This window comes from Lactuca serriola, chromosome 9 (assembly GCF_051521515.1).
Source record: "Lactuca serriola cultivar US96UC23 chromosome 9, Lser_US96UC23_V15, whole genome shotgun sequence".
In the NCBI taxonomy this organism is placed as follows: domain Eukaryota; kingdom Viridiplantae; phylum Streptophyta; class Magnoliopsida; order Asterales; family Asteraceae; genus Lactuca; species Lactuca serriola.
This window is the reverse complement of record NC_136416.1, coordinates 50,853,063-50,925,151: the sequence shown is the minus strand read 5'-3', so window position 1 is coordinate 50,925,151 and position 72,089 is coordinate 50,853,063. Positions and strand designations below refer to the sequence as shown.

The following is a 72,089-nucleotide window of genomic DNA, read 5'->3' as shown; positions in this document are numbered from 1 at the left end:
TAAGTGTAACAACGCAAATTTTCAAACAAATTTTTCATTTCAAAAATAAAGTATTTTCATTCAAACAAGGCATAATTATTCCAAGTGTTATGTCAAAATACAATTCATAGAATTCCCAAGATCTTAAAACGTCAATCAGTGTGTACAGATCACGCCGGCGCCTTCCCACGGTCCTCGCTAGTACCTGAAACACATACATAACAACTGTAAGCATAAATGCTTAGTGAGTTCCCCAATATACCACTTACACACATACGTCTTTCCAGGCCCTGACCTTCCGGTCCATGTGTCTCAGGGGACTTCCGTCCCTGCTGGATAAACCTTCCGGTCCTACCCACGCCGACCTTCCGGTCTATAACACAACGCCTTCCGGCCCATAACATAATGCCTTCCGGCCCATATCAAATATATCATACATAGCACATAAAACATACCTAACACATATCATATCCGACCTTCCGGTCACACAGTCAAACCCTTCCGGGTACAATATAGTGAGAAGACTCACCTCGTGGATATCGAAAGCTAGCAATCCCGAAATCACCCGTGCTTGATCCGCCGAGCTACAATCTCCCTATAACATCATATATCTCTTATTAACACTTTTATCTTCTAAGTTTGACTATCCCTAAGAAGTCAGACATAGGTCAACTCTGGTCAACGGTCAACGGTCAACCTGACCTGACTCGGCGAGTGCTAAGGCGACTCGGCGAGTCTAGACGTCTTCACCAGTTCTCTTAAGATTCCCTTTCTACTCGTCGAGTATCCTCCTTGACTCGACGAGTTTCTCCTGGAAGAATCGCGGGGCTACCCCGACTCAACTCGCCGAGTCTGAAGAACAACTCGACGAGTCCCAGTTAATCTTCAAGCTACTCGCCGAGTCTGTTCATCCGACTCGGCGAGTCTGTGCCATGCAACCGCTCAAACTTCTTTCTAAGGTCAGAACTGCTCCGACCCTTCCTAGGTTTGGCCTTCCTAGACTCATTCATCATGTAAGGTCCCCATTTCGGTGCTCATAATACACCCCATGATTCATAATTTACATTTTGACCTAAGGCATAAGGATTCCAATCCAAAACCTCCATTGATTCCCGAAATGCTCAGGAATGGGACATTCTGGACCTCCAAAGGTCCCAATATAGAGTTCCAATCGTTTGGGGGACTAATGCAATACTCAATCTAGTCACAAAAGGGTCTAATAGACCCTAAATCCATATACACATCAACATAAAGGAATGGAACTCGAAATATTACCTGAATAATGTGCTCCCTGTGTCCCCAATCTACAGAACGTGGCTTCCCTTGTTGTTCTCTTAACCCAAAGCTTCTTCTCACTTGCACACAACACTTCCAAAATCAACAATGGTCTTCAACCTTGCTCCAGGCACTCACAATCGATTTAGGGTTTCTCTCAGAGGACTAGGGTGGACAATGACGGCCAATAAGTCCCTCATATACGTCCCAACCTGAACAGTTAGGGTTTTCGCTAAACAGCGCCGACTCGCCGAGTCCATATCCGGACTCGTCGAGTCCAGTCGCGAACCCGCGACTAGATCCGCGATCCTACTCGGCGAGTCTAGGCTCCAACTCGCCGAGTCCCCTCTTAAAACACCCAAAATCATAAATATAACAATACCTGAAATTTCGGGCTGTTACAACTCTCCCCCACTAGGACTAGACTTCGCCCTCGAAGTCTCACTCTGGAAATAGTTCCGGATGTTGCTCCCGCATCTCACGCTCCGGCTCCCAAGTCATTTCCGATCCCTTCCGATGTTGCCACTGAACCAACACCAGAGGTACCTCCTTGTTCCTCAGAACCTTGATTTTCCGATCCCTGATGGCCACTGGTCTCTCGGCATAATCCAGGCTCGCATCCACCTGAATATCCTCTAATGGAACCACTACCGACTCGTCGGCTATACACTTCCTCAATTGCGACACATGAAAAGTGTCGTGGATCTGCCCCAACTCTACTGGCAACTCCAAACGATAGGCTACCCGGCCTATCCGCGCAATCACACGAAATGGCCCAATATACCGGGGTCCCAACTTGCCCCTCTTCCTGAATTGAATCACTCCTTTCCAAGGAGAGACTTTCAGGAGAACGAAGTCGCCGACTTGAAACTCAAGTTCGGATCGGCATCTGTCTGCATAACTCTTCTGTCGGCTCTGGGCGGTCAATAACCTCTGCCTAACCTGCTGAATCTGCTCTGTCGTCTGAAGCACGATCTCTGTACTGCCCATCACTCTCTGCCCCACCTCTCCCCAGCAAATGGGTGTTCGACATCTCCTGCCATACAACAGCTCAAAGGGTGGCATACCAATGCTCGAATGATGGCTGTTATTGTAGGAAAACTCTGCCAAGGGTAAATACGCATCCCAGCTACCCCCGAAATCTAATACACACGCTCGAAGCATGTCCTCCAGCGTCTGAATCGTTCGCTCACTCTGGCCGTCTGTCTGGGGGTGGTATGCGGTACTAAAATGCAATTTAGTACCTAGCTCCTCATGGAATTTCTTCCAAAATCTGGAAGTGAAGCGCACATCACGGTCTGAAACAATCGAGATCGGCACCCCATGCCGAGATACCACTTCTCTCACATATATCTCCGCCAACTTCTCCGCTGAAGAACTCTCACTGATGGCAAGGAAGTGTGCACTCTTCGTCAACCTATCCACAATCACCCAAATTGCATCGACTCCTCTGGCAGTCCTCGGCAATTTGGTGATGAAATCCATAGTGATCTATTCCCACTTCCACTCAGGAACCTCCAATGGCTGCAACTTGCCATGCGGTCTCTGGTGCTCGGCCTTAACCCTACGGCAGGTCAAGCACCTCTCCACGAACCATGCGACGTCCCTCTTCATACAGGGCCACCAATACTCTTTCCTCAAATCCAAATACATCTTCGTAGCCCCGGGATGGATCGAGAATTTCGATCGATGAGCCTCTTCCATCAAAGTAATACGCGTACCACCCACGAACGGTACCCAAGTCCGACCCTGAAACGTCATAAGCCCTCGTCCATCCGTAACGAACTCTGAAACCAAACCAACGACCCGCTCTTTCTTCTGCATTTCTGGTCGCACAGCCTCGGCCTGTGCCCCACGAATAGTATCCAATACTGGAGCTATCACAGTCAATCTCAAACATACATCTCGCAGTGGAGTGCTCTCCGCCCTGCGGCTCAATGCATTGGCTACCACATTAGCCTTGCCTGGGTGGTACAGGATCTCACAATCATAATCCTTGACCACATCCAACCACCTCCTCTGACGCATATTTAGGTTGGGCTGATCCATCAAATACTTCAAGCTCTTATGGTCCGTGTATATCGTACATCGGACCCCATACAGGTAGTGACGCCAAATCTTGAGAGCGAACACTACTGCCCCCAACTCTAAATCATGCGTGGGATATCTCGCCTCATGAGGCCTCAGCTGCCTCGACGCATAAGCTATCACATGACCCCTCTGCATCAATACTGCACCCAGTCCCGAAATCGATGCATCGCAATATACTACAAAATCCTCCATTCCCTCCGGGAGAGCTAATACCGGGGCTTCGCACAACCTTTGGCGAAGTGTCTCAAAGGAAGTCTGCTGCTCGGGTCCCCATGAGAATGCAACACCCTTCCGGGTCAATCTGGTGAGCGGCACTGCGATCTTGGAGAAGTCTTTAATAAATCTCCGATAATACCCTGCCAACCCAAGGAAACTCCTGATCTCAGAAGGTGACTTCGGCACCTCCCAACTCATCACCGCCTCAACTTTGGCCGGATCGACCAATATCCCTTCCTGATTAACAACATGTCCTAGGAATTGGACCTCCCGCAACCAGAAGTCACACTTGGAGAACTTTGCATAAAGCTTCTCCGATCTCAGAACCTCAAGGACCTCCCTCAAGTGCTCCTCGTGCTGCTCTCTAGATCTTGAATACACTAGAATATCATCGATAAATACAATCACTGACCGGTCCAACATCGGCCTGCATACTCTGTTCATGAGATCCATGAACACAGCCGGGGCATTGGTGAGCCCGAAAGGCATCACCACAAACTCATAATGCCCATATCGTGTCCTAAACGCCGTCTTCTGGACGTCCTCATCCCGCACTCTCACCTGATGGTACCCTGACCTCAGATCGATCTTGGAAAACCAAGATGCTCCCTGCAACTGATCGAATAAATCATCGATCCTCGGTAACGGATAACGGTTCTTGACCGTCAATTTGTTCAACTCCCGGTAATCAATGCACATCCGGTGTGAACCATCCTTCTTTTTGACGAACAGGATAGGTGCTCCCCACGGTGAACTGCTCGGCCGAATGAATCCCTTCCCCAGCAACTCCTGAAGCTGCGAGGACAACTCTTGCATTTCTGGAGGTGCAAGACGATAAGGCACCTTAGCAATAGGCGCGGCCCCCGGAACCAGATCGATACCAAACTCTACCTGCCTCACTGGAGGTACTCCTGGCAGCTCCTCGGGAAAAACATCTGGAAACTCAAGCACCACTGGGACCTCCTCAACTGATCTCGGTCTCTCAGAAATCCCTCGCGTATCCATCACATACGCCACAAAACCCTTACAGCCCTGCTGTAGACACTGCCTCGCCCTAGCAGCCGAAAAAAAAGTTGATCCCGAACGGGTACCCACGCCGTACACCGAAAGAACTCCCCCACTAGGGTCTCGTATAGTCACCAGCTGACGCTCACAGTCGATGACGGCGCCGAATCGGCTCAACCAGTCCATGCCCACAATGACACAGACATCCCCCATCGCAATAGGAATCAGGTCAATCGGAAACTCGACCCCGAAAATCTCTAGCACACATTCCCGGAGAACCTCCGTGGCACAAATCACTCTCTCGTCGGCTATAGAAACTCTCAGAGGCCGACTCAACGGCTCACGACTCACGCTGATATGCTGACTAAAAGCTAAAGATACAAAGGACCTACTCGTACCCGAGTCAAATAACACTAAAGCAGGCACAGAGTTCACAAGAAAAGTACCTACGCATAACATAACATAAGCATAACATCTCGACATCAAAATAATTACATGAAATAAAGCATACCTGCCACAACATCGGGCGCAGCGCGGACCTCCTCCGCAGTCAGCTGAAAGGCTCTCCCACGAGCCCTCGGGGCCTCGGCCTTCACTGGTCGAGTCGCAGCAGCCCCGGCAGTAGGTGCAGATCCCTGAGGAAGCTGAGGGCACTCGGCCTTCCGATGGCCTATCTGGTTGCAATGAAAGCAAACCGTGAACCCCTTGGGGCACTCCCGAGCAATGTGTCCCTCCTTGCCACACTTGTAGCAAGCACCAGATCGACATGCCCCATCATGACCCTTGCCGCACTTTCCGCAAGTGCGGCCCTTCGGACCTCCTGTCCTCGAATCGGCGGACTTAGTCCGCTTGGCTGCCGGCTGAGACTGAGCCGGCCGCTGGTCCACCCGCTGAGATTCGGCCTCCTCCCTGGCCTGGGTCTCCAACTCAATCTCGCGCTTCCTGGCATTCGCCTGAAGCTCAGCAAAGGTATGGTAAGTGGAGTTTGGCACAAACTTCCGGATATCCCTCCTCAAAACACCTAAGTACCGGCTCATCCGATCCTGCTCTGTGGACACTAGCTCGGGGCAGAACATCGCCCTCTCATGAAACTTCCGTGTGATCATCGCAACCGAATCAGTACCCTGCTTGAGGGTCAAGAACTCCTGAACCAATCGTTCCCTCTCCACCGGGGGAACATACTCGTATCTGAACATAGAGGTAAACCCCTCCCATGTCACTGCTGAAATCTCTGCCAAAGTGAAGTTCGCCGTCACGAACTTCCACCAATCCTTCGCTCCCAGACGGAGCTGGTTTAAAGCGAACCGTACCCTCAGATGCCCCGGACATGAACAGGTGTAGAAGCACCCTTCAATATCAACGATCCACCTCATCGCCGTAATTGGATCCTGCGTCCCATCAAACTCAGGTGGCTTCGTGTTGCTGAATTCCCGAAACAGCAACGAGTCGCCCCCTTGTGGCCTGGCAGCATCCACGGCTGCGGTAGCTGCAGCGGCTGCAGCCTCGGTCAATGCGGCGTACCGCTCATCGAAAGTCTCCATCAAGGTGGTCTTAATAGACCCAAACATCACCGGAATCTCAGCCCGGATCGCTGCAGCCACCTCCTCGTGAATCATCTGACGGATCTCCTCGTCACTCACACCGCTCGAACTCGCTCCGTGGCGTGGTCTAACCATGATGTCTCTGAAATACAACATAAACTATCAGAGACTCCATCGAGTATAATCGCACTCGATAACGCAACCCTACTCAGTCTCCGATATCCAGGGATTCTTACTTGGGTCTCCCGCTGACCCGGTGTCTTCGGTAGTACGGGCCCAATACTACCGACCACACCGCATCAGCATTCATCCCAAATCTTCCTCCCCAAACCCCGGATAGTGAGTACTCTACTTTCGATATGCACTATCTACCTGCACGCTATCAAGCATCTCATATCGGCAAACTCCCTAGACTAAGGCATCACAAATCAGGCCACTCTAGTTCTATCATGATTACCTAGTCTTCTAGCATGCATAACAATTCATATCATACTCATCTCATAACATAACATTGTAAGGTATTTTGGGGATCTTTACCGTTCGGGCGCTGACTGATCGTACACACTGCTCCTTTCTTGTTTACCACAAAATCATTTATAAAAGTTTATGCCTTTATTTTTAAAAGTTTTCCTCAAATCCTCGGTTTGAGTTCGGTTACGCCCGAAGGTGTACCCGAATCCCTCAAACCAAGGCTCTGATACCAATTGTAACAACGCAAATTTTCAAACAAAATTTTCATTTCAAAAATAAAGTATTTTCATTCAAACAAGGCATAATTATTCCAAGTGTTATGTCAAAATACAATTCATAGAATTCCCAAGATCTTAAAACGTCAATCAGTGTGTACAGATCACGCCGGCGCCTTCCCACGGTCCTCGCTAGTACCTGAAACACATACATAACAACTGTAAGCATAAATGCTTAGTGAGTTCCCCAATATACCAATTACGCACATACGCCTTTCCAGGCCCTGACCTTCCGGTCCATGTGTCTCAAGGGACTTCCGTCCCTGCTGGATAAACCTTCCGGTCCTACCTACGCCGACCTTCCGGTCCATAACACAACGCCTTCCGGCCCATATCAAATATATCATACATAGCACATAAAACATACCTAACACATATCATATCCGACCTTCCGGTCACACAGTCAAACCCTTCCGGGTACAGTATAGTGAGAAGACTCACCTCGTGGATATCGAAAGCTAGCAATCCCGAAATCACTCGTGCTTGATCCGCCGAGCTACAATCTCCCTATAACATCATATATCTCTTATTAACACTTTTATCTTCTAAGTTTGACTATCCCTAAGAAGTCAGACATAGGTCAACTCTGGTCAACGGTCAACGGTCAACCTGACCTGACTCGGCGAGTGCTAAGGCGACTCGGCGAGTCTAGACGTCTTCACCAGTTCTCTTAAGATTCCCTTTCTACTCGTCGAGTATCCTCCTTGACTCGACGAGTTTCTCCTGGAAGAATCGCGGGGCCACCCCGACTCAACTCGCCGAGTCTGAAGAACAACTCGACGAGTCCCAGTTAATCTTCAAGCTACTCGCCGAGTCTGTTCATCCGACTCGGCGAGTCTGTGCCATGCAACCGCTCAAACTGCTTTCTAAGGTCAGAACTGCTCCGACCCTTCCTAGGTCTGGCCTTCCTAGACTCATTCATCATGTAAGGTCCCCATTTCGGTGCTCATAATACACCCCATGATTCATAATTTACATTTTGACCTAAGGCATAAGGATTCCAATCCAAAACCTCCATTGATTCCCGAAATGCTCAGGCATGGGACATTCTGGACCTCCAAAGGTCCTAATACAGAGTTCCAATCGTTTGGGGGACTAATGCAATACTCAATCTAGTCACAAAAGGGTCCAATAGACCCTAAATCCATATACACATCAACATAAAGGAATGGAACTCGAAATATTACCTGAATAATGTGCTCCCTGTGTCCCCAATCTACAGAACGTGGCTTCCCTTGTTGTTCTCTTAACCCAAAGCTTCTTCTCACTTGCACACAACACTTCCAAAATCAACAATGGTCTTCAACCTTGCTCCAGGCACTCACAATCGATTTAGGGTTTCTCTCAGAGGACTAGGGTGGACAATGACGGCCAATAAGTCCCTCATATACGTCCCAACCTGAACGGTTAGGGTTTTCGCTAAACAGCGCCGACTCGCCGAGTCCATATCCGGACTTGTCGAGTCCAGTCGCGAACCCACGACCAGATCCGCGATCCTACTCGGCGAGTCTAGGCTCCAACTCGCCGAGTCCCCTCTTAAAACACCCAAAATCATAAATATAACAATACCTGAAATTCCGGGCTGTTACATTAAGGACTTATGAGTATGTTGTACTATGATAATAGGTGGTGGAGCCTGTGTCAAGTGATTCGAGAGTTGGAGTTTACCTTTCGAGTCGACATCTGCGAGGTGAGTTATCCTCACTATATCGATAGGGTCTAAGGAACCAAGGTCGGCCCTTTAGTTGTTATCATTATGGTATGCTACATGTGGATATGATCCGTTAGATCAGAATCAGGATAGACTATATGTTATGTTTTTATGATCTGTAGGGATTGTTATGTTAATGACTTGCTAGGTCAATACTCTAGTTATGAGAGATTGCTATGTGTGGTAATCAGTGAGATAGATATGTTCGATGTTTTGTATATGCCAGTAAATGTTTGTTTGTGCACACGGTTATTTGCTTGTTGATTAGGGTTGAGGCGGTCCTGCTTTGTGCTGAAGGACAACATACCCTATGAGCGGTTCGGGGAGACTGTAGGCCCACGTGATGGTCTAGGCATTCGCACGCAGAGGACAAACCATAATATTTAGGGTTTTCACCCTATTTAAAGGCCATTATGGCCTCAAAACGTTTCTTATTTCCAGCCTCCGTCCCTTATAGCCCTCATTTCGAAACCCTAAGTGTGTATGAGTGTTTTAAAGCCTTGGAGTAAAATTTTGGTATTATTTAAGTGATCTTGGTGGAGAAGAAAGATCTTTGGAGTGTTGATGTTTCCCTCTAGCCTTTACATCTGGACTCTTGGCATCTTGGAGCACCTTTTGGAGGTATAAAGTTCAGATCTTGATGACTTCCTCATTAGATATTTCTTAAGTGTAGTTTTATGTTCTTTTTGGTCCCAAGAACTTGACTTTTGTGAGTTTGGAATGCTCCAGAGGTTTGGATTGTCCTTTCAAACATTTTGGAGGGGTTAGAACCTTAAAAATGCAAGCTTGGACCTTGATACTCTTCCATGAAAGAGTTTTGGAACTTTAAAGTGTGATTTCAGTTAGATTTTGGTGTTGGGCTCTTTGTAGTCATGAAAAGTCATAAAGGTTGCAACTTTATAGCTTTAGACGTTCTTTTAGCATTGGATCTGAAGTTTGAACGTTAGGTCTTAAGCCATTAAGACCTTGGTTAAGGATTTGGGATTTTGTGGTTACGCCAGGCGTTTGGATTAGAACGTTATGCGTTCGGACGCTAGGCGTTCTCTTAGAAGCCCATTGGATCGATTTTGGGCCTTGGGCCATTTAGGGTTTTGGGCTAGGATTAGTTGGGTCTTGTAGGGAACGGGGCAAAATGGTCTTTTGCCCTTAATCTGATGAAGGAAGAGTGGACCATTGGTATGGGATAAAACCTTAGTAATTGATTGGAGTCACTTTTGGATTTTGTTTAATGTGAGGAGCAGTGTTCGCAGTAGATCGAGTGTTGATTCAGATATCTTCTGAGAGGTGAGTTTTCCTCATTGTATCTGTAGGTCGAAGTCACCAATGTCGCCCCACTAGATTATGTATCCAGGTTATAGGATAGCGTTATGCTGGTATATGACTGCTTAGTAAATCCGTATGACTATCTGTATTTGTTGATTATGTATTTATGTTTTTTTGTTACATATGTACATATTTTGTGTGTGTTGAGGCAGTTCTACTTTGTGCTGAAGGCCAACTGGTGGTTGTCGAGGCCAACAAAATTTATAACCCTAAATATTACACACTAAAATAGTGTATAGTGGTAAAGGGGTCGAATCCACGGAGATTTGTTCAATTTATAACTCTATGAAAAAAATTTTTGTAAAAATACTTGTAAAATAACAATAAAAATAAAATGGGGGGGGGAGTGTTTAGTTCTTTCGAGTGTTTGACAAAAATTAAAAACTAGCTAGGTTGAAAATATGACAAGTAAACAAGTAAAAGATTGGATTAAATTCAAAGAAGTGGAATTGGTTGATTTTGGGGTACACCTCATGGATGATATAATTGACTTATCATTAGACTTAATGGAATAACACTTGTGAATTGGTTTAACTTAGCTATAGCAATTCATAAGCACAAATTGCCTCAACTCTTCTTAGAAATGAAAATGGTTAGAGGAGCTCTTAACACATTTCCTTAATTGAAGTCACAAATTCAATGAAGCATAAAATCTTGTGAAAATCAATTAGCTTTAAGTTGTACGAGTTACCAAATCCAAAAGATAATCAAATGCTTACATTATCATTATGGAGGAAATATTTCCATGGTTTAAATGGAATGAAAACATACATATAAACCATTTGTTGCTTACTGATTTGAAGGTCCATTACTTAACCAAGAAATTAGTCAACAAAAACAAGCATTCATTCATCCAAGCTCATGATCAAAGATAAATAAACACAACAAGATGTTTAACTAGAAAACATTCCCATAAACTTCAAACACAATGTAATAATAAGTCTTCAAAGCAAATAATCATCCATGGGTCAAGCCCTAATCAACCAAATGAAAGTTTAGCCAAGCATGACCAAGGTAAAAGAAAAACAATAGAGTTTAGTGATACCAAAAATTGTCTTAGATGCAAGATGAAAGGAAATTACACTAATCTTCCAAATATTCTTCAAATCTTCCAAAGCTTCTTAGAGAGAAAATGTGGAGTATGTTCTTCAAGTCTCCCTCTTCAAATGAGCCTCCAATCTCCAGCTGAAGAGAGCCAATTTTAGGGTTCAAAAAGAGACCAAAAGCTACCCACCAAACTTCCACAAATAGAGTCAACAAGTCGAAACCCGGAAGCAACTCAGCACAATTCATGCGGGCCGCGTGTGGACCCACGCGGACCGCGTGGGTCACGCTGAATGTGAAACTTGGGCCATTTAACATGCATTTAAGCCCAATCTTCATTTCTCCAACTTTATCCCATAATCATAACTCTTTAAGACCCATTTGCCATTCCAAAGCCTTCTAATGATTTACCCAATACTCCTCAAATTTTCTTGTAGCTCGATTTCGCGCCGCCTCATCATCATCTTTGCCCATAAATTAGATCCAAATTGATTTCTTCTTTTACGCAAGCACCTAGCCCAATCGCACCACTTCAAGTCTGCAAGCAAATCACATGCCTCCATGAGTCCCGCATCCTTCTAAGCCTCCAATAACAAATAGTCTTCGGTAAATCCTGCAATTAAGCTCAAAAGACTAGAAAACACCCGGTAAAGGAGAAAAAATGACAAAAAGAGAAAATATGCATGAAGATTGACTAAAATGAGATGGTTTGAACTAAAAATAAACTATGAAAAGAAGTAATAAAAACAAAACTATCAAATCACCCCAAGCTTGAACCCTACTTGTCCTCAAGTAAGACAAGACTAAAATGAGCTCGGGATGAACTATCCTAAGAAAATAAAAATAATGGATAGAACCATGGAACCTGATCAACGTTAGTCAACATGGTCGGAATTGATCTCGTTGCTATCTCACAAATTTTTCATCCGATGACAATGGGACCATAAACCACAGCCAGGACAACTCCTCTAGGTGAGCAAGGAGGAATGGTCAGTCGCAGCCTCAATGGAATATGCATACAATGAAGAACATCTGTAGTAGGTAGAAATCAATTGGATGGGCTCGGGTGGAGCTCTTCTCTAAGTGCACACTCTGATCTCACATCTGCCAGTTTCTCTCATATGTAACTAGGTTTAATCGCTCGGGCACCGTTGTAGGAATTGGCTCACTTAGTGTTGGCCCAAACCTCCTGTAGTATCCGACTCGACAGTCTCCTAACATCATCAATTTGTGAAAAACAACTCGATCTATATACAATAAAACAGGCCTATACAAATGAATATTAAACGTCGGGTGACCAAAATGTTGGAAAATTTGCTCAGTAATTGAACCGGCCACCTGTCTAAGATAGTTGCAAATGATTTTTTTTTACTAGATACACCATACTTGAAGGTAATGTATTAACAATCGAAATCAAGAAAACCCTTTTACTCAAAATTTGGTTCCCAAAAGTGTGAAAGTGGAACCGAAAGGGTAGTAATATAATCCGAATGGTCTAAGTGTGAAAATGACCATGTGTAGAGCATAAAGATGTAATGTAAGCTCCTTTGCAAACTTGTAATTAAGTTTTTTTTTAAAGGATGAAAATGTTCAAATGTGGACTAAAAGACTCTCTAAAATCCTAAGGAAATCGCAAAAAGATATGGTGATGTAAAGAGGTCGGATATGGATTCTACTCGGGGACAAGCACCAGTGCTTCATCCTAACGGTTCTAACATGATCAAGTGTGATCCTCTCGACGGTAGTGACCGCAAGGGTAATACATCCAGTGCTATAGTATATCCTACAGTCGTGTAATGTCCAAAATTTCAAAACAATTAAAACTTTTCAAAATCACCCATTTTATTAACATTGTTACAAAAAGGTTTTCAATACATTATTAAACAGAGTAATTTCCCAGGTTCATATCACAAAACACCAACGCGAGGAATGGTACGATCACGCCTTTGCCTTGCCACAGACTCTTGAGAACCTGAAACATAAAACCACAACTGTAAGCCCAAAAGCTTAGTGAGATACCCCCAGAATACCAACCACATATACGCCCTTCCAGGCCACGGCCTTCCGGTCCATACATATCGCCTTCCGGCCCATAGCATATTGCCTTCCGGCCCATAACATATTGCCTTCCGGCCCATAGCATAAAACGCATACATAACATAACAAATCATAGAACGACCCTGCATACCGGGTCACACCCCAGATCTAGCAATCATACGCATAACACATGATCATATAACAGTTCACAGTTAGCAATTGATCAACAGATCACATAACGTAACATTACTCTAATCAAGATACCGGACTAACCCGTCACTAACATAACATAATCATAGGAATCAGTCAATATACTAATTACACACATACGCCTTTCCAGGCCATGACCTTCCGGTCCACATAGTAATGCCTTCCGGCCCATAACATGTATTGCCTTCCGGCCCATAACATATAACAACTGACAACTACCCGGATTTCCATCCGATAAAAGGGTTGGCATTGGTGCCATAAACCCTAGCGATATAGTGAGGATAACTCACCTTGAAACTGCCGACTGAACAGATAGCTCAAGCTGCTCCGATCACTGATACGATCTCCCCCTCTGGATAGCCACCAATGCACTGAATAATGTGCTCTCTGTGTCCCCAATCCTCAGAACGTGACTCCCTTGCTGTTCCTTTAGCCAAGCCCTTCTCTTCCTTGCACAACCACTCCTTCAAAATCACCAATGGCCTTTAACCTTGCTCCAGATGCACACAATCGATTTAGGGTTCCTCTCAGAAGGCTAAAATGAACAATGACGGCCAATAAGTCCCTTTTATACGTCCCAAACCTGAACGGTTAGGGTTTTCGCTAAACAGCGCCAACTCGCCGAGTCCATATCCAGACTCGTCGAGTCCAGTCGCGAACCCGCGACCAGGTCTGCGATCCTACTCGGCGAGTCTGAGCTCCAACTCGCCGAGTCCCCTCTTAAAACACCCAAAATCATAATTATATCAATATTTGAAATTTCGGGCTGTTACAACTCTCCCCCACTAGAACTAGACTTCGCCCTCGAAGTCTCACTCTGAAAATAGCCCCGGATGCTGCTCCCACATCTCATGTTCCAGTTCACAGGTCATTTCCGATCCCCTCCGGTGCTGCCACCGAACTAACACCAGAGGTATCTCCTTATACCTCAGAACCTCGATCTTCCGATTTCTGATGACCACTGATCTCTCGGCATAATTCAGGCTCGCATCCACCTGAATGTCTTCTAATGGGACCACTGCCGACTCATCGGCTATATACTTTCTCAATTGCGACACATGAAAAATATCGTGGATCTGTCTCAATTCCGCTGTCAACTCCAAACGGTAGGCCACCCGGCCTACTTTCGCAACCACACGAAAAGGCCCAATATACCGGGACCCCAACTTGCCCCTCTTCCCGAATTGAATCACTCCTTTCCAAGGAGAGGCCTTCAGGAGTACGAAGTCGCCGACCTGAAACTCAAGCTCGGACCGGCGTCTGACTGCATAACTTTCCTGTCGGCTCCGGGCGGTCAATAACCTCTGTCTAATCTGCTGAATCTGCTCTATCGACTGAAACACGATCTCAGTACTGCCCATCACTCTCTGTACCCGAGAATTACCGAAGATGCAACTCTGCTCTAAACCTCGACGATCACTCGACCCAATAAGGGTTAGGAAACCATGAATCACCGGATCCCCGATCCAGAGCCCACTTTGTCCATTCCGGACCGACTGAGAGACCCATTCTCACTCTCAGAGCAACTCCCACAAGTTCTCCTCTTGCCATCACATACACATGCTGAACTAGCCCCAACACCCGCAGGTTGGAAGACCCGATACACTGATGATATCCTCGAACATCTCCCAAGATGAACCACTACATCCACCCTATACTCTGATCAGAATCACACTGAGAATTTAAGATTCTCTCTCCCCCTGCATCCTTTCTGAGCCTCAACAGACATCCCAAACCGTATGGGTTCCTGCTTCGCTGCCGCGAACACGATGCTCAAGGCCATACTCGAAATACTCTAACCATAACTCTGCTCTGCAGCTTTCACTTTCGTGAACTTGCACTCCCTTCAGAGTTACACACCTTTCTCTTTTCCTTTTCCAAGGAACCCTCTTGGCCATAATGCCACTCCAACCGGTGCCACGGTGCTCGCCCCGAGCGACACCACCCTTTTTGCGTAACTGCTATTCACATACTCTGGCTCTCATTGCAGCGCTCTCAAGCCCATGCACTCTCTCCACTCCACCAAATCACTACCTCAACTAAACAAAATCACTAACCCGGGGCCTGACCTTCCAATGTAATCACACTGCAACATATCAAATCCAAAATCTCAAACTGATCCAACAATACCATCAGAGTCCCCAGCATGACTGGACCGACTCTCATAACACACACTAGCCACTCGAGGCTATATCTCTATGGGTCCGTACACCCAAACTCTGTGAACCCTCAGGTTCTAACTCTGGGAACCTTCCGGTTCCAACTCTAGAAACATGCACAACATAAATCCCGTGGGATTAATGCAGTACAACCCATCACATACATCAAGCATACAAATACTCTGATCACATAATCCCGATTACCTACTCAACTTGATCCTGGTCTGCTCCCAGGCCTCTACAATCAAATGCCCTAGGTCTGTATCCCGCCCCGCATACCCGACACTCGCTCTTGTCAGCCTATACTCTGAGCTGACAGAACACTGCTGAATCCCAACAGCTAAGCACCCTCACATACTCATCGATCTCCCGGAGAATTCTCCAATTCTCCCCCACTTAAAGCACTGACTAACAGCCACCGATCGCCATTAACGACCTTCTAGAACAACCCCGCACAAAGAGAACGCTTACACCCTGACTGCTTCCCACAAGCATAAGCAACCCTCATCAAAACACATCTTCCCCCTGATCAATCCGCTCAAAAGAGTCCGGTCTTTCAATTATCCACTCCACGACTGCAGATGCTACCCGACATTCAACTCAGTGCCGCGTCTCCACTATCAATCCTCACGAATGATAACCAATGGAATTCCCAAACAATAACCCATAACCAAACCCACAACCTGCAAAAGGATGAATATCGCATCGAAATCCACACGAGATACCAGCACAAACAATACGCCACAATCAACGCGAGATAATCAAGACATCAAGAAGGCATCATACCCGCAGCTGCCTCCGGCACTGTTCTGTCTCTCTCTGCCGCAAGCTGATAAGCACGACTCTGAGCCCTTGGGGCTCCGCTCCATCCTGTCCTCCTCCTGAACTCCTCAAGGTGGCCGGTGCTAGAGCCTACCCCGGTCCTGCAAAAAGCCGTGGACAGTTGACCCTCAAATGTCCAACCTGCCGACAATAATAACAAATCCTCAAATCCCGAATCGGCACTGACTGCCGACAATCTCGTGCATAGTGCCCCTCCTTTCCGCACTTGCGGCATGCACCACCAGACCAGCAAACTCCGGTGTAACCCCTCCCACACTTTCCACAAATGTGGCCGCTCCGATCCCCCACTCTAACATCAACGGTCCTGGACCGTTTCGGCGCCGGCTGCGACTGCATCGGGGCCTGCCTCGGCTCACACAACTGCAACTCAACCTCTAACTCATGCCACATGGTGGCCTCCTGCAACTCCAACAAGGTCTCGCACCTTTGCGCAGACACGAACTGTCCGATATTCCCCTTGAGCATACTCAGATATCGGGACATCTGAGCCTGCTCCGAAGCGAACTCAGGGCAAAACATTGCCCTCTCAATAAACATCCTGGTGATCTCAGTCACCGACTCTGAATCCTGCTTCAGCCCAAGGAACTCCCGAGCCAATCTCTCCCTCTCATCTCGCGGAACATAGCGAGTACTGAACGTCTCTCTGAACCGATCCCCTGAAACCGCAGCCCTCTGCGCATCGAAATATGACCCCATGGTCAATCTCCACCAATCCTTCGCCCCGAGCCTCAATAGGTTCAGAGCACACCTCACCCTCTGATCAGCAGGGCATAAACTCGTGGAGAAACACCCCCCATGTCTGATAACCATCTCATAGCAACAATCGGGTCCTGAACTCCATCGAATGTGGGAGGCTTCGTATAATAGAAGTTCCGATACTGAAAACCCCGACTAGGTCTTCCCTTTGCCGCTGCTACAGCCGCTGTAGCCGCCGCGGCAGCCGTCTCTGCGAGAGCCGCATATCGCTCATCAAACTACTCAACCAAGGCGGTCCTGATCGACCCAAACAATTCCGGCAACTCAGCCCGTAACAATGCAGCAACCTCATCACGCAGGATCTCGCGAACCTTCGCGTCCAACCCGTTTGTGCTCGTCTGATCGATAACCTCAGACGGTACCGATCCACCCGGAACTCGCTCTCCAGCTCCCGATCCTGATCCGGATCCACTATCATCATGCCTCGAAATCTCCATGCCGAAAACACCATACCAAATCCCAGACACTTCCTACAATCCTGGGATCCAACTCTCGCAACCCTACCCTAGAGATCATGGTTTCCCTGATACGCGTATGGGTCCTGTGCTTTCAGTAGTACGGGCCCATACTACCTTCCACACCTACCCATATTTGTATGAAGTACTACCACAATACCCTAGAGAACATGCATAACAACTATCAACCCTCACCACTAAAGAAACACTGAGAATCTCCCATAAGGGACCCTAGGCTACAGGCATCACAAATCAGGCAACATTATCATGAATTCCTGAAGATCCCTAGCCTAACTCTAGCATGCTGTTCTATCAAGCTCAAATAAAACAAATATCATGTATGGTATCTTGGGGTTACTTACTGGCTCTGGCTGATCGTACCTCCGCGTCCTCCTTTTACTTAATTTGAAAACCATTTTAATTTCTCTTTTTAAAATCCTCCTCGATTTGAGACTGGGGTCACACGAATGTTTTCCCAATTCACTCAAACCAAGGCTCTGATACCAACTTGTAACGTCCGAAATTTCAAAACAATTAAAACTTTTCAAAATCACCCATTTTATTAACATTGTTACAAAAAGGTTTTCAATACATTATTAAACAGAGTAATTTCCCAAGTTCATATCACAAAACACCAACGCGAGGAACGGTACGATCACGCCTTTGCCTTGCCACAGACTCTTGAGAACCTGAAACATAAAACCACAACTGTAAGCCCGAAAGCTTAGTGAGATACCCCCAGAATACCAACCACATATACGCCCTTCCAGGCCACGGCCTTCCGGTCCATACATATCGCCTTCCGGCCCATAGCATATTGCCTTCCGGCCCATAACATATTGCCTTCCGGCCCATAGCATAAAACGCATACATAACATAACAAATCATAGAACGACCCTGCATACCGGGTCACACCCCAGATCTAGCAATCATACGCATAACACATGATCATATAACAGTTCACAGTTAGCAATTGATCAACAGATCACATAACGTAACATTACTCTAATCAAGATACTGGACTAACCCGTCACTAACATAACATAATCATAGGAATCAGTCAATATACTAATTACACACATACGCCTTTCCAGACCATGACCTTCCGGTCCACATAGTAATGCCTTCCGGCCCATAACATGTATTGCCTTCCGACCCATAACATATAACAACTGACAACTACCCGGATTTCCATCCGATAAAAGGGTTGGCATTGGTGCCATAAACCCTAGCGATATAGTGAGGATAACTCACCTTGAAACTGCCGACTGAACAGATAGCTCAAGCTGCTCCGATCACTGATACGATCTCCCTCTCTGGATAGCCACCAATGCACTGAATAATGTGCTCTCTGTGTCCCCAATCCTCAGAACGTGACTCCCTTGCTGTTCCTTTAGCCAAGCCCTTCTCTTCCTTGCACAACCACTCCTTCAAAATCACCAATGGCCTTTAACCTTGCTCCAGATGCACACAATCGATTTAGGGTTCCTCTCAGAAGGCTAAAATGAACAATGACGGCCAATAAGTCCCTTTTATACGTCCCAAACCTGAACGGTTAGGGTTTTCGCTAAACAGCGCCGACTCGCCGAGTCCATATCCGGACTCGTCGAGTCCAGTCGCGAACCCACGACCAGGTCTGCGATCCTACTCGGCGAGTCTGAGCTCCAACTCGCCGAGTCCCCTCTTAAAACACCCAAAATCATAATTATATCAATATTTGAAATTCCGGGCTATTACAAGTCGTTAGTATTGTATGCATAATTCTTCATGAAAACTACATGGCCATGATCACTTACCCCTTTAAGCTACCAACATCTGATCCCAAGTATGAATTCCTAAGTTGCAGCTAGTGGACAGTGGTCTCGGTTCGATGGGTGAGATAGCAACAAGATCCTGGACCAATAATGATACAATAACTATGAACCTGTTCCATGGCATCCAAGAGAGGTGAGAATAAACAGAAAACAAAAATGCATGAATGCTAATGCCCTAAGCTAAATGTCATGCAAAAATAAAAGATGAAAAAGAAGAAAATAAAATCTTTTTGGGGTTTTATATAAAAAAATGAATGCAATTTATACTAAAATGCTATGCAACCTAATTAAAATGCATGATAAATTAAAAAGAAAAAGGAATACCCCACCCCAAGCTTAGAAATAAGCATTGCTCTCAATGCTTGTGGCGAGGCGAAAGTACCTAAAACGGGGGATCGGGAGGAGGATACGGGTATTAGGGGTAGGGGTAAGGGTAAGGTGGAGGGGGATAAGGATGGGTGGGTGCGGGTATGGATAGGGAGGCGGAAGTGGGACGTTCTCAAAATGGTTTTGGGATTGGTGCCACCCCCACATATGGTGCATTTGTTGGGACATGATTTGGTTTGAGACACAAAGTGACTCGAACCGCTCGGCAAAATTGGGAGGAGCGGGTAGTACCCAGGAGAAACAATTTACCGCAAAAACCCAACGAATCCAGCAATGGCTTGAAATTCCGGCGGTCTTTGGGAAATATTTTTGGTGGGGTTTGTAGCCTTGTCCAAGAGGAGTACAATGGTGGTGGCGGAATCGCGAGAGGTGGCCGGAAATCAGCTGGAAAGTGGTGATGGGATGGTGGTGGCGCCCCGAGATACAGCAACAGATCGGACCGTTGTTTTAGTGGGGTTTGTAGAGCTCTGAATTTGGAGAAGACTGGCGGTAGTCTCGCGAAATTCCGACCGGCGGTTTGACGGGAAAGTGAGCTTTAGTGGTGGAGATGGAGGTTCTCTAATGGAGGTTAGGGAAAAAGAAGAAGAAGAAGTGGGGAAGAAGGAAGGGACGGCTGAGTATAAGGGGGTGTTTAAATGGCGGTCAAACCTGGTCAAAAATGAGTCAACGCTGGTCAACAAGTCACGCAGACGCTGAATCGGGTACACGCGGACCGCGTGGGTAAGCCCATAGCTATTCTGATTTATCCTTCACAACACGCGATCGACTCCTACCCACAAACGGTTCGTTTTAATAAACACGCGGACAAGCTTACGATGACACGCGGTCCGCGTGAACTTCACTGGATCTCTTCTGTTTTCGGTTGATGGACGCGGACAATAGAGGGACTACACGCGGTCCGTGTTAATAAACACACGGACGAAGACTCGAGTACACGCGAACCGCGTGGGTTGAGCTGAAACTCTTCTGTTTGCTGATAATGGACGCGGACGATTGAGGGACTACACACGGTTCGTGTTAATAAACACGCGGACGGATACTCGAGTACACGCGGACTGTGTGTGCTGGCTTGACATATTCCAACATTCTTTTTGCTCTTTCACCATTACGAACACCGGGCCCTTAACTCCAACATTCTTTTATCTCAATAAGGAAGAAGAAAAGATGTTAAATCCAAAAATAAACCAACCACGACATTTATTCTGAACTAGAAAAGTTGAAAACTTTAGTTTTCCAAAAATGTGATGGGTTTTGGTCATAAGACATCCTATGTGCTCATACAAACCCTAAAGCTTGGATCTAGATTTCTCTATTGTACATACTTTGAATCCAAGACTTTGAACACTAATTCTAGCATATGGAAATCAAAATTCACATGTAATTAGGTTTAAGAACATACCTTGATTGTTATATAGCAATAACAATCCAATTCCTCCTTGAATTGACCTTGGAAAGCTGAGAGTCACAAGTGTCACTCCTCTAATTGCTTACAAACACCATAAGCAAATGGAGAAGGTATAAAGAGAGAGGAGGGAGGTTAGAATTCGTCCTTAGGACCTCTTGGGAAGGTTTTTTCGAATTCCTAAGCCCTAGGGGGTTTATATAGGTGTAAAGATTAAGGTTTTAGTCCTTATCCTTATCTAGTTGCTTGTTCACCAAGCAACCATAAGATAAGTCCTAGAAACCCTTATCCTAGTCGAATTCTAAGGGATTTACACCTCAAATTTGTTCACCATATATATAAGATAATCCTTACCTTATTTTGTAACTATCACATAATTACAATTCAGCCCCTCTAGTTTAATTAATTACACTTGATCACACAATTAATTCTTAATTAATTATTGACCAATATTAATTAAACAAATATGATTTCTCCTTTAATATATTATTCTTATAACATATTAATAAATCATAATAACCTCTCTCTCTTTATTTATTTCTCCAATCAAGTTTCTTTGGTGAAGGCAACCCAAAAAGGACCATGCACCATCGGGTCAAGTACATACCAAAATAGTTATGGACTTAGACACTAATCCAACAGTCTCCCACTTGGATAAGTCTAATAACTATTCTGCGTATGACTTCGGATCCCGATCTGCAATCGTAGCTTTCCAAAGCCGCTGTCAACTCTGATCATATCAAATACGCGTGTCCTTAGATAAGGGATCATATATTCCTCCATTCTAGATATCATATGAGATATGATTTCAAATCATTCTCTTTGTACTATATCTCGATTCCCGATTTATGACGACTGACTAATTAAACAAATCAAATTAGCCCTAGCCCGGCCGAGCATTTACGTTTGTCATCACTAAATCATCGAGGGGCCCAAAGATATCGCTTTTATCCGACTTTGAATATAAGGAACGGATAAACTTTGATACAATGCTCGCTTGCACTCACGCACCGAATCACACACAACAATATGTTTTATAACACCAAGTTACTAGTGCGTTTACATATTATCAATGTGCAACCGATTCGCAAGATACAACTCACACATCTCGGTTTCAAGAATATAAGATGTTATCATCTCACCAATCACTCGTGATACAATTCATGGAGTGATCCAAGTGAGCATGGGTTTAATCCAATGCTCAAATCATATTCGTAAGCACTCATGAACGTTACAGCAAACATTTGCTTATGTCTAATACTTTTCTAGACAATCCACACACCAATTCACGACAGTCTTCATTCATATCTACTTCCAACATATGAACGACTGTGGCCCGTTTGAATAATTCGATTATTCTTAATAAACTCAATTATTCTGGAAGTCAAAACATGCAAATGTGAAACACAAGAATAATACTAATCCCATATGGCCTCAACCCTTTGAGCATAAATAAAACACCTTTTATTTATCACCATATTGATTACTCATTATTTGTAGTTCCGGGTAATCAACTTCTTACTTGAATTACAACACTTGTCCCATGCTCCTAGCATGCACAGAATGTTTACCTATGGTTCTTACTTTGTGAAATAGATCATATTGAACACATTTCCAATCATTCTCATTTCTCAACTCCAAATCCTTTTTCCATAAGTTAAAGAATATCAAATTCTTGCTACTTATAGAATATGCTAGATTCTAACATTCTATGCAACTTATCCTTTCGTAATGTCACTGCACCAAAGTCACAAAGACTATTGCCAATGATATTACAAAGTCCTCTATCGGAGATTGTTACAAGACAATTCCATAGACGTGATGTCTCTCACTCAAAGTACATTCTTTGAACATCCTTTTGCATAGAAGTTTCTAATCTAATCATAGATTTCTCAATATTCAATTCCCAATATAGACACACTTCCATATGTTCCATATGACAACTCATTCTTAATAGAATCTTATCTATTCGTAATGATGTCGATATGGTCCATCCAATATGGAAACATTTCCATATTTTCCAATACTATACTTCTAACTACTCACAAGCGACCAATCCTCGTCGAACTTGGATTGTCCTTTGATAGTTGTTTAATTATTTTAGTCAAAACCAATTCTAGTCCCTTTTCCCTCTAAATGCGCTCGACATTTGGAAAATTTTAGAATGGTCAATCATTAAAGCATTTGCAATCGATCCTATACCCGAAGCGTATGGGACATGACGCATAATGTTTTATTTGCTATGTTCTCAAAATTCGAATTGTAAAGAGGGATGTCGTAATCATAATCGAAATTTTAAGAACACACTATGTGCCTTTGACTAAATTTTATTAACATTCCACAACCTAAGCCTTTAGATTTGAAATGAAGCATAATATTCTCTCCCTTAATTATAGTAAAACAATTCTTCAACTATTGCGACTTTGCAAAGTATGACTCTTGTTTTCTATAATTAATATTGCTAACCTTGCAATACTTTCCTTAATAATCATACAATCATAACTTTTATGCTCCCACTATCTTGATGATTATTATAAAACATAACACTTATGCTCCAACTAGCTTCGACATGTATTCATAAACATCTTAACCTTCAGAAAAACAATGCTTATTGAATTTCTTAAGTTCATGTTTCTAATATTTAGTGCTTTGATAATCATTTATCAAGGTTTCTGGAACTTTTACACATTTGCCTTCGATAGTTTATATGTGTGTCTAAACAATTAAGACTAATTGCCAAACCTCACAATTCAAATTATGGAAAGGGATGCCGTAACCATAATTGAATTCGAGAATGCAATTTTACAATCACTATCTTCTTAAAATCTGTCTCAGTGAAAGCATTTCCTCACAATCATTTTCATGAAGGAAGAAATCTTATGACACTTAGATTTAAACAGTGTATTTGTTCGTATCCATGTGAATTTGTCAAAACCAAAGTTTACGACAAATTCAAACTCTTATGGATCGAACTTTCTTGATCTCGATTTCTTGCCTTTATGGTAGCACAGCTGCCCACCATGTCTTCCAAGTAGTTAAGCAGCTCACCCTTTCCTATCAATGTACCTTTCATTGATTAAGGTGCTTTGCCTTTTATGCGTTCAAAATGAGAACTCATAGGACTCACATGCATAATTAACTCGATTGGATTGGCACAGAAACAAAATAATGTCAACACGATAGGTTGTAAACCTCAACTTGTGTGCTAGTGATGATCGATAAGGTTTATTTGATTTGTTCTTGAAACCTTTCAAGACCATTAAGACTCCCACTGACTCCTTGACAAATAAGATTCTCTTGTCAATAAACATTTCTTAACAAACAAATATTCAAGAGTTAGTGTAGTTTTTATCAAAACACTTCATAAATTGGTCCTAGTTGGTCTTTGTCTTATCCAAGACATCACAACTTTCCACATTTAATGAAAGTTACAAACCTTCTTAATACTTTTCACTCAATGTCACAATCTTAACTTTAAGACTTGTTACGAAGTATGATTGACTTATTGATTTAACCATTTCTTCAATTCTTGATTCCTCTTCTTAGACATACAATTGTACTAAGACTCACTTAGAGGATCAATTGAGATATGGTTCTTAATCATTAAGACCTATCATAAAACATAAAAGGTACTCTCCCATCTTCTTAGAATGGAGAAACTTTTATCTTTCTGCCTACTTGATTCTTCTTATTCGTTCTGCTATCAATTCAAAATTACACTTAATCTTGTAAGTATAATCATATTTACTAAGCTTTTAGTAAATCATGACGAATATCTCGTTACTCTTATGGTGGACTTTGATCAACACACACCTTTGTGTACTCGATCTCCTAGTTCTTCACTTGACACTTTGTCAATGAATTAGTCTAATTTCCAAATATGAAATTTCTCATTCATCGTGCAACCAAGTTGCATGATTCCAAGTTTCCGTCCAATTGAAACTTGGGCGATGAGAAACTCTCCCTATTTGGTAAATTCTCGACTTTCCATAATATAATAAGAACCAAATCCATTTGTTATAGAAATATGCAAACACCAATTTTCATAACGATTTCATTGCAAGGAAATAAACAAATAAATAAATAAGTCAAACGAAAATTTATTTTATTTATAAAAGCAGCGGAAAACATTTGTCCTTACAATGCAAAATCCATTGAAAACTATGTATTTCAAAAGAAAATTTTCTAACAACTCTATCATAACTATCTAAGCTCAAAATCTAATCTTCAAGTCCATGCGATCAAGATCCATTCCTTGTGATTAGATTCATCTTGCTCTTTCACCAAGCTTCCTTTCTTTTCACCGATCCTGTAAAACATTCAAATGCAATCTTATTACATTATGTATTAAGAATTAATGAATAGGAACTTAATGGAGTTAGATAGTGGATTTTACCTGAAGCGCAGCCATACTCTTTGACTCTCCCATCTTCTGGACTCTTCAGGCTCTTTGGGCAGACTTGTATCCAACGCCCTTTCTTTTGGCAGTAAACGCAGGTCGGTTCTCCTAGAACGTCCTCGGAAGCATGGTCGGTTGACTTTTCCAACAAATACGTTCCATTGCTTCGCCAAATCATTTCTGATTCAGCAGCAATGAGCATATAAGTTAGGTCAATGAGGTTGTCGTCATGATTCATCATATAATACTTTCTTTTGAACTCATTATATGATTCAGGAAGTGACTGCAAAACCCAATTCACAGCCAACTCATCTGGGAATGACACACCCAACATTATCAACCTATCAATGTGTGATTTCATTCCTAGAACGTGGGCACACACGGGTTTACCATCTTCATGTTTCATTTCCAATAGGGCTTTAGTGATATTGAACCTTTCAATTCTTCTATCTTGTGGGTTGGGGAGAACAATAGGAGGAGGAGGAGGAAGTGAAGCATGATTTCTTGTTCCTCGATTGAATCGTGGAATACCATCTTCATGTGGAATGCTTGTTCCACGGGATTTGGGAAGACCATAGTTGTCGAACTTTGACATCTACAAAACGGGAGAAAAAACAAATTCAAGTTAGTTGATTGATAGAGTCCTTAGTAAATCACCCAAATGAAATACTAAGGCTAGGACCCAACACAATATTCTACAACTCGGGAAAGGGATGTCGTAACCCAAATTGCAGAACATTTGAAGGTAAGTGAATGACGATTCACTAATTTCCACCATGAAAAACGAAAAAGAAATTTAAGTTTTAAATCTATGAAAACTCCTAGATCCTTTAAGATACATTGAACTTTCAATGGCATGTTTATATCTCGATATGCCCCTCTTGTTTGTGACTGGGATGCCGAGGATCACAAAGCGGGTGTGAATAACCATGCAAACTTACATGGTGCCCTCACATGTTACAGTCACCTATTCGATGTGCCGGTAAACCACACACGCTCCATCGAACTATGACAAACATTGAGTCACCCTTTGCTACCATTGCTTAGAACCATTTAGTGTGCCGGTAAACCACACACGCTCCACTAACGTCTTTGCAAGGGTACAAAGTGTAATTTCATGGAATTGCATCAATTCACTTTTGCCTAAGTAACTAAGATTGGGAATTTTATGAAACATTTAGTTACTTTAATAATTCATTATACTTATAATGGAAGGTTTCGTCCTATCCTACCCATTCGGCTAACGACCCTCCACTAGTCAAGAGTGCGGTGGGTAAGAGTGGATACCCATTCAATTGTCATTTTATAGGCAATTTCCTTAAACACCCCTTATAGACCAGCTTCGAGAATGAGGCCTACTAACGGTAAGACTGACTTTTACTCATACATATATATAATGTTAGACTTTTAATGTTATATATAGTATAGGGTGTATTTTATACTTTCAAAATACTAGGTGGTCTAATTTAACAATTATACTTTTAATTCAATTAAATTGTAAACCTAAACTTTTATGGATTTACTAAACCTCTTTTAATTATACACCTTAATTAATTAATAAAACCATAAGGGTGTGATGTGAACTTTTTCAAAACAATACTAGAGTTTTAGAATTTACCATTCCTAATTAAACTTTTAATCAACTTTTAAATTCCAAAACTTGAGGGCAAGTTTTGAAACATTTCAACACACTAGGGTTTAGAATTTAAATATGCATCAAAATTAAACTATTTAATCAAAATTTAAATTCCAAAACTTGAGGGCAATTTTTGAAACCTTTTTCAAAACATTAGGGTTTCACCTCTTTAAATTTCAAAACAACAAAACTTTTGGGGTTCAAATTTAAACTATAAAACCTAAAGGGCCAAATATGAAACTTTTCACAACAACAAGGATCAAATAACAAATAATTTAAATTAACATTTAATCACATAATTATCCATATTTGATGATTTCTTGCAAAATAATTTATCAATTTACTTAAAATAATTAATCAATTATCTTATAAGGAAACAATTATCTTATTAATTGATAAATATCTTCAATTAGATTAAAAATATAGTCAAATATATCATATAATCGGATTAATATTAATATAACATGATAAGGTAATTATCCCAATGCAAAAACAGCAAGAAATCCCGAGATAAGCACTGTCTGACGCACCGACTCGCCGAGTCACCCTCTGGAACTCGCCGAGTAGGGCTGACTCGCCGAGTCCAAGAGTGACTCGCCGAGTCAGGTCGAACAGTGAGGCCAAAACACGATTTTCAGTTACATCAAGCATCAATACAATAGAAACCAATCATGGCTCTGATACCACTGATGGGTTTTGGTCATAAGACATCCTATGTGCTCATACAAACCCTAAAGCTTGGATCTAGGTTTCTCTATTGTACATACTTTGAATCCAAGACTTTGAACCCTAATTCTAGCATATGGAAATCAGAATTCACATGTAATTAGGTTTAAGAACATACCTTGATTGTTATATAGCAATAACAATCCAATTCCTCCTTGAATTGACCTTGGAAAGCTGAGAGTCACAAGTGTCACTCCTCTAATGGCTTACAAACACCATAAGCAAGTGGAGAAGGTATAAAGAGAGAGGAGGGAGGTTAGAATTCGTCCTTAGGACCTCTTGGGAAGGTTTTTCGAATTCCTAAGCCCTAGGGGGTTTATATAGGTGTAAAGATTAAGGTTTTAGTCCTTATCCTTATCTAGTTGCTTGTTCACCAAGCAACCATAAGATAAGTCCTAGAAACCCTTATCCTAGTCGAATTCTAAGGGATTTACACCTCAAATTCGTTCACCATATATATAAGATAATCCTTACCTTATTTTGTAACTATCACATAATTACAATTCAGCCCCTCTAGTTTAATTAATTACACTTGATCACAAAATTAATTCTTAATTAATTATTGACCAATATTAATTAAACAAATATGATTTCTCCTTTAATATATTATTCTTATAACATATTAATAAATCATAATAACCTCTCTCTCTTTATTTATTTCTCCAATCAAGTTGCTTTGGTGAAGGCAACCCAAAAAGGACCATGCACCATCGGGTCAAGTACATCCCAAAATAGTTATGGACTTAGACACTAATCCAACAAAATGTCCTTCTTTAACGTCTTTGGTGAGACGTGCTCCCTTCTTGATTTCAGTACACCGGGGCATCCAGTTGGATGACTTCTAAGATATTTGCATTAAAACCTTCATAGAAAGGTTTCAATCGATGCCCATTGACTTTAAAGACTTGCCCCGTTTCTTCACTTTGAATTTCAACCGCTCCATGTTCAAAGACTTTTTACACAACAAACGGACCTATCCATCTTGACCTCAATTTTCCTGGAAATAATTTCAATCGCGAATGATAGAGCAAAACCCTATGTCCCGGCTCGAAATGTTTGCGGGCAATGGACTTGTCATGGAAAAGCTTTGTCCTTTCCTTGTAAATCCTTGAGTTTTCATAGGAGTCATTTCTCAACTCCTCCAACTCTTGGAGTTGAAGTTTTCTATGCCATCCCGCCTCATCGATGTTGAAATTGCATTGTTTGACCGCCTAAAATGCACGGTGCTCTAACTCGACGGGAAGATGACAAGATTTTCCAAAAACTAATTTGAAGGGCGACATTCCTATCGGGGTCTTATAAGCAGTCCAATAGGCCCATAAGGCATCGTCAAGTCTCAAACTCCAATCTTTCCTTGTCGGATTCACTGTTTTCTCTATAATAGACTTCACTTCATGATTCGAAACCTCCGCTTGACCATTCGTTTGAGGGTGATATGCAATAGAGACACGATGGGTCACATGGTACTTCTTCAATAGAGCCTCCATCATTTTGTTGCAAAAGTGTGTCCCACTATCACTAATCAAAGCCCTAGGCACACCAAATCTCGCAAAAACATTAGACTTTAAAAACTCGATAACCGTTTTGGCATCGTCCGATCTTGTGACTTTGGCTTCAACCCATTTAGAAACATAGTCAACTGCGAGTAAAATATAAACGTTGCCAAATGAGACGGGAAATGGGCCCATGAAATCAATCCCCCATACGTCATAAATTTCACAAACAAGGATTGGATTTTGGGGCATTTTGTTCTTTTGCGAAATGTTTCCCGTCCTTTGGTACCGCTCACAACTTTTTCAAAACATATAACAATCGCTTGACATGGTTGGCCAAAATAATCCACACTCAAGGACCTTTCTCAAAGTCCGGCTAGGTCTGAAGTGTCCCCCACAAGCAAATTCATGACAGAATTGCAAAATGGATTGGTGCTCTTGTTAGGGTACACATCGCCTAATGATTTGATCAGGACAATGTTTCCACAAATAAGGTTCATCCCACACATAGTATTTTGCATCACTTTTCAACTTGTCCTTTTGAGCACGTGTGAATGTGTCGGGATACCTCTTTGTAACCAAAAAGTTAACGATATCGGCATACCAAGGAATAGATTGAGAGAGGGAAAAGAGATGCTCATCCGGAAACTCGTCCCACATCGGGAGAGGAGTTTCATTTGAAGTGATCCGGCTTAGATGATCGGCGACGAGGTTCTCGCATCCGCTCTTGTCCCGGAATTCCATGTCAAATTCTTGTAACAGTAGGATCCATCGGATGAGTCTCGGCTTTGCATCTTTCTTCGTCATCAAGTACTTGTTGCGTGATCCGAATACACTATGACCTTGGTACCAAGTAGGTATTGTCTAAATTTCTCCAAGGCGAATACTATGGCCAATAGCTCTTTCTCCGTGGTAGAGTAGTTGCTTTGAGCATTGTCTAGCGTCCTTGATGCATAATAGATCACGTGGGAGGCCTTCCCATTCTTTTGACCCAAAACGGCGCCTATCGCATAGTTACTTGCATCACACATGATCTCAAAGGGGAGATCCCAATTTGGTGATTGCATGATGGGAGCGGATGTAAGCAACTCCTTGAGCTTGTCAAAAGCTTCTTTGCACACCTCATTGAACTCGAAATCAACCTCCTTTTGCAAAATTTGGCACATTGGTCTTGTTATCTTTGAAAAATCTTTGATGAACCTTTGGTAGAAACCTGCATGGCCCAAAAAAAACGAACTTCCCGAACACAAGTCGGGTAAGGTAAGCTTTTAATAACATCAATTTTGGCCTTATCTACCTCAATTCCTTTTTTAGACACAATGTGACCCAAAATGAGACCTTGACTCACCATGAAATGACATTTCTCAAAATTCAAAACCAAATTTGTTTCAATGCATCTTTTTAAAAATTTTGTGAGATTGGTCAAACATTCTTGAAAAGAGTTGTCATATACCGTGAAATCATCCATAAAAACCTCAATTATGTTTTCAACATATTCTGAAAAGATACTAACCATACAACGTTGGAAAGTGGTCGGGGCATTACATAATCCGAATGGCATTCTCCGATATGCAAAAGTACCAAATGGACATGTAAATGTTGTCTTTTCTTGGTCCTCCGGTGCCACCGGGATTTGGTGAAAACCGGAATACCCATCGAGACAACAATAATGAGATTTCCCGACCAACCTTTCTAACATTTGGTCAATGAAAGGCAATGGGAAATGATCTTTTCTTGTGCTTGCATTGAGTTTGCGGTAGTCAATACATACTCTCCACCCGTTTTGCACACGGGTGGGGACCATCATACCTTTGTTGTTCTCGACCACCATGATTCCCATCTTCTTTGGAACGACTTGCACCGGGCTCAACCACTTGCTATCTGAGATTGGGTAGATCATCCCCGCATCTAGGAGCTTCAAAATCTCTTTCTTGACCACTTCCATCATTGGCGGATTCAACCTTGTTTGCGCATCTCTACTTGGCTTGCATTCATCCTCCATTAGGATCTTGTGCATACAAGTGGAGGGGCTCAATCCCTTGATATCTGCAATCGTCCAACCCATGGCCTATTTATGTTCCCTCAGCACCTTGAGGAGCTGTTGTTCTTCACACTTGGTTAGGTGAGTTGAAATGATAACCGGAAGGGTCTCGTTGTCTCCCAAGTACGCATACTTCAAATGTTGAGGAAGGACCTTCAATTCTAATTCTGGCGGTTGGACAAGGGAGTGTGGTAATCTCGTGTGAGTTTGAGGTAATTCAGTTTGCTTCACACTAAATTGGGTGGTCTTCTTGATCTCCATACTGTTGACTAATCTTTCAATTTTGGGGTCTAGCGAATAGAGCTTCAACTTCTTGGCTAACTTTGCACAATCAAACCCCTTGTTCAAAACCATCTCTAACATGTCATCATCACACAACTCGAACAATTCCTGAGTCAATGGTTCGACAACATCTATGAAGCACAAAGATGAAACGTCACTAGGATACCTCATAGCATCATAAATGTTAAAACTTATAGTTTCACCATCAAATTCCATGGTTAAGCTTCCCGCATACACATCAATCTTTGTTCTAGCCATCTTCAAGAATGGTCGCCCAAGTAAGATTATACCCGATTTGGAGGATACTTGTTCATCTAGGTCAATCACATAGAAATCCGCCGGGAAGATCAATTGGTTTACTTGAACTAGGACATCTTCCAAAACACCTCTAGGAAAGACACTTGATTTATCCGCAAGAGATATTATCACACCGGTTTCGCTTAAGGGTCCGACATTCAATGATTCATACACCGAGTAAGGCATGACATTGATAGAGGCACCAAGATCAAGCATATCACTACTAAATGTGACATCTCCAATCTTGCAAGGGACCGTGAACATTCCGGGATCTTTACACTTGGGTGGAAGCTTCCTTTGTAAAACCGAGGATGCATTTTCGTTCATCGAGATTTTCTCATTCCCTTTCAACTTTCTCTTGTTGGTGCAAAGCTCCTTCAAGAACTTTGCATATCTTGGAATTTTTTTGATTGCATCAAGTAAAGGGATGTTTACTTCCACCTTTCGGAAGGTGTCCAAGATCTCTTTCTCCTCCATATTCTTCTTTGAAGCTACAAGTCGGGAGGGGAACGGTGGATGAGTGGCTATTGGTGTCACTAGAGGAGTAGTCTTCTTTGGGGCTCCGGCTTGTGTGTCATTCTTGGCTATGGGATACTCAATGGGGATGATCTCTATTTCTTCCTCTTCTTCCCTTGGCTTCTTCTTTGAACTACTTTCTCCGGCTTGTTTGCCACTTCTCAAGGTAACCACATTGACATTTGGGTTCTTTTCGGTTTGAGAAGGGAGTTTACCACGGGATTCCAACTTGCTTATGGATGTAACTATATCTCCCATTTGTGCTTCAAGGTTGGAGATACTAGTCCTTGTCTCTTTTTGGAATTGTTGGGTACTAGTAGCTAGGGATTTGACAATGTCTTCAAGAGACATTCCAGAGCTACTTGGTTGAGATTGAGGAGGTTGTTGATGATGATGTGGAGAATGCGATTTGGGTTGATAGTGTGGTTCTTGATGTTGGTAATGAGGTTGTGGCGGTGGATAGGATGGTCTAACCAATGCATTTTGAGGCAATGGTCTTGGGTTGTAGCTCATGTTGGGATTTGGCTTCCAACTTGAATTATATGCATTTTGGTAACCGGATGGTTTGTTGTGGTAGTTTTGTAACTCTCTCGTGGCATTCACATGCTCCGCATCTTCTTGAAGAATGGGACACATATCCGTAGGATGTCCCATTGTTGCACATATTCCACAAACCATCACTTGTGGAGTTTGTCCCATGGCTAGCTTTTGGACAACGGAGGTTAGATCTTTGATTTGAGACTCGAGATTTGATGTTCCCACTTCATTGACTTTGTGTTGTATGTATCTTTTCATATCTTGGCGAGGGCCAAAATGTTGTGAATTCGCGGCTATGGTGTTGAAAAGTTGTCTTGTTTGTTGTGGGATTTTACTAAAGACATCTCCACCACTTGAGGCATCAACTAGTCTTCTCTCCATTGGCAACAATCCCTCATAGAAGTGTTGAATGAGGAGTGGTTCCGGAATTTGGTGTTGTGGGCAACTATAGCACAAGTTGTTGAACCTCTCCCAATAATCATGGAAAGTCTCATTTTGACCTTGGCGGATTCCACAAATCTCATTTCTAAGGCTTGAGAATCTTGAAGCGGGATAGAACTTATCAACGAAAGCTCTTGTCATGTCGGTCCATGAGTTGATCGACCCTGGTGGAAGATAGAATAACCAATCTTTTGCTCTATCGGCCAATGAAAAAGGGAATGCCCTTAGTTTGATTTGCTCATCGGTTGACCCTTGTGGCTTCATAATAGTGCAAATAATGTGGAACATCTTCAAGTGCTTATGCGGGTTTTCGTTCTCCAATCCATGAAAAGTTGGGAGATGATGGACTAAACTTGACTTCAATTCCGAACCTCCTTCCAAAACCGGGTAATTGATACCGGTTGGAGTTTGTGTAACATCGATCTCCATCATTTGCCTCAAAGTTCTTTCGGTAACTTCTCCTCCATCTGCCATTGCAATTGGTTCAATAATAGGTGGATTTTGCTGTAGGGGTGGTGTTTCGGGAATTTCTTGACGAGGGTCGGGACTAGAATCGGGTTCTATATCAATTAATGAAGCGGTTTCAACCTACGGGTCTCCGTGGGGGCTAGAAGTTTGACCACGTTCAACTTGTTTTTCCTTAGCCAAACGCCTTGCTTCTTTTTCGATTTCTGGGTAGTAAATCAAGTCACCTGTACGCTGAGATCTGGGCATAGAGAAACAAATTGATTAAAAATAAACCAATCCCCGGCAACGACGCCAAAATTTGGTGGTTGTCGAGGCCAACAAAATTTATAACCCTAAATATTACACACTAAAATAGTGTATAGTGGTAAAGGGGTCGAATCCACGGAGATTTGTTCAATTTATAACTCTATGAAAAATCTTTTTGTAAAAATACTTGTAAAATAACAATAAAAATAAAATGGGGGGGAGTGTTTAGTTCTTTCGAGTGTTTGACAAAAATTAAAAACTAGCTAGGTTGAAAATATGACAAGTAAACAAGTAAAAGATTGGATTAAATTCAAAGAAGTGGAATTGGTTGATTTTGGGGTACACCTCATGGATAATATAATTGACTTATCATTAGACTTAATGGAATAACACTTGTGAATTGGTTTAACTTAGCTATAGCAATTCATAAGCACAAATTGCCTCAACTCTTCTTAGAAATGAAAATGGTTAGAGGAGCTCTTAACACATTTCCTTAATTGAAGTCACAAATTCAATGAAGCATAAAATCTTGTGAAAATCAATTAGCTTTAAGTTGTACGAGTTACCAAATCCAAAAGATAATCAAATGCTTACATTATCATTATGGAGGAAATATTTCCATGGTTTAAATGGAATGAAAACATACACATAAACCATTTGTTGCTTACTGATTTGAAGGTCCATTACTTAACCAAGAAATTAGTCAACAAAAACAAGCATTCATTCATCCAAGCTCATGATCAAAGATAAATAAACACAACAAGATGTTTAACTAGAAAACATTCCCATAAACTTCAAACACAATGTAATAATAAGTCTTCAAAGCAAATAATCATCCATGGGTCAAGCCCTAATCAACCAAATGAAAGTTTAGCCAAGCATGACCAAGGTAAAAGAAAAACAATAGAGTTTAGTGATACCAAAAATTGTCTTAGATGCAAGATGAAAGGAAATTACACTAATCTTCCAAATATTCTTCAAATCTTCCAAAGCTTCTTAGAGAGAAAATGTGGAGTATGTTCTTCAAGTCTCCCTCTTCAAATGAGCCTCCAATCTCCAGCTGAAGAGAGCCAATTTTAGGGTTCAAAAAGAGACCAAAAGCTACCCACCAAACTTCCACAAATAGAGTCAACAAGTCGAAACCCGGAAGCAACTCAGCACAATTCACGCGGGCCGCGTGTGGACCCACGCGGACCGCGTGGGTCACGCTGAATGTGAAACTTGGGTCATTTAACATGCATTTAAGCCTAATCTTCATTTCTTCAACTTTAGCCCATAATCATAACTCTTTAAGACCCATTTGTCATTACAAAGCCTTCTAATGATTGACCCAATACTCCTCAAATTTTCTTGTAGCTCGATTACGCACCGCCTTATCATCATCTTTGCCCATAAATTAGATCCAAATTGATTTCTTCTTTTACGCAAGCACCTAGCCCAATCGCACCACTTCAAGTCTGCAAGCAAATCACATGCCTCCATGAGTCCTGCATCCTTCTAAGCCTCCAATAACAAATAGTCTTCGGTAAATCCTGCAATTAAGCTCAAAAGACTAGAAAGCACCCGGTAAAGGAGAAAAAATGACAAAAAGAGAAAATATGCATGAAGATTGACTAAAATGAGTTGTTTTGAACTAAAAGTAAACTATGAAAAGAAGTAATAAAAACGAAACTATCACCAAGACACCCGGGGACGACCGGATAGGCTGTAGGCCCTATGAGGCAGTCCAGTCAAGCTGACGGCCCGTAGAGCGGTCCGGATAGGCCGTAGGCCCTGCGAGGCGGTCCAGTCATGTCAAAGGCTCGTAGAGAGATCCATATATGTTGTAGGCCATGTGAGGCCGTCCAGTCAGGCTGAAGGCTCATATTTGCATGTTATGTTTGTTATGTAGTGTATTGGTACTTTGGGGGAACTCACTAAGCTCTGGCTTACAATTTCAGTTTATTGTTTCAGGTACTTTAGATCAATGTGGCAAAGCGCAGGCTTGATTATGCACATCTTCCTATTTGCATGATATTGACTTTTAGGACACTCTGATATGATTTTATTTTTGAAACAATGGCTTTTCTTGTAAACAATTATGGATAATGGTTGTTTTTGAAATTTTAATTTTTTATAATTTTGGGATGTTACACCAAACTTGAGCAAGTAACATGGTAGCGGATGCTCTATCATTGAGAGAACCAAACCAAACTTGCAATTGGGTTGGTGTTGGATATTAGAAATTCTAGGAGGATCTTAAGGCAGAAATTAACAAGGATAATTTCATCACCAAAGTCAAGAAAGAATTAGAAAAGAAGCCAATAGACATAAAGGTTTTTGTTAAACCGATATCGCACACGATTTAAGCAAATAAATTATCACTGTTCGTTGCATAAAGGATAGCACAGGGAAGCATGATCGAATCCTCAAGGACACAGTTTAATGGTCAATGCCTTTTTGCAAAAGGCGCGTACTAGTCATTAAAACATAAAATACAAAAATGGAGGTTTTTTATTATTAGCTAAATACTAAAATTGTAGTGAAAATAAACTAAGTAAAACTCAGTATTAAAAACGAATCTGGCCCTGCTGCGACTTTCCTAATCATGCAATCAGCCCAGATCTAATCATTCAGATTGTGTTCTATCTAAGCTAGTACTGAGAAAAACTAACAAGCTCTAGTATAATCTCTTTTACCTAGTTAAATTAACCAAAACAAACTCTTTAGTTAACCCTAACTTTTTACTGTCCAATTAAACTAGCTCTTAATTAAGATCAGAAAAGTTGTATTAAGTTTTGAGTAAAATTCCCAACAATACCTAATACTTCTTACAAGCTCGGAAGTGTAAAGGTATGAAATTTCAGTTTATATCAGAGTTAAATCTCTAACACAAAACCAATCTGATACTTGTTACTTATTACCAGTTAACAAGAACCATTGCGGATTCTATTAACTGATTAACTAGAATGATAAAACCCTAGCTAAGTGATTAGACTAACAAGAATTAAAAATCAAACATTCATTAAGTTCAAAACTAAAACAACTAGATAGATGCGTACAATGAAAACCAAACCTGATAATTGATCACATGAAAAGTACTAGTGTAATGCAAAACTGAAAACAAGAGTTTTAGTCAGACATGGCTAAAATCGAATTACAGCAAATAAAAAGATAAACTAACTAACTAATCTTGCTAAATAAATGTAGGAGATGATTCACAGCCTTCAGATCTTCAGAAAATGCTAAAAAGTATCATAAATCGCATTCAGAAGGGTTTTTCGTCGTCTGGAACCATTAACCTTCGAATCTTATCAGGATGGTCGTATTTATATGCAAGCAGGAATCAAATCACACCATAAAACTCTTTGCAAATTCATTTTCTAAAGATGAAATGAACATAGAGAATTTTTTCATAATCAACATCCTATATTTATTTATTGTTGTATCTTTTAGATAGATTCATATAAAAAAAAAGTGTCTTGGGAAACTATAATTTGTAGATCTCAATCTACACAAATTTATGATTTTAATTTGTTGTAATTAAACATTCTAATTATGTTTTTCTTGTGAATTGATTTTTTTATATTACATTTATTTTAATTCAGTTTGTTTCAATTATATTATTTTATTCGTTTATTTGTGTCATAACAATTTAGGTATGGGCTTTTAGTTGGTGTGAGCTCAAATATAGGCCCAAAAAGACTTCCCCGGAGCTGCTCTTGGGCTTGAGAACTTCACTGAATACGAACTCCGAAAAAAAGCAAAAGCAAGCTATGCCTTCGTCTCGAAGGCAATAAATAAATTTAATATTCAACAACAAGCTGAAAATGAGCAGGTATAAGGGTTTTCAAGTGCATATTTACCAGGGGGGGGGGGGGGGGGGGGGGGGGTCTGTGAGTTTGGTGTGTGTAATGTTTTTTTAGGGGTATAAGGGTAATAGGTTTCCTGTGGTAAATATAATTTTTGATGTGTCTGATGCTCATTTTCTTTAATTGACTGCGTTTTTGGTTTTATAATATATTTTTGTTGTTCGAAAAAAACGTCACACATATAAACGTATCACGTTAACTGGTTGCATGTGGTTTCCTATGTTAAAACATCGTTTACATATTTGGTATTATAAATAATATTATTATATAAGTTTAGAAATATGCAAAATATTTCTAAACTTTTTCATAAATTTTAATCTAATTCGAAAATATCATTTACAGTTTTTTTTAGAAAATTAAATAATGTTTTAGTATGGAAACGCGGCTAATTGATTGGAATGTGGATCCCAAGAAAGTGAAAGCTAGAAAAATAAAATAAAATAAGTCAATCATTTTGATTGCCTCTTTCTTTTTTAAATCGGCCTTTTTAACGATAAATCCATGTAAAATGAGCCTACATATATAAATTAGACAACACTCTCTTCTTTTCAAAAAACGGACATGACCTTTTCATAAAATAAAATATTAAAAAAAAAAAGAAAAAAAATCTAACAATCATCAATTAAATTTATTTAAATATAAATAAACTAGGAGATATTGATTGATTTGATAACAAAAGTGTCAATTATTTTAGTAAGGGACACCTACTTCCTTCCAAAAAACGAAAAATACATCCGCACTATGTTTCTGTCCCACCTAATTTCTGAGACGTGGCGATATCAATGGAAATTCTATTAATTATTTCGAACAACTACTAGGACTCTATATCTCAACATATTAAATTTTAGATTTTAAATATTAAATTTTAATAAATAAAATTATGTTTTGCTAAATGATAAATGTATAATACGTGATCTAGCTTTAAAATATGGATACAGCTTAATATTATCTAACAATAGTTAAACAAAAAACCATTAATCAAATTTTTGAGTCCACAAATTCTGATAAAAGTGTTTGATTTCGAATCATTTAGATTCTTGATAATTGTTAATTGAGCCAAATTTGATTGAGTGAAAATCTAATTGAAAAGGACTCAACTTTTCATCAAACCAAGTAAAAAGCATATCATAGGTAATAAAACTGAAATTAAACTGTCTAAATTTGATTAATTCACCATACATAACCTTATAAACAGCCCAAAAGAGAACAATTCATGTTGTATTTTTCGTGAATAGTAACCGGATGCTAGTGGTTAAGTAAAAGTGTGAAATAAAAAGAAAATAAGGTCTAACATATGTTTCAATGTTCACAATATCTTGAATCTATTTATATTCCATTTATATTCGGATATAATCTTTTTGGGCATAAAAATAATTAAATATTAGTAAAAAACTACCTATAGGAAACAAATATTATATTTTTCTTTTGAAACGATAACCATGAAACAAAATTATTAAAGTGGCATTGAATTAATGATGTATACTCTCTTTAGTCTTTATAAATAAAGCTTAACCAGAAGGGAAATTAAAAAGCCAGAATTCAAAGCAAAAAGATAACCGAAGAAAATGTCGACGATCATTGTTCCAGCACATGCTACCTCCATCACCGACGACGTTGAACAGCTCCATAAAGCCTTCTCAGGTATACCTCTTCGTCTCTCTCCCAATGTTTGTGTTCATCAGATCTTATCACTGATATCCACTGGATTTGGAACTATGCTTTTTATCCGATTTTGTTTCAATTCATATGCGTTACTTGATCTGAAGCTCTTAACCTGCTTGATTGTTCAATGTTATGTTGCACTTTAATCCGTTTATGGAGATATTTCTGAAGTAACTAAGTCTATATGGCGTTGACATAAGCTTCAGATCTTCGTAAATGTTATCCACTCAATTTTGGACACACGTTTTTCATCCGATTTTGTTTCATGTCGTTTAGTCTATCTTAGATCTTCTATATTCATTCAATTCGGACTTACGATTTTCCTCCGATTCCGTTTCATTCCACGTCCATCACTTGATCGAAACGTGTGTGTGATTCTTCAGTGTTTTGTTACCTCTCAATCCATCTATGGAGAAATTTCTGAAGGGAAAATGTGTCCATGAATACGCCTAGGATAAATGGATAATGTCACTGTCATCCACTCTATGATGCACTCTAATTTGTTCATCAGAGAAATTGTCTGAAGAAAAAGGTATATCCATGGCGTTGAAACAATTCTGACTTAGTCTTCGGAAATATAACCATGAATCTGATCTTTCATATTACAAAAACAATAATTAATCTGTGTGAATCTCGATCTGATGATTTCAACTCTGCTTTCCGTTGATCCATTTTAATCTAATCAATATCGACTCCATCTCGATTGATTATCCTCCCCTGTTTTCTCATCACTCGTTCTTCCCAATTATTCTTGAATCTGTATTTCATCTGCTAACTAATTTCGTTTTGTGATCAACTTGCATTTTGAAGGATGGGGAACCAACGAGAAATTGATCATCTCAATTTTAGCTCACCGAGATGCTGAACAACGCAAACAAATCCGCGAAACTTATGCTGCAACCCACAACGAAGACCTCCTCAAATCACTCGACAAAGAACTCTCAAATGACTTTGAGGTTTGTAAACCCTAATCCTATACCCACAAATGAAAATTCACAGAATTTCTAATCATCTAATATGTTCCATTGTTCTTAATTTATGTAGAAACTTGTTCTTCTTTGGATACTTAGTCCTCCAGAACGTGATGCGTATTTAGTCAACGAAGCTACAAAAAGATGGACAAAAAGCAATCAAGTCGTTGTGGAAGTAGTTTGCACAAGATCCTCACACGATCTCCTTCTCGCAAAGCAAGCTTACCATGCTCGCTATAAGAAATCCATGGAAGAAGATATCGCCTATCTCACAAAAGGAGACTTCCGAAAGGTACAAACACCTAAACACAAAGTACAACTACAACCTTCATCATCATCAACAATAATAATGTTATTTTCCTGTAGCTGTTGTTGCCTCTAGTTGCTACATGTCGTTATGAAGGAAGCGAAGTGAACATGACACTTGCGAAAACCGAAGCCAAATTGCTCCATGAGAAACTCGATGACAAATGTTACAACGACGATGATCTCATCAGAATCCTCACCACAAGAAGCAAATTTCAGATCAACGCAACTCTCAACCAATACAAAAATATATATGGAGAAGATATCATCAAGGTATAAATACTATAATTATTAATTAATGGAGTACATCAATATTGTAGCAAATAGATAGCAATTTGCTCAAGAGTTTGTTGAATTTGTAGGAATTGGAAGAGGATTCAAAAGACGAGTACATTTCATTGCTAAGGGCAACGTTGGAGTGTTTGACATACCCTGAGAAGTACTTTGAGAGGGTGTTGAGGCTAGCGATTAACAAAACAGGAACAGATGAGGGTGCACTCACACGTGTTGTTGCCACACGTGCTGAAGTTGACATGAAGGTTATAAAGGAGGAGTATTTGAAGAGGAACAGTGTGCCTTTGGATAAGGCTATTGCGAAGGATACTAGAGGTGATTATGAGGATATGCTTCTTGCTCTCATTGGTTGTGTTGATGAGTAGAAGAACTTAAACGACGTGGTTTTATTTGGTATGTTTTGATTTGAGGCGGTTTGTGTGAGATCGTTATATGTGGTTTGTGTGTGTTTTTGTGGACTTTCTGTATAATAAATTATTAATAAACTCGGACGTCTTCTTCCTGTGTCGAGTTTTATGTGCTGATTTTTGATGTATTTTTTGTCAAATTTGCAACATATGAAATTTGGAGTGAGATATTAAATTTTAAATTAAAAAAAAAAAAAAAAATCTAATGTTGGTTTTTTTAAGGAACTTTATTTTATTTCATTTTACATCTTTTTAAAGTATACGAACTATTTTTTCAAGTACTTCTATGTAAATAAAAAAATACAGTTTCAACCCATTATTTATACATAGTAACACAAAACCGACGTATCTCATTGATAACATGCCAAAATGAGTATGGGCAAAAAGAGGTATTGAGTGCGCCCATGATGATTTTGGTTAGGACTTAGGATGGGCTGACCCACCAAAATTTCTGAATTTTATAAATAATTTTTTTTTAAAAAATTATCCTACACACTATCCTACACACTAATCTCCCTGAGAATACATGTATTTTTGAAAACGTTAACATAATATTGGTGAGTGCACATGTTTTTTTAGTTTTCGGCTGTTATTTGGTTGTATTAATTTAAGAATTCTTTTTCTTTTACAAAACATTTCCTAAAGTATTTTATCAACCCTAACTTACTATTTTTTTAGGATATTTAACAATTTTATCTTATTAACTTTTTAGAATATTTTATAAATCCTAATTTATTATCTTTGTAGGATATCTAACGACCCAAATGTATTTTATCTATCACTCTAAAGTGTCCCTGATGGTAGTCGAATCTCTAAGGTCTTTGTAATGTATTACCATGTGCCCCCATAAACAATGTTGTTTGACTAATAATTTGCCCCGCTATGACGTTTCATCGGATGTTGAATAGTGAATAATAAGAATGTTATCATGTTGGGATTGTAGCTAGCAATCGTAGGTGGGGGTTTCAATCCCTGTATAGATCTATATTTATCTTCCTAGCTCTAGCAAGATTAAAGATTATAAGTATCGGGGAAGTTGAATTTAATCATGGCCTTTGGATAAATGTTAATAGATCATTAATGCATTAACCTTAGATATTTATCTTTTATCTTTTATCTTTCTTATAATTATCACAATATAAATCTTTTACCTTATATTTGATAATTATAACCTTTTGATCTAATAATTATATATATATATATATATATATATATATATATATATATATATATATATATATATATATATATATATATATATATATATATCCTAATTATGGTTATTTGAAAACATGATATTTGGGCAGAGTACCATTTAGGTACGGTACATATCCTTATATTTGACCAGCATAATTTCTAGGTACTACGTTATCCTAGGGATTTGGTCATTATAACATGTAGGTATTATCTCTTCCTAGACTATCGGGTATCATAACTCTTAGGCATAATATCGTAGCTTACAATTAGGCATAGTTTCTATAGCTACATGATCCTAGAGTTTTAAGCTTTATAAGATGCTTTGATATTTATAGATATAAATATATTTTGATAAAACAATTTAATAAGCTTGAATTCTCTCTCTCTCTCTCTCCCCCCCCCCCCCCCCCCCCCCCGATAAAACATTTAAAATAGTGAAATAGGGGTCGTGAACTCACCCTAGTCGCGTGAAACTTTTGATGTAGGGTTGAATTGGGCTCGGGACTTCGGGGACCGCTCCAAAGGAAGAAGCTTTCAAAAATACAGAGAGAGTGATGGTTGAAGGTGTGCATAAGTGTTCTGCAGAGGCTTATATTTATAGTCATGGATTTGGAGTGCATGTGACGCAAATATATGCACGCGTCGCACATGATGATCGTAGCTCCATCCAGATAATGCCACATGTCACTTCCCAAATTGGCCACGACACTCGCAATCTGCTCGAATCCGGTGTGACATGTGCAGCGTGCAGAGACGTGTATCTCGCGTGCATGAAAAGATTTTGTAAAAATCACAACTTCTTCATGCGAGCTCCAATCTAAGCCCTCTTTATATCTATTTGATGATCTTAATTGGTACTACAACTCTCATTTAGGTTGTTTTAACTAGTTTTAACTTTCATTTTTGTGCCTAACAGGGGTAAAAATAAATAATTTTACGAAAATCATATCTCTCTCATATGAATCCCGTTTTCGGCAAACTATGTCTTAAAGTTTATGTCTCACGGAATACTAATAAACTCATTTTTGCACTTTTAGCCAAAACTCAACCAATCTCTAAGTAACGTTTTGACGTAATTAATTTTAATTACGCGATTGATTTCTATTTTTATAAAATCCATAACTCTTTCCTTTGTAGTCGGATTATTGCGAATATTATATGCTTGAAATCACGTTAACGAGTACTATCCAAGTATGTTAACCAGCTTAGGAAACGGAACAACTTTTCAGACGCTAATTGTTTAGCCTAATGGACCTTTTAACAAATAAATGTAATGGCACATTTGATTTTTATTATCACAAAAATCAAATATTACAATAATAAGCTATTACATCTATTTTCCTATTATTTCCTAATGGTGATCAATGATGGAAACCTCTCGGTTGTCACAGGAAGTGACTTCTATTTTGCATTAAAACATTTTGAATCTACCGTATATATTGACAATGGTTGCAACTCATCTTTTATCATCCTCGATCCCAAGATCCAGGACCCGATCAACTATAAGTGATTTCTGACCCAACAATTTAATTAGTTGCTTGTATAAAACAATCTCTAAGATCATGGTAGGGAGACTAAAGAAAGTGGTGCAGTTGGTGGTCAGTCTAGTACAAACTGCTTTTATCAAAAGTTGTTTTATCCTCGATGGACCTCTTATACTAAACGAAGTGATCGCATAGATAAGAAAGAGTAAGAAGAAGGCTTTTACTTTCAAAGTTAATTTTGAGAAAGTGTTTGACAACCTCAGTTAGGAAAATCTAGACTCAATCCTACAATCGATGGACTTCGGAGCTAAATGTCATCATGGATACATGGTTGTCTATCATCAACAAGGGTATCAATTCCCATCAATGGGATTGTGACATCAAAATTTTGTATGGATCGTGGGATCAGACAAGGCGACCCACTATCACCCTTCTTATATATCATCATGGCAGAAGGATTACATATCGCGATGGAGATGGCAATAGAAAAGGGCATTTTTGAAGGTATTCAACTACCTTGTCAAGGTCTAATCATTTCACATCTACAATACGCAGATGATGTTATATTCATGGGTACTTGGTCAATTGAAAATGCAAAGAACTTGATCAAAATTTTAAGGTGCTTTAAATTATCATCAGGCCTCAAGGTGAATATGTCTAAAAGTGAACTCTTTGGATTTGGTACCCAAAACTATGAATTAGAACTGGCATCCGGGAGTTTCAACTATTATGTTGGTTCCCTCCCATTTATATACCTAAGACTACTAGTTGGAGCTTTTATGGCAAGAGCGACTCACTGGAATCCTATCACTAAAAAATTCCAAGCAAGATTATCAAAATGGAAAGCATCTACATTGTCTTTTGGTGGCCATTTAACGTTATGCAAAGCAATATTTAGCAGTGTGGGTTCTTTTTACTTTTCCTTATATAAAGCTCGCATCAAGGTTATAAAAAGCCTCGAAAAGATACGGATGAGGTTCTTGGTGGTGGTTGGGGGGGGGGGGGATATGGAATCAAGAAAGATGTCATAGATTGCTTGGGAAAAGGTTATTGCAGACAAAGAAAGAGGCATTCTTAGAATTGGCAGTTTAAAGGCACAAAACATAGCTTTTTAGGGAACTAGTGGTAGAGATTCAAAAACTTTTGAGATAGTATATGGGTTGAGGTGATAAAATCCGTATATGGTATGGACATTGGCTTCTCTTGACCCTTGCTAGCAAAGAGAAGGAAAGGATGTTGGGGAACAATTGTCAATATACCTAAAATATTTGAGAAAGAAAATGTGACGTTTTTAGACCATTTCCAATTGTCATCTAATGCCAATGGATCTAGTCACTTGATACATCAGGGGCATATTCGGTTGCATCTTTTAGAAACCACATTGATAACTCAATCCTTCCTCTAAGTGGACGGGGCATATTCAGTTGCATCTTTTAGAAATCACATTGATAACTCAATCCTTCCTCTAAGTGGTTTGTCTTGGAATTCACTAATCCCTGGAAAATTGAATATTCTAGCTTGGCGAATCTATCATGGCAAACTTCTCTCTATGGCTAACCTCTTTAAATTCGGTGTCGGCTTATCTAACTTGTGCAGGTTCTGTAATGGAGCCCGAGAAACAGAGAAGCATGTTTTTTGTGGATTGTACAGTAACACATTAAGTCTAACAGCAAGTTTGTAAATGATGGCGTTTGTTGGATTTTCCTCTCAATTCGATTCGAGATCTATTAGATGGTAAAGCAAGGCTCAAGGGCAACCATAGACCATCAAAGATTGACGAAGCTATAATGTTGGTGTTTATTTGGGTGAATTGGAGATCCAGAAATTTCAAAGCTCATTCCCCAAATCCAAATTCAAAATTGCACATGGTGCTGATTTATGAGGTACAAACGATTCACTTGTTTGGATCAAAAGGGGATAATCTGAGATGTTTGAATGGAAATATGATCCAATTTTAGAATGCTATCCCAGGCTATAGATTCATTTCCCTGATATTTTTGTCTTTATTGTATTCTCTCTTCTTTCTGTTTTGTACCTCTTAGCCCCTGGCCAGTTTTGTTTCAATTTATAATAGCTTGCCATTCAAAAAAAAAACAAAAATCTATTTCATTGAACTCTATATTTCTTTAAACTTGTGTAAAGTTCAATTAACTGCGTGAGTTAATGACAAAGTTAATACGAAAAAATGAATGTTGATGTACTGATAATAATTAATGACATCAACTCTTTGGACCATCAACCTTTTGTATCCAAATTCCAATTCTCTAATTTTCTTTTAATCCGACACAAAATTACAAGTATAGAAGTCAAAAAGAAAATAAACCAAACATGCACTTTATGCTAAATTCCAATTCATATCTAAAACTTTATAATCACTTCTGAAAATGGAATTTAACTTTGTCGGATAATATAACATATGCAAATATCATCAAAAAAAACCATATAACATTTGAACTCTTTAAACAAGATTAACTGCAATTACCCGTAGTTAACTTCAATTCACAGTTAACAATTCATGATTCTTTTGGATATGTTCAAATGATTCTCAAACTTCCTCAATTGAAATAGCCATAGATGGTATAGTGACTTTTATTCTTTTAAAAACCTACATTCAGTTTTCACCCTTCAGATACAATACAAAAGATCCCAAATCAACACACAGAATCCATAAAAACTCAAAGATAAAGTCATTGTTGAGTCAAAGTTGTAACAATTTTACTAGTGAACACAGTATTAAGAAATTTACTGTGCACGAAGAACTTCAATCTCAAAAACCAAAGTTGAGTTAGGCTGAATGCCCCATGCAGGAAATCCACCAGCACCATAAGCATAATCAGGTGAACACTGAAATCATCAAATCAAAATGATCAAATTATTCTCTTTGTGGTAATAATTAATAAATCAAAAATCTGATTTTTGCAACAAAAAAAGAATATATGAAATGTGTATGTGGTACCCTTAGCCGAGCAACTTCTCCCAATTGCATTCCCAAAACACCTTCATCCCAACCTGCAAATATAAAAAGCAATTCAATTCAATACATAATAAAAAAAATTTTAAAAAAAAAGTGTAAATTATTTGTGGATTATGATTAATAAGAATTACAACTTTTATAAGATATCAAAAAGAAGATATGAACTTCTTACAAGTGCAAGCAACAAGCTTTTTCAAACCAACTACTGTTTTTCATACTTTGATTTCACAAGGGAAATCTTTGAAGATTTATCCCTAAAATGACCTCAAAACTGGAAGCAAAAAAGGATCTTTTAACATGATCATGAATTTAAATTACCTTTAATAACTTGGCCTTGACCAATTTTGAAGGTGAATGGCTCCTGCCCTGGATCTTTTGTGCTAAAATTACCAAGAACAAATCGTTAAGCACACCTAAATCAAGAACAATTACAGAATAATATGGATACAAACAGTTCTAACCTCCAGAATTTCTGAGAAAGATCGCCGTTTTTCCCTGAAAACCACCATTAACATTGAAAATTCAACAAAATCAGAATCAACCAGAATGTACATATACAAACTTGTAAACGAAATAAATTTAGGCATATGAACAGCTCCTTTACATCAGTTTAAACATATAAACATAAAAATCTAGTAGTAATTTTTTATATTTTGAGAAAGACTGAGGATTTTTCCAAAACCTAAATTCACAAACATAGGCATACAACTAGACAAAATTTTCGATACAGATCTACCGTTTTCCTGATCCAACGAACGACAGTTAAAGTTCACAAGATCGTAACGAGCATGAAAATACGAAATCGACTATGCATTGGACTGTTCGTGTGTTCGTGAATTAGGGTTTTACAGTTGGTGAGGATGAAGAGATCGAAGTTTACCGAATCCAGTACAGTGAACGGTGACATTTTGGCCGGGGGAGGGCTTCGGACCGTTTCCGGGTCGGACTACTTCCTTCTCCACTCCCATCTTCGGATCTCTTTTGCTGTGTTTCGAGGGTTTTGTTGTACTGACAATCGACGACTGAGAGGTTATTTGTATATAGCAGGGGACGATGAGAGTGCACGCGCTCGCTGTTGAAAATAAGGCTAACCGGGTTCGGGGCGGGCATGGTTTTCCAAACCCGCCCTGATATTTTTCGGGTATCTTATCGTGGCGTTCCGTTGGGTTCGGGTTTTTCCGTCAAGTTTCGGGTATCTTATCGGGTTTACAACAATTCATAATAAAATCTTTATTTCTTTTTATGGTATCCTGATGTCTTATAAAAATACTATATGTTTTAGCCTCCCTTTTAAATTAAAAATATGATAAATCATTTTAATAAAATTAATTCGACGTTATACTAAAAATTATTTGATTTAATTTTAATGTAATACATCAAAACATAAAAAATAATCATTCACACCGGATTGTTAATAACTAAAAAGATTGTCCACAGTAATTATTTTATCTTTGAATGCCATATATATATATATATATATATATATATATATATATATATATATATATATATATATATATATATATATATATATATAATCGGGGTGGGGCGGGTCGGGGCGAGGATAACCCACTCCCTGCCCCGAACTCGATAAAAAAAACCCGATAAGGACCCGTTACCCGACCTCAAATAATCGGGTTTCCCCGTCGGGTTCGGGTTTTTTTGCCATCCCTATGTACGGGACGCGTGAACAGCACCCTTAAAGTCGGAGTGGGTATACAAACCCAAGCACAGGTCGTGCTTCATGCCCATGCTCCGAGGAAAAAGTTTTGTTTTTGGCAATTTGTTTCATTTAATTACGTCTGGACTCTACATTGACCTCTAAACACGGGCGGTGCTACCCAAGCACGGGCCATGCTTCTCGCCCGAGCCGTTATTTTCGACCAGGCTCGCTATATAATTGGGGTTTTCTTCTCAGTCGAACCCTAAGCAACTGCAACCAATTTTTCTGGGGATTTTTTCGAAGCTTTCGGCGGATTTTCCAGATCTGAAAATTGTGGTTTGACTGGTTCATCCAGTTTAGTTAGAATTGTGATTCAAGACTTGAATTTTATTGTTTGTAATTCGTTTTTATCCATGTCAGACTAAAAACCTTAGATTTCGGTTTCGCAAACTACTCGACTTTTTGTGCAAGTAGTCATTAGGCATGATTATTAACTGCCTTTATTGTTTAGTTTGATCAGTTTTACAATCAACTGAACGTTTGATTTTGATTCAATTTTTGTTAGTCACTTTAATTGTTTAAAAATCATTCAAATTATCTGATTTGTCTAGATCAGTATTTGTCTTATGTCTACTTAATCAAGCATAAGTCAGAAACCTTTGAAAAGTTCAAAGAGTTTAAGTAAGAAGTGGATAATCAATTGGGCAGGAAGATAAAGATGATTCGATCCGATCGTGGAGGAGAGTATCTTAGTATCGAGTTCCATGACTATCTTAAGGAATATGGAATTGTCTCACAATTGACGCCACCTAGGACACCATAGCTTAACGGTGTAGCTGAGAGGCACAATCGAACCTTGTTAAACATGATTCGTTCCATGATGAGTCGAGCTTCGTTACTTATCTCATTCTAGGGGTATGCCTTAGAGATTGCCGCCCATATCCTTAATCTAGTCCCAACTAAAAAGGTTGCCAAAACACCCCACAAAATGTAGACAGGGAAGGTTCCCTCGTTAGCACATATCAAGGTTTGGGGTTGTGAGACTTTCGTAAGACGAGAGACTTTTGACAAGCTTGAACCTCGTAGTGAGCGATGTATTTTCATCGGCTACCTACAAAAATCCTTTGGATATTTCTTCTACAGACCGAGTGACAAGGTTTTCTTCGTTGCAAGGAGAGGAGTTTTTCGCGAGAGGGAACTCATATGCCAAAAGGACAGAGGGAGGCAAATTGACATTGAAGAGCTTCAGGAGTTAAGTGATGAAGGAACCTCAAACACTGGCGCTCAACCCGAGCAGGAAACTCACGTTGAACTGGTTGACGAGTCCTTACCTCTGAGGTGTTCCGGTAGAGTTAGACAGGCACCTGAGTTTTATGGTTTCCATATTACTTCTGAAGGTGATACATTTATCAGTGATAGTACACTGGTAAATTTAGATGAACCTAACAACTACAAGGACGCCATGGCAGGTCCCGAGTCTGCTAAATGGAAAGAGGCGATAGACAGCGAGATTCAGTCCATGTATGACAATCAAGTTTGGAACTTGGTTGACAATGTACCAGGCCGTAAGACAGTCAGGTACAGATGGATCTTCAAGAAGAAGACCGACATGGATAGGAAAGTACACACTTATAAGGCACGATTGGTTGCAAAGGGATTTACTCAAACTCCTGGAGTTGACTATGACGAGACCTTCTCACTAGTAGCGAAGACTAAATCTATAAGGGTTTTGCTAGCCATAGCTACATTTCATGATTATGACATATGGCAAATGGATGTCAAAACCGTTTTCCTTAATGGGAAGTTGGATGAGATATTTACATGAATCAGCCAGAGGGTTTTGTCGACACAAAGTACACTAACAGAGTGTGTAAGCTTGAGAAATCCATTTATGGATTGAAACAAGCATCTCGCAGATGGAATCTTTTTTCGATGAGAAAGTCATAGATTTTGGTTTCTCAAGAAGCGAGGATGAGTCTTGTGTATATATCAAAGCTAGTGGGAGTATAGTTAGCTTTCTCGTGTTGTATGTGGATGACATACTGCTCATAGGAAACGACATTCCAACCTTGCAGGAGGTTAAGTCTTGGCTTGGGAAGTGTTTCGCTATGAAGGACCTCGGAGATGTTGCATATATTCTAGGGATAAGGATATTGAGAAACAATAGTAAAAGACAAATGGGGCTTAGTTAAAGTACCTACATGGACAATGTGTTGAAACGTTTCAACATGTAGGATTCCAGTAGAGGAAAATTACCTATCCAAAGCACTGCCAGATTGAGTAAAACTCAAAGTCCGAGTACCGATGCTGAAACAGTATAAATGAGTCGAGTACCATATGCTTCTGCAGTTGGTTTGATCATGTATGTTATGACATGTACTTGCCCTGATGTAGCCTTTGCATTGAGCATGGTTAGCAGATATCAAGGAAATCCTGGTAAAGCTCATTGGACTGCGGTAAAGAATATTCTTAAGTACCTGCGAAGGTCTAAGGATTGGATCCTTACCCTTGGTGGGAGTGATGACTTAAGAGTGGTAGGGTATAGTGATGCCAACTTTCAGACCGACATAGATAATTTCCGCTCTCAGTCGGACTGGACATCTACCCTAAATGGAGGAGCAATAACTAGGAAAAGTTCCAAACAAGAGACTGTGGCTGATTCAATGTGCAAATCAGAGTATTTAGCAGCAAGTGAAGTGTCAAAGGAGGCGATACGGCTAAAGAACTTCATCGGAGACCTTGGAGTTGTACCAGCTATAAAGGAGCCCATGAAGATTTTCTGTGATAGCAACAATGGGATTGCCTTATCCAAGGAACCAAGAGATCATAGCAAATCAAGACACATCAACAGAAAATATCACTTCATAAAACATCAAGTAAAAGAGGGACTCCTTGTGGTTAAGAGGGCATCATCAGAAGAAAATCCAGCAGATCCCCTTACGAAAAGATTGAGTAGAGTTAAGCACTTGCAGCACGCTAGTAGTATCGGGCTGAATGACGATACTATTTTAATGATTAGATAGACATTTAGAAACTTATAATAGTTAAAATGTAATTGACATTTGATGATTGAATAAAAGGTGTTTTTTATTTATAAGTAAAGTTACTGTCTTGTGTCAATTATTTACTATCGTTTCATTTTGCATGTTTTGACTTCCAGAATAATAAGATTATTCAAACTATCCACAGTCGATCATACTTTGGAAGTAGGTTATGAAAGAAGACTGTCATGAATGGGTTTTTGTATGATTGTCTAAGGTGTTAGACATAGCAAAAGATTGCTATAAGCATTCATGAGTGCTCTTGAAATAAGATTTGAGTATTGGACTAAACCCACGCTCACATATCACTTCATGGAATTTATCACGGGTGATTGTGAGATGATAATATCGTATAATCTTCAAACCAAGATATATGAGTTGGTGATTATTTGTTGATTGTACATTAATAGTGCGAAAACGCATCAGTAACTCGATGTTATAAAACGTGCTATTATGTATGATTCAGTGAATAGTTAGCATAAACATATAAGTCGAAGTTTATATGTTCCTTTTATCTTAAGAGGATTAAAATCGATATCTTGGGCCCCTCGGTGATTTTGTTTTGACTTATGTGTCGGGCCCGGTCAGAACTCTATTGATGTGTTCAATTAAGTTCTATGTCGAAAAAATCAAAAATCAAGAAACAAAATGTTGGACAATGAGTATGAATTTAATTCCATGTCTTTGTCCACACGATATCTTGTAGAACAGAAGATTATATAACCACTTATCTAATAGACGCGCCAGAGTTCGACAACGGCTTTTGGAGAGCTACGATTGCTAATCGGATTTTAATTTACATTGGCAATTACAGTTATTTGACTTATCCAAGTTGGAGACTGGTGGAAAAGGTGTCTAAGCCCATAACTATAATTGGTATGTACTTGACCCGATAGTAGCATGGTCCATTTGGGTTGCATTCATCAAAGCAATATGTTAGGAAGGATATTTGAGTAAGAGGTTAATTATGATTTATTAATATATTATAAGTATAATATATTAATTGAGGAATCATATTATTTAATTAGTATTGATCAAGAATTAATTTAAGAATTATTTTAGTGATCAAAAGAGACTAATTAAATTGATACATATGGATTGGGCTAATGATCCATGATTGATTTGTGATAGGCTTATGGGTTAGTCCATGAAGTGGTTATCCAAATCAAATGGGTGGATCATAAGCTTATGGGTATGGATTAGGGTTACACATGACTCTTGATATTATATATATATATATATATATATATATATATATATATATAAGCTAAAATCGGTTACACCTTGCATTCTAAGAAGTAGAATGTGATTTCTAGTCTCCTAAATCTCTCTCATATCCATCCTAATTGTTCTTGGTGTTTTTTGATTCCATTTGAGGCATCACACTTGGGGTGCTAATCTTTCTCGAGGCAAAGTTATTCAAGCTACTACACAAGGTAATATTCTAACTAGTTTTTTTATGATTCAAATATCACCTTGCATGCTAGTTTAGGCTTCATGCTTTGGAAAATGTTTATTGCATGTATAATTAGAGAAAACTTAGATCCAAAACTTTAGGGTTATATGTGCACCATAGGAATGTTAGAGTATATAAAACCCAACACATGCGACCCTTTTAGTATAGTGAGGAAAACTCGCCTCGCAAGTACTGCTGAAATGAACTGAAAGTCTTCGATCACTGTCTCACCGAAAATCCCGAATTATCCAAATAATAAATATTAAGTCAATACATGGTCTATCAATCTTGACTAAGGGTCCACTATCCATTTTGTCTCTTCTCTCTATTGGGCCAAGGCGCAAATGTCGAATCCACGATCTAAAGTCCATATATCCAAAGCCCATTAATGGCCCAATTTTCCTAGTTGGGCCCAACTTCCTAATTGGGCCTTATTCTAGGATCCATTATCAAAACTGGTCCAAACTCAATTATTTAGAGAGTCCAGCAAGCCACAACTCCAATTAGTCCAACGGCGGCCCAAACTCCGAAGCCTAATTCGTCAAAAGTCCAACAGAGGGCGTTCGCGGGGTGTACTCCTCTGGTACGCTAGGCGTACTTCCGTTATGCGTTGACCACCATCGGGGTGGTTGACTCAGTACACTGCGCCCCCAAAATCTCGTCCAGAAAAGACCGATTTTCATTTATGCTTTTAAAACAATTTCAAAGTAAATCCTTTTGATTTGAAAGAGTTGCGGAATTTGTTCCCAAAAACAAAACGTGATAAAACAATGTTTACCAAAGCATTTCATAAAAGAAATGTATTTTCATATTATAATCAAAACTCGGGATGTCATGTTTCGATACAGACCATAAAGCATAAACGATAACATTACAATTCATTCAACAAATATATACATATACAGACTTGTATACAAAACAACTTGATGGTTCATCCATCTTATGCCCTTGCGCCACTTCCTGTAATACAAATAAAACTGAGTGGGTCAGGCTTGGGAGCCTGGTGAGCATATAGGGTTTTCACCCCACAATAAATAATTATATTTAATTCCACCAACCAACGATAACCCAATTACCCATTCCCGTTATTCTCACTTTACATCCCTAAGACAACTGACATAGGGGGCCTAGTCTAAGAATATTTCATCGGGCCGACAACACATGCTTCGGGGGTTCCTCAGCAATATAAGTCAAATAAGGCAACCATGAGGGGGATGGAGGACAACGAATGAACACCCAAGTTCATTAACACCTACAGGTGGCGAGCCTGCTAGTGTTCCACATAACTGTCTAGAAAAATGTCTGTGGTCGTCATCTAAACTCCGCTAGATGACTGAATCAAAACAACAACGAGGCCTCTCATCTGTTTATTACACACCAACTATCTACCCATGTTCTACCCAACATATTAGTAGATAAAAATATACATTTTTTATACATAGTTTAAAAAAAACTGTACAACATGCTTTAATCAATACATATTCCACATAACAGATGAGGCACACACACATACCACATATTTCATAGAAAACCAGTCAGATCTATGAGATAGAAGAGGGTGAATATACATTCACACATATAACACAAAATATACACATAACACGTATTTCGTATAAAATACTTTATAATTATGCGTTAGAAGAAAGTAACCACACACTCACGCATATAAACAACAATATACTCAATACACTCAAACCATACTTGTATTATTATCGTGTTTATGAAAGGTAGTATACACTCACTTGATCAAAAAATGATCGGACAGCACTACGGCTTATAGAAGTAGTATTCCTTTGGCAGATCTGGAAGATCTTCACAAAAAACCGGACTTCTTGCGAGCAGAGCTTCGGCTCGGGAATCGCACTTCTCGGGATCTTCGGGGCTTCGGGACTTGCTTCGGGGCTCGGGAATAATACCAGGGCTTCGGGGTACTTCTGGCACGCAAAACGATGCAAAATGGGAGAGAGAAGAGAGAAAAAGAGCAAATGAGCCGGCTGCCCTCGCATCCTATTTATAGGAGGCTGGCGCCTCGGAGTACGTTGGGTGTACAGCAGTACGCGGGGCGTACGCTTTAGAATCGTCACTGCATGCGTCATTCGAAGAACTCGAGTGCGAGGCTTGGCATGCTTCGCTGTACGTTGGGCGTACTTCGGATCAGATCGGTGACTCCTTCGGATATACATCCGAATTAAAGATTAAATTTAAATACAATTTATTTAATAAACTTCGGAAATTCATATCTTTTTCATATGAACTCCGTTTTCGACGTTCTTTATATCCACGCGTAGGTGGGACTATGATCTACAACTTTCGTTTAGACTCTGTCGGCTAATTTTGAATTTATTTTTTATTAATTAATTTTAGTAGGCCGGGACAGAAAAACTTGGTTATAAATTCATAACTTCTTCGTTTGACGTCCGTTCCCGCCTAACTTTTCATCGTTTCGATACCAACAACGAGATCTTCGATTCTCGTTTAGATTGATTCGACTAAAAACCGCTCGATCTCAAAGCGAGTATTTCGGGCTGCATACTGCTAAGTCGAAACTTCAGAAAATCACAACTTTCTCATACGAAGTCAGATTTGGGCGTTCTTTATATAATCGGAAACCTCGTTTCAACTACTACAACATTATCCAAAGATATCAAGTTTATTTTACACTTAAATTTTGACGCTCATTTTATTCTTAATTAATCAAATCACATAATTAAGCAATTAAGCACAAAACACATAATACTCAAATAATATACTTCTATTATTTCATAACGGGTTACAAAGGTTAACCTAGACTATTACATTAACGAAAATGCCTAGCCTGGAAACGCGGGAGTTACAATTCTCTCCCCCTTAGGATGATTCCGTCCCCGGAATCACACATCAACAAAAAAATGCGGATAGCGACTCAACATGTCACTCTCCGTTTCCCAGGTGAGATTTGGCCCATTCGAATGTTTCCAACGAACAAGCACTAATTCGACTATCTTGCGTCGAAGCTTCTTATTCTTTCGGTCAACAATTGCCTCTGGTTCTTCAATTAACCTCTTGTTTTCATCAATTCTTAATTCATAAATTGGAATTATATCGGGAACTTCTCCCGTGAACTTCCTCAAATAACACACATGAAAAGTGTTGTGAATTCGATTCAGTTCCTCTGGTAGTTCAAGCTTGTAAGCTTGGTTCCCAATCCTCTGAAGAACTTTAAACGGCCCAATAAACCTTGGACTCAACTTTCCTCTTTTACCAAATCTTATAAGTCCCTTCCACGGCGAGACTTTAAGCAAAACCGAATCTCCAACTTCGAAGGTCATTGGCCTTCGCTTCTTGTCAGCATAGCTCTTTTGACGATCTTGAGCTGCTAACATTCTTTCTCTAATTATTTTCAACTTTTTAGCGGTTTGATGGACCATCTCGGGACCCATAAACTGCTTTTCTCCAGCCTCAAGCCAACAAGACGGCGTACGACACTTCTGTCCGTACAAAGCTTGATAAGGTGCCATCTTTATGCTTGAGTGGAAACTATTATTGTAGGAAAATTCTACCAAAGGTAAGTGTTCATCCCAGTTACCTAGGAATTCCAGGGTACATGCTCTTAGCATATCTTCAAGTGTTTGTATTGTTCTTTCACTCTGACCATCAGTCTGCGGATGGTAAGCTGTACTTAAACACAACTTGGTACCCAATTCCTCTTGTAGACTTTTCCAAAATCGTGAGGTGAAACGGCTGTCACGATCCGACACAATCGTTAACGGAACACCGTGAAGCCTCACAATTTCCTTCACGTAAGAATTTGCAAGCTTCTCCATAGACCATTTCTCCTTGGCTGCTATGAAATGCGCACTCTTAGTGAATCGATCAACGACCACCCAAATCATGTCGTGACCATTCTTTGTTCGGGGTAGTTTAGTGACAAAATCCATAACAATGTCTTCCCATTTACCCATAGGCACAGGTAAAGGTTCTAAACTCCCATATGGTTTCTGATGTTGTGTCTTGACTCTCGCACATGTCACACACTCGGCCACATACTTTGCAACATCAAGCTTCATCGTCGGCCACCAGTAGTAGGGTTTTAGGTCCCTATACATTTTAGTGCTACCGGGATGAATCGAGTACATAGTTTTGTGAGCTTCTTCCATCAGTCCATGACTGTTTACACCGAACACCAACGTTTTGCCCAAACGTTCCTCCCTTCGATCATTCTTCTCAGAAGCTTCGCTTTGAGCTTTCTTTATACTTTCCAAAATAGTCGAGACAACTTCAATTCTCAATGCTCTTGGCCTTTTCCTTTCAAGATTGACTTTCCGACTGAGAGCATCAGCAACAACATTAGCTTTACCGGGATGGTAAAGTATCTCACAGTCGTAATCCTTGAGTAACTCTAGTCAGCGTCGTTGCCTCATATTCAATTCTTTCTGATTAAAGAGATATTGGAGACTCTTATGATCAATGAAAAGTTTGCACTTCGTGCCATAGAGGTAATGCCTCCATATTTTCAAAGCGAAAACTACCGCTGCCAACTCCAAATCATGAGTCGGGTAATTCTTTTCATGCTCCTTCAGTTGTCGAGATGCATATGCTATCACCTTTTCTCTTTGGGTCAAAACACAACCCAATCCAACCCCAGACGCATCGCTATAAACAGCGAAGTCTTCAACTCCATCGGGTAAAGAAAGTATTGGTGCATCGCATAGCTTCTTCTTTAGCTTCTCGAATGCTTCTTTATGCTTACCACTCCAAGAATAAGTAGCTCCTTTGTGGGTCAAAGCTGTTAATGGAGTAGCAATCGAAGAAAAGCCTTGGATAAACCTTCGGTAATATCCGGCTAATCCTAAAAAGCTTCGGATCTCCGTGGGACTTTTCGGTTGCTCCCACTTCATTACAGCTTCAATCTTTGTTGGATTAACCATTATCCCTTCTTGGTTGACCACGTGACCCAAGAATTGGACTTCACGAATCCAAAAATCACACTTAGAGAACTTTACATACAGCTTCTCCTTCTTCAAGACTTCTAACACTTCTCGTAAGTGTCTGCCATGCTCCTCTTGGCTTTTTGAGTAAATCAGAATGTCGTCTATGAACACTATCACATATTTATCTAGAAACGGATTACAAAACCTATTCATCAAATCCATGAACGCTACTGGAGCATTGGTTAGTCCGAACGACGTAACCAAGAACTCGTAGTGTCCATATCGCGTTCTGAATGTAGTCTTCTTTAAATCCTGCTCTCTCACCTTCAGCTGATGATATCCTGACCTTAGGTCGATCTTTGAAAAATAACTTGAACGTTGCAGTTGATCAAATAGGTCATCAATCCTCGGCAACGGATATCTATTCTTTATTGTTGCCTTGTTCAGCTCTTTGTAATCAATGCACATTCTCATACTTCCATCTTTCTTCTTCACAAATAACACCGGAGCTCCCCAGGGTGATGAACTAGGTCTAATGAAACCTTTGTCCAATAACTCTTGAAGTTGCATCATCAGCTCCTTCATCTCCGTCGGTGCTAATCGATACGGTGCTTTTGCTATTGGCGTGGTTCCTGGTACAAGTCAATTCTGAACTCCACTTGTCTATCAGGTGGTAATCCAGGAAGATCTTCGGGAAATACTTCCGGATAATCACACACCACTGGTATACTCTGTATCACCTTCTTTTCCTTCTTAGCATCGATCACGAATGCTAAATATGATATACACCCCTTGGTCAAACACTTCCTGGCTTTCATTAGGGAAATGATTCCAGAATTTACTCGCCGTTTGTCCCCGTACACCATAAATGAATCCTTCGCAGGCGGGTTTGCTTTTACTATCTTCTTCTTGCATAAAATTTCGGCATCATTGGCACTAAGCCAATCCATTCCCAGAACGATGTCGAAACCATTAAGTTCGATAGGAAATAATTCCTCATGAAACTTATTCCCATTAAGGTCGATTAAGATGTTTTTCATACGATGGCTAACAGGTACAAACTTGTCACTAGCAACTTCGACTAATAAAGCATTATCTAGTCTATCAACAGGCAAGGCTAGTTTTCTACCAAACTCATGCAAAATAAATGAGTAGTTGGCTCCAGAATCAAACAAAATTTGAGCAGGTGATTCGTTTACGAGAAAGGTACCTGAAGCGACATCAGCTTCATCTTTCGCAGCTTCGAGTGTCATCTGGAAGGCTCTCGCCTTCAGCTTTGGTGGAACGTTGGGCTTAGCTGCCTCCTTCTTCTTTGGACAGTCTTTCAAAATGTGCCCCTCTTCATTGCAACCAAAACACATCCTTTTGTTGTTCAGACACTCATTGGCAAAATGCCCAATTTTTCCGCACTTGTAGCAGGTTACATCCTCACTACATTTCCCAAAGTGCTTTTTCTTATACTTATCACACCATTTCGCTTCGCCTCCTTTTCCTCCACCAAACTTTTTCGAATCAGATTTCGAAAATTTGTTTTTCTTACCGGAACCAGATGTTCCCTCAAACTTTCTCTTCTCACCAACCTCAACCTTGTTGGTGGTTCTCCCCTTAATCATGTTCTCAACAGACTTGGCAGCCCAGATAGCTGCCTCTAGAGTATGTGCCTGACGTACTGGCACCTCGTACTCCCATGGGAGTCCCTTCGCATACCGGTCCACCTTTGTCAACTTGTCTGGGACGATATGCAAGGCAAAATCCATCTTATCGGTGAAGTTATTGGTGTAATCATCAACTGACATGCTGCCTTTCGTCAATGCCAATAACTTATTCTCCAACTCCAACAGATTTTGAGTCAAGCAGAACTTGCACTTGAACTGCACCAAGAACTTTGCCCATGTCAATTGCAGTGGCTCATTAGGGCTTAACGTCTTCACTAGAGTGTTCCACCAACGAACGGCTCCACCTCAGAATTGACGCACTGCATAGATAGTTTGCAACTTGCCTCTGCAGCTACAAGTCATGAAGGCTAACTCCATTTCGGAGATCCAATCCATAACTCCAATCGGATCCTCCTTTCCATTGAAGGTCGATGGTTTGCAAGTTAGAAAGTCCTTGTACTTGCATCCCATTCCATCATTCCTTCCATCATGGTTGTTTTGCCTAACTATCGGTGGGTTGGCTTGACCAACAGACCCACTGAAGTTTCCACCTTCCGAGTGCCCTTCATTTAATTTGGGCTCTTCCACACCAATTGATAGTTCTTCACGATTCTGTTTAAGCAACCGCCTAGTTTCATCCATATGACGATCCAACATTGTTTGAATCATCATTTGCACACCAGCCATGGTTATTGGCTCAGGTGCTGCTGCTACGACAGGTATTTGCTCAATCGATGGTGGTTGATTCCTGTTTTCATCAGCATTTCCAACTCCACTTCTTGTTCTCACCATTTTGATCTACACACCGAATAAGGTGAAATTAGATCCTCATTCACGATAGATATTCAAATCATCCTTATCACTCCGAAACGTTTACATGCTAGTTCTAATATCGTAGACGTACGCTTAGAATCCTACACACATAAAGTTTCTAGATCCGGTCGGCAACAGACCATAGATCCGAACAAATAATATCATATATGGCAAACATATAACATTTAACACATAAAAAAACATTTTAATTTTCCTAAAATAAACTAGTGCTCGTGTCTAAAATATAACAGACACACATCTCAAAATTTCACTTAGCATTTTAAGTTTAAGTCTAGAAATCCTACAAATTCCTAGTTCGCTTAAACTAATGCTCTGATACCAACTGTGACATCCCCAAAATCTCGGCCAGAAAAGACCGATTTTCATTTATGCTTTTAAAATAATTTCAGAGTAAATCCTTTTGATTTGAAAGAGTTGCGGAATTTGTTCCCAAAAACAAAACGTGATAAAACAATGTTTACCAAAGCATTTCATAAAAGAAATGTATTTTCATTATATAATCAAAACTCGGGATATCATGTTCCGATACAGACCATAAAGCATAAACGATAACATTACAAGTCATTCAACAAATATATACGTATACAGACTTGTAAACAAAACAACTTGATGGTTCATCCATCTTATGCCCTTGCGCCACTTCCTGTAATACAAATAAAACTGAGTGGGCCATGCTTGGGAGCCTGGTGAGCATATAGGGTTTTCAACCCAAAATAAATAATTATATTTAATTACACCAACCAACGATAACCCAATTACTCATTCCCGTTATTCTCACTTTACATCCCTAAGACAACTGACATAAGGGACCTAGTCTAAGAATATTTCATCGGGACGATAACACATGCTTCGGGGGTTCCTCAGCAATATAAGTCAAATAAGGCAACCATGAGGGGGATCGAGTACAACGAATGAACACCCAAGTTCATTAACACCTACAGGTGGCGAGCCTGCTAGTGTTCCACATAACTGTCTAGAAAAGTCTGTGGTCGTCATCTAAACTCCGCTAGATGACTGAATCAAAACAACAACGAGGCCTCTCATCTGTTTATTACACACCAACTATCTACCCATGTTCTACCCAACATATTAGTAGATAAAAATATACATTTTTTATACATAGTTTAAAAAAAACTGTACAACATGCTTTAATCAATACATATTCCACATAACAGATGAGGCACACACACATACCACATATTTCATAGAAAACCAATCAGATCTATGAGATAGAAGAGGGTGAATATACATTCACACATATAACACAAAATATACACATAACACGTATTTCGTATAAAATACTTTATAATTATGCGTTAGAAGAAAGTAACCACACACTCACGCATATAAACAACAATATACTCAATACACTTAAACCATACTTGTATTATTATCGTGTTTATGAAAGGTAGTATACACTCACTTGATCAGAAAATGATCGGACAGCACTACGGCTTATAGAAGTAGTATTCCTTTGGCAGATCTGGAAGATCTTCACAAAAAACCGGACTTCTGCGGGCAGAGCTTCGGCTCGGGAATCGCACTTCTCGGGATCTTCGGGGCTTCGGGACTTGCTTCGGGGCTCGGGAATAATACCGGGGCTTCGGGGTACTTTTGGCACGCAAAACGATGCAAAACGGGAGAGAGAAGAGAGAAAAAGAGCAAATGAGCCGGCTGCCCTCGCATCCTATTTATAGGAGGCTGGAGCCTTGGAGTACGCTGAGCGTACAACAATACGCGGGGCGTACGCGTCCGAATCGTCACTGCATGCGTCATCCGAAGAACTCGAGTGCGAGGCGTGTCATGCTTCGCTGTACGCTGGGCGTACTTCGTATCAGATCGGTGACTCCTTCGGATATACATCCGAATTAAAGATTAAATTTAAATACAAATTATTTAATAAACTTCGGAAATTCATATCTTCTTCATACGAACTCCGTTTTCGACGTTCTTTATATCCACGCGTAGGTGAGACTACGCTCTACAACTTTCGTTTAGACTCCGTCGGCTAATTTTGACTTTATTTTTTATTAATTAATTTTAGTAGGCCGGGACAGAAAAACTTCGTTATAAATTCATAACTTCTTCGTTTGACGTCCGTTCCCGCCTAACTTTTCATCGCTTCGATACCAACAACGAGATCTTAGATTCTCGTTTAGATTGATTCGACTAAAAACCGCTCGATCTCAAAGCGAGTATTTCGGGCTGCATACCGCTAAGTCGAAACTTCAGAAAATCATAACTTTCTTATACGAAGTCAGATTTGGGCGTTCTTTATATAATCGGAAACCTCGTTTCAACTACTACAACATTATCCAAAGATATCAAGTTTATTTTACACTTAAATTTTGACACTCATTTTATTCTTAATTAATCAAATCACATAATTAAGCAATTAAGCACAAAACACATAATACTCAAATAATATACTTCTATTATTTCAAAACGGGTTACAAAGGTTAACCTAGACTATTACATCAACGAAAATGCCTATCCTGGAAACGCGGGCGTTACAACTAATAATAGTCTAGATCATCACTAATCTCAATGTCTATATCAAGATCTATCAAGTAAGGATCAATCAGGAAGGACAGTTAGGAGGCATGATCATTTCGGCATATAGCTTTTCTGAAATCCAACAACCAAGCCAACGTGACCATTCTAGATATCTCTCCTGTAAGTAGATCAATAAGTATTATGACTTGGAATCACTGATAAATCTAATTTATAGCTTCATAATAACGACTTATGAATATAAATATAAGTTACAATGAAAAGACTAGAGTGTAGCTTAACTTATAAAGGCTGTTCCTGACAAAAGTTAGGAAATAGTACTGGCAGAGCTTCTACTGACTAGCTACTACTACTTTTGGGATCTTAAGGCTTCACCAAAGATTAAAACTAAGAGAAAATGGGCTAGAATTGAAAGAAATAGAGAGGGAGAGTGTGTGTGTGTGTGTGTTTTTGAGAAGTTGTAGGAGAAAGAATGAGACTTGGCCTTCTATTTATAGCCGATTTTGTGGTGCACGACATGAAAATAAGGTGCAAGTCATTCATTTTAAGGCGAGGTCTCTCCAACCATTTTGTGTCATGTGTCAGCCTCTCTGTGGTCCAAGTTTTCACCTTCTAGAAGCACGCGTCGCACACCGCCCGCTACCCAAAACGCAGATTTTTTAAATTCCATAACGTCTTCATAAGAGCTTTGTTTCGATGTTATTTATATCCCCAGAAAGCTCTTGAAGAGATCTACAACTTTCTTTTAGAATCCATCGGCAAATTTTGGCTTTATTTTTCGTCCCTATTTTTTATATGATTAAATGATTTTGCTAAAATCATAATTCTCTCATACAGACTCCGTTTTTTGCATTCTTTTTTTTCTCAAAATCCGTATCTTAAAGAGTACTACAATTTTGTTTTTGGTGACAGTAGCTAAAAGTCAAGCATTCTCTTCGTAGCTTTTTACATCACACGTTGCTTGTGCGCGGTTGACTTTTATATCTTTTAAAAATCATATATAATTCATATGGAGTCGGATTTCTACGAAATTTATATTTTCGGGATCGGGACGACATGTACTTTCTAAATATATAATAATATACATGTTTTGGAGCACTTACTTTTACGCTTTATGGGCGATTTGGCTGATTTTTCCTATTTTCATTAATACGAAACTTGTATTATATAGTCTGCAGCGCGTATGACTATAGATTATCCTATTCAAGGATTTTAATTTTAATAATTATTACTTATTATGTGTAGCATGAATTTTTGGACGTTATAAATACAATGGTTGACTTGTCTATTTATAGACAAGTAAAGTGAAGTAAAGACAAGGGAACAAATGAGACAAAAGTAAAACTACCGATCAACGAAAGTACATCTGAGAAAGGATGTATATAGTGATCTAGTTCCCTATTTTACAACATACATAAAACAAAACAATCAGACTTGTTCTTAGATGACCAAGCTTCTCCGAAACACTTCTATTTCAGAATAGTGTGTAACTTAGGTGAGTAGTTACTTCAGATATTCTCTTGTTCGAATTAACACTTATGCTCGGATAGTCTAAGGATCACTATTCTTGAATTATCAATATCCCCCTAAGTGACCTTAGCTGCCCCTTCATCTTTCACTATTCTTCATCAAATTCGAACACATAAGCTTTTTGTAGCCACGTTCAAACTTTGATCCACTAACTGATTTGTTCAATTCACTCCCTCTTCACCTGCTCAGAAGCTTGGGACTTGGCTGATCTTGAAATAGACTTTTGAAGCACTTAAGTGTGAACCAAGTGCTTTTGCCTTTCCAGAAAGAATTGTTTTTCGTTCAAATCCTTCTTCTTTAAGATGTATTCAAACTTGGGGTTCATCAATTAGACCAATATGAAAATCATCAATTCCTTCAAGATATGCATTGATCGAGGAGTTCTTCTAGTCTTGAATAGGGTGAACAGTTCAACATCAGTTCTTCCAAATTCAGCAAAATAGTCCTTCAAGAAACTTATAGCAGTTTGGAAAGCACTTTTCACAAGGGAAGTGGTTTGTTTTTTATGAAAGTAGAATGCAATGATGATAATGTTGTTTGGGTTCATCTTCGTAAAGTCAACATCCAAAATTTTGATTTTGTTGAAATCATTTTAGACGATGTAGTAGGAGTGCATATGAAGCTTTACTCCAAAATTGTTGATTAGTTTGTGACATCCCCAAAATCACGGCCAGAAAAGACCGGTTTCATTTATGCTTTTAAAATAATTTCAGAGTAAATCCATTGATTTAAAAGAGTTGCAGAATTTGTTCCCAAAAATAAAATATAATAAAATAATATTTACCAAAGCATTTCATAAATGAATGCATTTTCATTAGATATCAAAACTCGGGATGTCATGTTCCGATACAGACCAAAAAGCATAAACGACAAATTACAAGCCATACAACAGTTATATACAACTACAGACTTATAAATAAAATAACTTGATGAGTCATCCATCTTATGCCCTCGCGCCACTTCCTGTAATACAAATAAACTTAGTGGGTCAGGCTTGGGAGCCTGGTGAGCATATAGGGTTTTCAACCCACAATAAATAATTATATTTAATTTCACCAACCAACAATAAACCGATTACCCATTCCTGTTATCCTCACTTTAAGTCCCTAAAACAGCATCTATCTCAAGGGATCTAATCTAGGATTTTCATCGGGACGGACATTACTGAAAGGGGTTTCCTCAACAATAAATGTCCTAAAGGCAACCATGAGGGGGATAAAGTACACCGGTGAACACATCGTTCACAACACCTACATGTTATGAACCTGCCAGCGTTCCACAGGACATTCTAGAAAGAGTCTGTGGTCGTCATCCATACTCCGCTAGATGACTAGATTAACAACATCAACATCGAGGCCTCTCATTAGTTTATCACACGAAAACTATCTACCCAAGTTCTACCCAACATTTTGTAGATAACAATATACATATGCAACTTAAAAACTGATAAGATATTCATTTAATACTCATTCCAAATATACAGATTCATTCCAAGTAACATATAATATATATATATATATATATATATATATATAGGAGATAGATCCAGTAAGAAATTTTTTTTGGTAGGAAGGTAAGAAATTTTTTTTCTACATATTTTTTTGACGAACAAAATAAATGAATCACTAGATGATTCATTTGTAAGATGATTCACAAGAAAAAATTCCCAAAAAAACATCTTTATGATTCATTTTTAAGTAAATTAAGAAAAAATTCACTTTTATGACAATTTTAGTGAATAACAACAAAATCATTGTATAAATGAATCATCGAGATGTTTTTTTTGAGAATTTTTTTCTTGTGAATCATCTTACAAATGAATCATCTAATGATTCATTTTGTTTGTTCGCGAAAAAAATATGTAGAAAAAAAACTTCTTACCTTCCTACCGAAAATTTCCTTCTTATTTGATCTTGACTATATATATATATATATATATATATATATATATATATATATATATATATATATATATATATATATATATATATATATATATATATATATATATATACACATAGCACGTATTCACTAGGAGATACTTTATATCTATGTGTTAGAAGAAAAGGAATATACACTCACTTGATCAGAAGACGATCGGACAGCACTACGGCTCTAAGAGTAGTAGCTCTTCGGTGAAACTGGGATAACTTCACACACCGGGCTTCTCGCGGGCAGAGCTTCGGCTCAGAAACTCTTTTCTTCTCGGGATCTTTCGGCTTCGGGACTTGCTTCGGGTCTCGGGATGATACCGGGGCTTCAGGGGTTTAAATAGGGCTTAGAAAGGGTATCAGGAGTGGGAGAGTAAGAAAGTAGCAACCTAAATCGGCTGACCCTTGATTTCTATTTATAGGGTGAATTTTTTGGGTTCACGTCGTGAGTTTCTAATGCTCACGTCGTGGGGCTTGATCGTCACTGCATGCGTCACTTGTCCACTTGGTTCTGCCAGCTTCGGAAGGGTCAAATCTTTGAGTTCACATCATGAACGCAGTGTTCACGTCGTGAACTCTGACACAGTACCGGGTTTCGTGCCCCGAACTTTAGAAATTCATATCTTTCGCATACGAATTCTATTTTCGACGTTCTTTATATCCACGCGTAGGTGAGATTATGCTCTACAACTCTCGTTTAGACTCCATCGGCTAATTTTGAATTTATTTTTATTATATTTTTATTATATTATTTTTAGTAGGCCGGGACAGGAAAACTCATTTAGAAATCCATAACTTCTTCGTCCGACGTCCGTTTTCGTCTGTCTTTTTACTGTTGGACTACTATCGACGAGATCTTCGATTCTCGTTTAGATTTTTTTTACTAGCAACCACTCGATCTCAAATTCGAGTTTCAGGCTGCATATTGCTAAGCTGAAACTTCGAAAAATCATAACTTCCTCATACGAAGTCAGATTTGGGCATTCTTTTTATGCACGCTCTCGGTTTAACGTATTCTACGACTTTTGTTTCGATTACTAAAACTAGATATCGCTCTATCTTAAATTCATATTTTACGTCATTCAGCGTCGTGTCGGTTCTGTCGCGAAACTTCGACACGTCATAATTTCTTCGTTATAACTCGGATTTCAACATTCATTATATATTCGGAAACCTCGTCACGTCCACTACGTCTTCATGTATCAATATTTGGTTTATCTAACATTTCATTTTCATGCTTATTTTTATTCTTAATTCATTTAAGCCACACAATTAAGCAATTAAGCATAAAACACATAATACTCAAATAATACATTCTTATTATTTCAAAATGGGTTACAAAGGTCAACCTAGACTATTACATCATCATTAATGTCTGGCCCAGAAACACGGGCATTACACAGTTTCTTATCACAACCTTCGATTGAAGAAATCTTCTTGGTAGACCAAGTGCCCTTTATCGATAACACATGAGTTGCAAAAAATGTTTTAAGTGTTTCCTTTTCTGTTTGGACTTGAATTGTAACGTTTGCATTTTTCGTTAAACATGTCGCCGATAGATCCCCTCATATGTTGACAAATTAATGTAAATTATATTATAAATACACAAATGAGAATTTTTCTTACATGTTGTGTGTTTACGAAGTGTTTTTTGTATATAGTAATTTGTGTATGTTATACGGATAAATATTATGGTTGTATAATATTTATATAAAATAAAGTTATAAATGTAACTAAAAGTGATAAATATCAAATATAAATAAAATATTTTTCAGGTTAAATAATCTTAACAAAAGTTGTAGTAATTGTAATTACAAAGTTGTGAGTATAAAAAAAAACTCCAAAATCTGACTTCTTATGTGAAAGTTATGATTTTTCAAAGTTCTGCGTTGGATACAGTACAAAAATATGTGACATGGAATACGAAAAGAAAATCATTTACTCAATAACCAAAACAATATAAAAGAGATTTTATGTCCTCATAAATAAGAATTTGTCGATATCAAGAACGTCGAAAACGGAGCATGTATGAAGAAGTTACGAATTTCACAGTCTTTTGCAATATAACATTTATAGACTGTAAAATAAAAATAGAATGCGAATTAGATGTTGAGATCTAAAGGAAAGTTGTAGTACTCGTCGATACAAAACCAAGGATATAAAGAACATAGAAAATGAAGCTTGTATACGAAATATATGATTTTCAACGACTCAAGAATTTAACCATAACTGATGACGTGGACCACCCACAGCACGCCACATGGGAGGCTAGCAGCCATCCTCTCCTATAGACAAGATGATGTGAACCAATGAGGTTCGGACACATGGCACGAACTGATCTTTACCACCACACTAAGGTGCGGTGCGCCTTAGACCACAGCGCAACGCGCCCCATTTTCCAGCCTATATATAAATGTCGAATCTAGCTCATTTCTCACATAAAATCTTTCCTTTCTCAATGGAGACTTTCCCCATCACGAGGCCCGATCTTCCACAGTTTTTGGCAACTTTAGCGAAGCGCTAAGACGTTAGAAAGCCCGATAAATATAAGTTTTCAGAGTCGAAGTTCTGCCCGTGACTTTCCAAACTTTTGCTAGAAATTCATGTAAGTTAAGATGCACTTACTAATTTTTTAAGTGTAACTTATATTTATGTTCATAGTTCTTATTATGAACTTATAGTTCTTATTATGAACTTATGAATAAGATTTATTAGTTAATCTAGTCATTACACTAATCGATCTACTTACAGGAGTGATGTCTAGGCAGGGTCTTGGTGAGGTGTTTAAAATGGATTTTCCAAACACTATATTTAAATACCAAATGGATCCTACCTCGAATATGATCTTACATATGGTCATTCCTTATCTAATAGAACTCAATATTCATTTGGGATTAGTGATGAATCTAAAATATTGTTATTATAGTCGTAAATAATATAAACGATAACTGAAATTTAATGATATATATATATATATATATATATATATATATATATATATATATATATATATATATATATATATGTCTTTAAAAAGCATAACCTAAAGTGATAGATGAAGCACTGACCGAACCACAAGTCTTTCACCTACAATCAGTTGAGTGCATAGTTACTTTCAAGAATATAATGTTAATTAAAAGTATCTATTACTTAAAATATTTAGAATTTATATACATCAAATGCTAATTAATTGTTCTATTCTAAATGTATATCCCGAATTATGATTGTATTGAATGAATAAGAAACTATATTTAAAGTTGCTTACTTATATTTTAGTCTGGTTTAGTTATAAACTAAGGCTTGCAAATGATGCTTAGTTCAAAGTAAGTTAAAATAAGTGAATAGTCTTATTTGGGGTAATGCGTGAGATTCAAGCGGATTGTCGTATTCCTCCTCTTTCTGGATAGTCAGAAATGGTAGGTATGTATCGGACAATCGGTAGCTATGTCTAAGTCATCTTCCAGAGTAAGATGCTAACACTTGATTATTCTAGACGGTCTTGAGAATTATGTTGCTAGTGCGGACTTATAACCCACAAACATAGATAAAATAGGTGTGACACTTGTTTTGCTAAAGTAAATTATAATTTCTGACTAAGCAAAAGTGTAAAATGTTGTATGTTAATATGTTAAAAGTGAGTAATTTCATAATAGAAATGTTTAGACCAAAAATGGTATTTTGGTCATTTTGAGTAAATAATGAAATTGAAGAAATTAGTGAAATGTTTGTTTTTATAAATAAATGTGATGTTTGTAATGAAATATATATATATATATATATATATATATATATATATATATATATATATATATATCATACATACTTATAAAGCTAGCATTTTTTCTTGAATCTCATGCATTTGAAACCCCCATTCTTTTTTCCTTTCACCACATTCATTTGAAACTCTCATGACTTTTCAATTTCTTTATAATAATAATTATAATTTGGTAATTAGGTTAAATAAATATCAAATCTAAAGTGTATTCATATATAAACTAAATTTCAATATTAAAATAATATCTTTAATTCTACTTATAAAATTATGTTTTTTAACTTTTAACATATTATACTTAATTTATTAGTTTTAATATATTGTTGGATGTAAACCATTATCATTTTAAAGGTATAATTTTTGAAAAATTTGTATAAAATACTTCCATTATTAATTAAAATATAATATTATAGGCTCGACTTAAATATAAATTTTATTTAACTTAAACAACCCAAAGATTATTTTATAAATAGTTAAAAGTGATAAATTGTAGTGTCTTTCTAATAATGATTGTAAGTTGGTTAATAAGGTTAAATAAATATCAAACCTAAAGTGTAATCATAAACAGACTAAATTTCAATTTTAAAATAATATCTTTACTTCTATTTATAAAGTTATTTCTTTAAATTTTAACATATTATACTTAATTTATTAGATTAAAAATGTTGTTGCATGTAAACCATTAACAATTTAAAGCTACAATTTTTGAACAGTTTGGACAAAATACTTAAATTGTTAATTTAAATATAACATTACAGTGTCAATTTAAATATAAATTTCAGTTCCACTAAAAAAAAACAAATACAATTTTGTAAATAGTTAAAAGTGATAAATTATAGTGATAAATGCAAGAAACTAAATTTTAATATCAATTTAACTAAAATATTTCCTAAATATATTTATATAATCATTAAAAAATTTCAAATAAGTAACTTAAAATAACTTATAATAACAATAGTTAAAAATAACTCTATCTAAATGATTATATTGTTACTTTTAAAATCAAAAAATAATGTTTGATGTTTTAAATAATTATAATGATAGAAATTAAAACATTAAGCAAATATATTTTAAAAAATTAGTTAAAAATAACAACTATAAATAATATTAAACCATATATAATATTTAATTTTATTGATGTGTAACTCGCGAGTAGAAGTCATTCAAACGATTGAGATTATGACGTTATAATATATTTATATATTATCATATAATTCAAAATAGTCAATATATTATATCAAATTAATATACAAATTATTATATCAAATTTAACAACAACGTTAGTGTTATATTTTAAAAAATATATATTTGTAAAGACTTCAACTATATAGGTGTTTCTGCGTATTACAATGTCAACTCAAATATAAATTTCAGTTCCATTTAAAAAAACTAAAGAATATTTTGTAAATAGTTAAAAGTGATAAATTGTAGTGATAAAAACAAAAACTAAATTGTAATTTCAATTTAACTAAAATATTTCTTAAGTATATTTTTATAATCGTTAAAAGTTTTCAAATAAGTAGCTTAAAATAACTTACAATAACAATAGTTAAAAACAACT

The 72,089-nt window shown here is 38.9% G+C and overlaps 3 protein-coding genes across 3 annotated transcripts; 1 reads left to right on the top strand and 2 right to left on the bottom strand.

The window, feature by feature from the left end:
- Positions 1-31,316: 31,316 nt before the first annotated feature.
- Positions 31,317-32,345, bottom strand: LOC145075683 (uncharacterized). The gene has a single exon (XM_079021833.1). It carries the CDS (start codon positions 32,343-32,345, stop codon positions 31,317-31,319), a length of 1,029 nt encoding a protein of 342 aa, XP_078877959.1.
- A 7,064-nt stretch (positions 32,346-39,409) lies between these two features.
- LOC145072100 (annexin Gh1-like) lies at positions 39,410-41,662 on the top strand. The gene is made up of 5 exons (XM_079018478.1): positions 39,410-39,568; positions 40,400-40,545; positions 40,634-40,852; positions 40,927-41,139; positions 41,229-41,662. The coding sequence occupies exons 1-5, from the start codon at positions 39,493-39,495 to the stop codon at positions 41,523-41,525; spliced, it is 951 nt and encodes a 316-aa protein (XP_078874604.1). The 5' UTR covers positions 39,410-39,492; the 3' UTR covers positions 41,526-41,662.
- Positions 41,663-46,803: 5,141 nt separating this feature from the next.
- On the bottom strand, positions 46,804-48,260 carry FKBP12 (FK506-binding protein 12). The gene is made up of 5 exons (XM_079020865.1): positions 48,103-48,260; positions 47,684-47,717; positions 47,541-47,602; positions 47,205-47,257; positions 46,804-47,092 (listed from the first exon to the last, which is right to left on the bottom strand). The coding sequence occupies exons 1-5, from the start codon at positions 48,188-48,190 to the stop codon at positions 46,991-46,993; spliced, it is 339 nt and encodes a 112-aa protein (XP_078876991.1). The 5' UTR covers positions 48,191-48,260; the 3' UTR covers positions 46,804-46,990.
- Positions 48,261-72,089: the final 23,829 nt, after the last annotated feature.

Excerpts from the sequence above, each read along its gene's own strand:
- FKBP12 (XM_079020865.1), bottom strand. The coding sequence starts at position 48,190 with ATGGGAGTGGAGAAGGAAGTAGTCCGACCCGGAAACGGTCCGAAGCCC. Across the intron at positions 47,258-47,540 it reads TCAAGGCCAAGTTATTAAAG|GTTGGGATGAAGGTGTTTTG; the intron begins GTAATTTAAATT and ends TTATATTTGCAG. Across the intron at positions 47,093-47,204 it reads GAGAAGTTGCTCGGCTAAGG|TGTTCACCTGATTATGCTTA; the intron begins GTACCACATACA and ends TGATGATTTCAG.
- LOC145075683 (XM_079021833.1), bottom strand. The coding sequence starts at position 32,345 with ATGGAGGAGAAAGAGATCTTGGACACCTTCCGAAAGGTGGAAGTAAAC.
- LOC145072100 (XM_079018478.1), top strand. The coding sequence starts at position 39,493 with ATGTCGACGATCATTGTTCCAGCACATGCTACCTCCATCACCGACGAC. Across the intron at positions 39,569-40,399 it reads GCTCCATAAAGCCTTCTCAG|GATGGGGAACCAACGAGAAA; the intron begins GTATACCTCTTC and ends TGCATTTTGAAG. Across the intron at positions 41,140-41,228 it reads ATGGAGAAGATATCATCAAG|GAATTGGAAGAGGATTCAAA; the intron begins GTATAAATACTA and ends TTGAATTTGTAG.